The sequence below is a fragment of the Phodopus roborovskii genome, unplaced genomic scaffold, assembly GCF_943737965.1.
Source record: "Phodopus roborovskii unplaced genomic scaffold, PHOROB, whole genome shotgun sequence".
Taxonomy (NCBI): domain Eukaryota; kingdom Metazoa; phylum Chordata; class Mammalia; order Rodentia; family Cricetidae; genus Phodopus; species Phodopus roborovskii.
The window spans coordinates 11,019,693-11,091,781 of NW_026126546.1; the positions used below are offsets into that span (position 1 = coordinate 11,019,693).

At 39.0% G+C, this 72,089-nt stretch overlaps 1 protein-coding gene across 1 annotated transcript; it reads right to left on the reverse strand.

Moving 5' to 3' along the window:
• Positions 1-24,699: 24,699 nt before the first annotated feature.
• On the reverse strand, positions 24,700-59,469 carry Hormad2 (HORMA domain containing 2). The gene is made up of 10 exons (XM_051200348.1): positions 59,452-59,469; positions 51,702-51,789; positions 44,816-44,957; positions 40,918-40,981; positions 40,441-40,477; positions 36,683-36,703; positions 35,525-35,551; positions 28,528-28,595; positions 25,278-25,429; positions 24,700-25,109 (listed from the first exon to the last, which is right to left on the reverse strand). Exons 2-10 carry the CDS (start codon positions 51,750-51,752, stop codon positions 24,772-24,774), a joined length of 900 nt encoding a protein of 299 aa, XP_051056305.1. The 5' UTR covers positions 51,753-51,789; positions 59,452-59,469; the 3' UTR covers positions 24,700-24,771.
• Positions 59,470-72,089: the final 12,620 nt, after the last annotated feature.

Below are 72,089 nucleotides of genomic sequence, written 5' to 3' on the forward strand. Positions count from 1 at the left end.
GGTCTGAAACTTCTCAAAAAGCTACAATACTGAAAGCTAGAAGACAGAGGAACAATGTCCCCGAAAGTTACCATGACAAAAATAATTATCATGCTAGATTTTTCTCAATCAAAAATGGAGTAAAAGAATAACATTTTTTAGGAAATGTAAAATTTCAAAAATAACTCCTTCACTGGTTATTTTTAAGGCAGTAACTAGAAAGTATGCTCCACCAAAATGTGTGACAAAACCAAAAAACAGGAAACAAAATACCCAAATACTGGCAAAGACCTCTCTGGTAAAGGATGGTTTTAGCGTGAGAGCAGCACCAGACAGAAAATCCTACATGCTGATCAAAGATGAAACTGATGTTTGTGACTAGCTAAGGGAGAGTTTGACCAGCATTGTATACCAGAACTTTCTATGACAATGGGAGATGTTATATGAATACTGTCAACACAATAGCCACAAGCAAGAGTTCATCAGATATGCAAATACAAGCATCAATATACTGAAAGTTCTACCAAAATTTATTGAACCAATTCTTCCCTGAGGGACATTCAGGTTATTCCTAATTTAGAACAATCATAAATAGACCTTTAATCATAATACTATAAATTAGGGGTTAAGATCACTTGTTGCTCTTCCAGAGGACCCAGATTCAGTTTCCAGCACCCATATCAGTTGGCTTACAACTGCCTGTTACTTCAGCTCCAGAAGGTCAGATGGCCTCTTCTTGCCTCTTCAGGTACCACACACATGTGTACATGCTCTCAAGACACACACATACACATAAACAATAAAACAGTTTTTTAAAAATAAAAAATACTATGAATCACTCCTTTTTAACATTCAACTGTAGGCAGGTGGATCTTTGTTAGTTCAAGGCCAATCTAGTACACACTGAAAATTCCAGACCAGCCAGAGCTATACAGTGAGACCCTGTCTCAAAACAAATTCAATGGCCATGAGGAAAAACACAATGCATCTATTTTAAGTGTATATCTTTTTCTGTTTTGATAAATTGTAACCTTGCTCATAACAAATTATAGCTACAATGAAGATTTAGAACATTCATCATCCTAAAAATGCTCCCTTATGTCATGCTCACTAACCAGCTCAGACAAATATGAATTTGTTTCCTCTCATTATAAATCAGTTTGCTATTTTTTATATATATTTTAAAACAAGGTCTGACTATATTGCCCTGGCTTATCCTAGAACTCATTATGTAGAACAGGCTTGTCTTGAACTCAGAGAACTGCCTGCCTCTGCCACCCAAGTGCTGGGATTAGAGTTGCACCACGTGGCTAGTCATAGTTTACTCCTTTTAAATTATACAAATATGTTCTTTTGTTTGACTTTATAAAATTCATACTCATATTTGACTGTATCAGTTGTCTTTTTGATGCAAGTAATCATTTTCCAAAGACAACAAAATTTGCTTATTCTTTGATGTATTAATGACATTTGGGTTGATTCATTGTAAATAATGTGCCCATACAAGCCTTTATGTGATTATGTGTTTTCACTTCCTTTACTTAAATACCAGAATTAAAAACTATTGCATTATGTAGTAAGTACATATTTAAGAATGATTAATGTTGGGGCTGGAGAGATGGCTCAGTAGTTAAAAAGCACTGGCTGTTCTAGAGGACTCAGGTTCAGTTCCCAGCATCTACATGGCAGCTCACAACTGTCTGTAACTCTAGTTCCAGGGTATCTGACACCCTCACACTGACATACACGCAAGCCAAACAACAATGCACATGAAATCAATAGATCTAAAAACAGATTTGATGTCTCACAAAGCACTAAGACACAATTATTTCAGGCTTTTGTTTTCTCCAATATGTGTTAACTAAGTTTCTCTTGCTGTAAAATTCAAATTCACTGCTAAATTCAAATTCATCTGCTAAACCTATCCAGTGATATTTTAAAGTTGCAAATATGGTATTTTTCAGATCTATGGTTCATTGTGCTTCTATCCTTAAAAACAAACACCTTCCATATTTTCCTTCCTCACTGTACTCATATTTCTCTTTAAATTTGTGACCATACTTATAATAGCTCTCTTTTCATTTATCTCATTGTATAAAGTAAAAACCACCTGTGAAGTTCGATAAATACATACACAGTAACAACCCAAGTCAGTTCTATTACCAACCCTTTTGTTCTTAAGCTTCAGATCCAGCTTTCTAATCAATTTTCTAATCTAATGTTTTGCAAAACATTGTGTAAGAGGTCAGCTTCTTGAGTATCCACATAAGGAGCTCACAAACTGCTTCAGCAAAGTCTCAGTCATATTTCAAGGCACATGCATATAATGCTAGCCCTCAGAGGCTAAGGCAAGAAAATCACATATTTGATGTCATTTTAGGGTCCATAGAGAGACCCTGTATAAATAAAAGCAAAGTCTCTTGAAGCACCCTAAGTGCATACAGCAAACGAAGAAGCCTTTGATCAAGAATAGCTACTAGAAATTACTAAGAATAATAACAAAAATCTAAGGTATTTGAACCAAAACTATTTCCCCCACCGGCTCAGTTCAATGGTACTTTATTCTGATCTACCCCATCACAGACTACTGCATCAAGAACACAAGACTCTCTCCTCTAAGTTCTAACACTGAGGGCTATCATCATACCCTGGAAACATCAACATTTATCTTGTCCTCAAATACATACTGCTGGTCATAAGTTACAAGAAAATACAGTCATGTAGAGGCATCTTCCTCCTTTCACCCAACCCACACGGATTAGCTTTATGCATAGCATCCCTGAAATTCTGCAGCCCTTCTTTTGGCTGGCTTTAAGATAGTGAGTGCCTCCATGATACAAGAGGCAAGTAGGGAAGATCTGAGTCTACTGTCCCCACTCCACCTAGCACTGTTCTCCTTTAAATGTGAAATGCCCACACAGGCTCACATATTTGAACAGCTGGTCCCTAGCTGGAGCTGAGTCACTAGGAATGGGTTGCTGACAATTACAGCCCGGCCCTCCTTCCAAGTCTTTTCTGTTTCTTGATTTATCAACATGTGAGGAGCTACAGAGTATTCTGCACCATCACAGACTACAGCCCTGGAAACTTCAAGCCAAAATAAACTTCACCTCCCTTAAGTTGTCTCCATTTGAAACATTGCTGCAGTAATGAGATAGACTAAACTAATATAGCCTTTGAAGCATCATTGCTACTCAGAGAAGCATGGTGTTGTCCTCACCCTAGGCCCAAGGCTGTGAATCAGAAAGTGGTTTAAGTTAAATAACAGCTAAAAAGAGATTGGTTGGCTTACTGGAGATACAGGCAGAAGACAACTGTAAGATGATTTTTTTTCCCTTGGGGGAAGAATCAGGTAACAGGTCATTTTTAAAATTGGGTCAGAGCAATTTTTGAACATAAAACCCCAGAAATATCTCTTCAAATGAGTTCAACCTTGCCTGGACTCAGACTAAGAACTTGTGATTGGGGAGGGTGTGGGCACTGATGAAAACAGTAAATCAATCACTAGCAATTAGCTGAGTAAATTTAGTCCTGAGTGTGGTGCTGCAAAGACACAGAGGAAGTCATGTTAAATTACTCTTATTCCAGCACACCTTCAAATCCAAGAGCTTTAGAGTCAGAGACAGGTGTATTTCTGAATTTGAGACCAGCCTGGTTTTCATAGGAAGTTCCAGGCCAGTCAATGGATATAGTAAGACTATATCGCCAAAGAAGCAAGCAAACAAACAAAGCACCCACATCCCACATGGCAGCTCACAACTGTCTGTAACTCCAGTTCCAAGGAACCCAACAACCATGGCAAGACACCAATGAGCATAAAATTAAAAAAAAAAAATGTATGTTCAAAGAACTAAAGGAAACAAGTGAAATACGAAAGCATGGCATTAAATAGATAATGTCAATAAAAAATTACCAAATGGTAATTCTGGAGATAAAGGAATAAAAAATCACTAGAGAGGTTCAGTAGCATATCCAAGTAGTGAAGAAAACAATTAGTAAACCTGTACATAAATCAATATAAATTATGAAAATAAAGAAAGAAAAAGGTTTGGAAAATGAGTGACAAACCATATATATTTTGGTGATCCATCAGATTATAGTAAACTTGAACATACCTAGTGAAGGCATGGATAAAGAGGAAAGAAAGTTGCAGATGAAAAAGGACCACCAGACAATGAATAATGAACAGTTTAGCAGAGACTTCTATAGGCCCTAACAAGTTCCTCAAAGAGTTTTAAGAGCAAAACAAAACAAAACCTCAAAAATCTAGATAACAAGACTGAAAGATTTTCATCAATGAAGAATATTTGTGGTGCTTACAAGCAATCTATAGGAAAATAAATAAAAAAGAAAAGCAATCATAGTTTTAAAAATGATAGATAAATCCTCAGCTGGGCAGTGGTGGCACACACCTTAATTTCAGCTCTCTGAGTTCAAGGCCAGCCTGATCTACACAGTGAGTTTCAGGACAACCAGGGCAACACACAGAAAGACACTGTCTTGAAAATTAAAACAAGAATATATCCTCAAGAAGAGCCTCAGGAGGTTTTTAGGAAGGATCCCAGAAAAAGACATTGCTGTCACAAGAGTGGACAGCTCCAAGAGTATGGTGACCCTGAGGACCCAGTGGAGGGGATGTACAATGAAATGACAAGATGTGCAGTGAGAAAACAGTGATACTGACTATTCTGATCTGGTATTGTCCCTAGGCTCATGGATAAGGTTGTGTTTTTGTTTTTATAAAGAAGTTTTTAAAATAAAATAGTAAAAATAAATTATAATAACAAAGTTTCTGGAATATATAAAAACACTATGTATGGCTTACAAATAATTAAGCTGAATGTTACTGTAAATAAGTCAACATGCTTTTTTAAAGTTTATAAAGCTAAAATGTTAAAGTAAATTAATTGATCGTTAAAAGAAGAAAAAAAATTTTTTTTGAGACAGGGTTTCTCTGTGTATCTTTGACTACTGTCCTGGAACTCAGTCTATAGACCAGACTGTCCTTGAACTCACAGAGATCCATCTGCCTCTGCCTCCTGAGTACTGGTATTGAAGGCATGTACCACCGCCTGCCAGAAAAAATTGTTTTAAATAAAGTTAGTGTAGTCTAAGTGTAGAATGTCAATCAATGATCTGCAATAGGGTGAAGTAATGGGGCCCTCACAGTCACTCATCACTCATGTCTGACTCCCTGCAAGCAACCTGCAGCCTGGCAAGCTTCTTCTACAGTGCCCTATGGAAGTACACCAGTCTAAAACCTGCCTACCATAGTTTTACTGTACCTTTTCTGTTTAAATACTCACTACAGCAGTCAGCACAGTAACATACTCTTCAGGTTTTCAACCTGTGACAACAGGCTATCCTACATTGTTCAAGTATGTTGTAGGCTACCTCATCTATATTTACTGAAGTACATTTTGTGATATTCATTCAATAGTGAAATCACCTACAAGAGTTTCCTCAGAATGTATGCCTATCTTTCAGCAATCTGTATGACCATACAAAAAACACAGTTAGAAAGGAACAACCCCAGTTATTTCAAATATTCCAAAGAAAACAAAGAATACTACTAAAACTACTATTAAATTTGATTTTCAAAAGCAGTATAAACATATTTTTCTTTCACCTATTGAAAGAAATTGTAAAAATATCATATATGCATATTTTCATCTATAATACAAATGAGTATAATTTTTTTGCCTGTACTAACAAAAGAGCCAAGTGTCAATTAGAAAAGGAAATCACCAGTTGTTGTTGGTGGTGGTGACAACGGTAGTGCATGTCTTTAATCCCAGCACTTGGGAGGCAAAGACAGGCAGATCTCTGAGTTCTAGGACAGCCAGGGCTATATAGAGAAACCCTGTCTTGAAAGAGAGAGAGAGAGAGAGAGAGAGAGAGAGAGAGAGAGAGAGAGAGAGAGAGAGAGAAATCATATTAAATAAGCTGGGCTCAGAAAGGTTACATGTCACCTGTTTTCTGTCAAATGCATAGCATACAGACAAGAAAGGAGAAGGGGAATTGTTTGTGGCAAACAGCCCAGCAGGAAACTTGGGGTGGGGGGGGCAAAGAGGGCAACAGTGATAAACATGAGCAAAGCACAATGATAGACATTTATAAAAATGTCACAGTAAAATCTGTTATTTTGTATGCTAATTACAATTAATGAGAAAAAGAGGTACTAGGGGCTGGGAAGATGGCTCGGCATGGCATGCATTCACCTTTTGTGAAGCAGATGCTAAACTCGTGGTCAACTTGTAATAGATTATCCCTAGAGCCTGGAGAGACTTGGTTACAGCAGTTTTGGAACCTGGTCCTCAAATACAATGGAAGACCTGGTGGAAAGACGAGGCTAGGACCACTGAACAACAATGAGGTAGGGCTAAAAGTATGGAAGTTTCCAAGTTTCCCAAGACCAACTTCTTGGAGAGGGAGATATGCTGATACACAAAGACAATCTACATGATGATCATGCCCTAAATATATACACATAGTAGCTTTCACGGCTTAGGACAGAACTGGAGAAGGAAAGAAAATTGAGTCATTTACTAAAGTTATGCAGGGCCCAAAGGAAGCCTTCATGGATTTCTTACAAAGATTGACTTCAGCAGTAAATATAATGATAGCAGATTCAGAAGCTAGACAGATAATAACTGAATCTCTGGCTTTTGAAAATTCTAATGCACAATGAAAAAAGGTTATTTGGTCATTAAAGGCAAGATCAGCATCCTTGAAGGAATGGATCTGAGATACATTCAATATTGAATCTCATGACCATGATGATGCTTGGATAGAAGAGGTGCTTTCCAGAGGTTTGAAGAAAAATCGAAATGTCAAGTGTTTCAAATGTGGCAAACAAGATCATTTAAAAGGGATTGAAGGCAGGGTGTTCTAGAAACAATGTTTTTTTTTTCCTAAGCATAATTCAAACAGAACACCTCTCCCTTCTAACTTATACAGAAGGTGTGGCAAAGGCTGCACTGAAAAAAAGAATGTAGGTCAACAAGAAACAGTCAAGGTAATTCTTTGCCCTGAGGGGCCTCTCACAAGCTTCCATAACAAATTTGGTTTCAGTCATTTCCTGTAACCATGTTAGAAACTCCTTCCTAGAGCAATTAAAGAACCTAATACCTATTTTAAGAAACTATACTGCTCTGGATAATAGAAAATCCATGGAAGAGAGAATAAATAAATAATTCTAGAGAAACCATAAAGTAAATATTCTGACAAACTTCTATAAATGAACAAAAACAAAAATTAAAAATATGAATAAATGACATTGTCATTGAAGGTCTTATAGACACAGGTGTGGATGTCACAATAATTGCATCAGGATCTTGACATCCAAACTGGCCTCTTCAGGAGGTAAATGTTCAGCTTTTAGGGACTGAAACTTTATTTCACGTAAAAGAGAGCATGAGATGGGTAGGAATGTATAGATCAGAAAGACAGAGGAAAATTAAAGGCATATGTGTCTAACATAGCAACGAACTTATATGGATGTGATTTGTTATAGCAATGGAATATTCATAATAACATTCCTCCAATCTCAGAAACAAACCATAAATTAACATATGTTTCTGGGAAAAATATTAGAAGGTATTATAAAGAACAGTCACTGGACATGCAGGTTGTACATTGAATGAGGCACAATAGCTGTTCATTTTTCAAAGACACCAACAGTCCTACTTTTAAAATGGTTGATGGACAAAACTGTATGGATTAAGCAATTTCCTTTAACAACAGAGAAACTGCAGGCCTTAGAACAACTGGAACTGAACAGTTAGATGCTCAGCATGCTGAAGAATCAACCAGCCCTTGGAATTCTCCTGAATTTGTTAATATAAAGAAATTTGGAAAATGGAGAATGGCAATAGATCTAAGAGTTGTTCATAAGGTGATTCAACCAATAGGCTCTTTACAGTCTGGAATTCCTTTGTTTTCTTTATTACCTAAAGGATGGCCTCTTGTAGTTATTGATTTAAAAGACTGTTTTTCACTTTACAAAAAAAAAAATTGCCTTCACAGTACCCACTTATAATAATCTCAGCCTGCTAAAAGGTATCAGTGGAAGTTTCTCCCACTGGGATGTTAAATGGCCTCACCCTGTGCCAATATTTTATAAGTCAGCCATTGTAAATAATACCTACACAATTTCCTCAATCTATAGTTTACCAATAAAAGGATGATATTTTACTAGCTGACACAAATGTAGATACTTTAGAATGTTTGAAGAAATAAAGAAAATTTTGCCTTGATGAGGATTATAAATTGCTTCTGAAAAAATACAAAAAGGAGATTCTATTAATTATTTAGGATATAAGATAGGTCTACAGAAAATTAGACCCCAAAAGGTACAAATTAAGAGAGATCAACTGCTGACTCTTAATGAGTTTCAGTGATTGCTAGGAGACATTTCCTATCTAAGGCCCACTACTGGATTAAAAATCATGAACTGAGTAATTTATTAAAAACCTTATCTAAGGCCCACTACTGGATTAAAAATCATGAACTGAGTAATTTGTTAAAAACCTTAGATGGTGACAAGTACTTGAAAAAGTTCAAGAGAATTATCAGCTAAAGCTGAGACTTAGCTTTGGTGGAAAAGAAATTACAGGATGTACAAATAGATCATTCAGATCCAAAGCTTGACTGCATTTTGATTAATACAGGGGAAAGATATTACCTTAGAATGGATCTTTTACCACATAAACAGAGTAAAATATTAAAAACTTATGTGGAAAAGATCTCTGAGTTGACTCTAAAAGAAAAATTGAGACTTTGTCAATTAACAGGAATAGACCCTGCAGAAATTGTAGTACCTTTTACTAATAATGAAATCAACAAATTATGGGCAGAAAGTGAACCTAGAAAGATTGCAGTAATCTTTTGAGAAAGATTAACAACAAATATCCCAAAAGAGAATTCAATTTATAAAAAGAACTTACTGTATCATTCCTCTCATTGTATGAAGAACACCAATATCTGGAGCCCCTACATTTGATACTGATGCAAATAAATCAGGAAAGGCAGGTTACAAATCAAAAATTTTAAGTAAAATAGCTCAAGGCCCTTATGATTTTGTTCAAGTCAGAATTATATGCCAATCCCATTGTATTAATGGATTTTATGGAACCTCTAGGCATAGTTACTGATTTACAATATGCAAAAGCAGTTGTTTTTCCATATTGAAACTGCTGTATTTATAATAAATGATATAGAATTGACTATTATTTATTCATTTTCAAGAAATAATCAGGAATAGTAATCATACACACACACACACACATATATCACACATCCGATTCCATACAGGTCTGCCAGACCCTTTAGCATAAGGTACTGATGAAATTGATCAACTATTGGTAGTAAATGCTGGAGGTCTCAGAATTTCAAATAAAACATTGTACCAGTAGCAAAGGTTTTAGAGTTTTCTATCACTTGGCAACAAGCCAAGGAAATTATAAGGAAATGTCCTACTTGTTCTTTATTCAACCAAACTCTACTACCTGCAGGAAGTAATCCAGAGGATACTCAAAGGAACGAAATCTGGCATATGGATGTGTTTCATTTTGTAGAATTTGGAAAATTAAAATATGTACACTACACAATTTATACCTATTCAGGATTTCAAGGGGCAACTATATTGGGTTCTGCAAGGCTGATTCTGTAATCACACATTTGCTAGAAGTTATGGCCATCATGGGTATACCTGTACAAATTAAGACTGACAAAGCTCTAGCATTATGTCTCTAGTAAAATGAAACTGTTTTCTGCGTATTACAATATAAAGCCTATTATAGGTATACCATACAATGCTACAAGGCAAGCAGTTTTAGAGAGATCAAACTGAACTCTAAAGGATATGCTTTATTAACTTTGAATTTTCTGAATGCTAATGAGAAAGGAATGGCAGCTGCAGAGAGATTTTAAAGATGTGCTGACCTCAGAATGGAAACCAGGGCACGTGCTACAATGGGGAAGGGGTTTTGTGTTTGTTTCCACAAAAGAAGGAGAGCTACAGATACCATTAAAATTGATAAAGATTAGATTTGAACAAGAGGCACCCCTTGATTAGAAGAGGTGATAGTTCATCAAACAGCATGGCCATTCAATCTAAACTAACTTATAAAACTAACAAATGCTTTTCAACTGATCAGATATAACTTGCCACAAGGAAACCTCTCCCAAAACTAGGGTTGGAGAAGGTTTTTGTTTTTGTCTTTTCAGGAGAATGAAGGCATCCAGCTAAGGAATTTGAAGACAACTGGACAAATAAGACATGCAAAGAAAAAGGACAAATCATCCAGAAAAAAATGTCCCAAGAAAAAGAATAATTTGGCCTACTGGATATCATATTTCCAACAGGATACAGTTTCATAAATCTTCCCACTTGTTTGTTTATGCTTTTCTCTACAGACACGTAATGCAAGATATCTTTTTGTAGTCCCAGTCCAAATAAAAATCAAATCTGACTTTGGAGTTTGAATGTGGATCTCTTCTTCTCTAAACCCAAGCACTCTTATTAAAATAAAATTCAAAATGTCTGTCTCATGTCAGAAGATCCACTTGGTATGGGACAGAAGAAAACAAAAATTAAAGGACAATTTTATTGTCACTAATCTTTGGTTCTGTTTTGAGTCTTTGTAGCTTTTCTTGTGGTATAAGTTTAAAACTTTTAAGATTAATGTATATATTTTAAAGTTTTTGTCATGATATTAATGATCACATAGAATACTAACTAATTCTTTAAAAAGGCTTCGTCTACCTGCCTGTACATAATTTCAAGTTTGAGACTCTGTCAGGTAACTAGGAATTAAGTTTTTGTACTCTGGATGTACATAACAAATATTGATCCTTTAACCTCTTTGAAATCTGCTGCATATGACATTTTAAATGTTTTTAAGTTTCTGCAGTGAACCATGACCACACCTAACGGACCTTTGAAGTCTCCAAAAGGATGATGGGGTCCTACAATGATGATTCCATCAGGACTGTGACAACACCACTAAGCTGAAAAATACTACCTAATGATTGGTTTTGGACAACTAACTGCTCAAGATAATTTCAAAGTGGCTAGCTGACATGATCCAGCCTCAAAGACTGCTCCAGCCAGGATTTGAGACAAGCCCTACACTTTCCCATTAGGCAGAGCCTGGACAACAAATGATACAGCTGCTTTTCCTAGAACTTGACAATTAACCCAAATTTTCTTTTCAGGATCCCCTAAAGATGTCATTGCCACCAAACATCACATAGTAAATTTAAGAATACAATGCCCACATTCCCAAGAAGTGGGGGGGGGGTGTTTTTTTGGTTACTTAATGGGTTATGGCTATTAGTCATTGTTTAGGTAGCACTGGTTACAAGTTGTTATTGGTAATGGTCAGGAAAAAAGTTGGACAAAGGGGATTATATTTAGAGTTCTTGTTTTGAAAAGCAAAAAGGAGGCTTCAGAAATAGGATAAAAAGGTAGATTCTTGAATCTACTTTTAAACCAAAAAGCAACTACTAGTTTTAAATATTTTACATTGGCTTGCAATTTTTGTTTATTGATCCAAAGTTGAGATTATTTTTGTTAGAACATACTGTACATACATTTCTAATCTTGTTCAAAGTATTGTACCTATGCAACTAATTTAATAATGTAAGGCGAATTTTTAGCCCTTGAAAGTTGTTATTGCCAACTACTTAGGATAATAAGGAAATGCAGATTAGTAATTAGTCACCTATTACAATCAAACTTGTAGCCATATTAGGTATGTCTTCACGGTCAAACAGAGATATATTTTAGATAGACAGGTCATCTTCAAACAATTCAGAGATCTTCAGAATATGGCATTTAAGACGTTTTAATAATAGATTTTTTTTTTTTAATGACAATGAGACAGGTTTGCACCTGACAGCACTAGTCTACTTCAGAGAAGACAGTGGGCATCAAAGAAACTCCACATGGAGTTTACTTTCTTTGTGGCAAAAGTTAGACATTGGGCAAGAAAGTGCTCTTGCCTCAACTGCTGACAGTGTGCTGTCCAAACCAGACATGCAGGATACAAAAGAAAGGACTGCTGAACTTTTCCAAGACAAGGTAGGACAGCCCTGCAGAATATCCTGCTTCACAGAAAAGTCTGTCAGATATGATAGGTCTATAGGCCAAAGATGGATGCCACAACATTACAGAGGAACTCTGAGTGACTGTCTAGGCAGCCAGCTATTCCTGTCATTTCTCACATTTTTTTAAAAGTCATTTGCTTACACTTCCTGCTTACTCAGGTAAACATTATTTCATTCTCAGCTCTCTGATGAAGTTGAAATTTTTTTTTTTTTTTTTTTTTTTTTTTACAATTTTCCTCCACTGAAAAGAAAGGGACATTGAGGTCCTATCCCCTTCTATCTATCTATCTATATATATATATATATATATATATATATATATAATTTTTTAATTTAATTTTATATAACAAAGTCCAATTAAATGAAAACAAACATTTATACACAATATTTGGGTGAAGTTGAAAATTTTATAGTTATAGTTTTCCTTGTTACCACATTCAGAAAAGAAATTCACTAAAGAAATGAAAAGTGTATAAGATTGAGAGACATAAAAAGATAGTTTTGCTAATGCAATTTAGGATAGAAAGTGAATTAGGTACAACCTTTTAAACTCACCAAGATAGGATGGGTATGGAGTATTTACTCTGAATTTGTCAATTGTTAATGAACTAGACGTAGATGTACTTATTGCTTGTGTATACTGTATATAGTTATTGTACTTATTGTATATAGTTTTTTTATATTAGTTATAACCTTTTTTAGTTTTAGACAAAAAGGGGAAATGTAGTGATGTCTTGTTTATACTCTAACAAATAAAGCTTGCCTGAACTTTTAGATAAAAAAGGGGAAATGTCTTGTTTATACACTAACAAATACCTGAAGATCAGGTGGAGCTAGCCACTAGCTAACCATAGAGGTCTGGAGGTCTGTACAGACAGACAGGAAGTGAGATGGCTGGACAGAGAGAAGAACATAGGAAGGATGAGACAGGAACTTGATCTCTTTTGAGTCTGAGGATTTCATGGAGGTAAGAGTTCTAGTGACTGGCTGCTCTGTTTCTCCAATCTTCCAGCTTTCACCTCCTAATATCTGACTCTGAGCTTTTATTATTAAGACATGTTAGAACTTGTGTTACACCTAACAAAGTAGACTACCTTACCTAACAAAGTCAGTTTTTTTTTTCTTTTGTAAGCAGACAGCCTGAATCTCACACAGTGTTGTCTCCTATTCCCTCACCCCATTTTCTATGAAAACTTCTCTGTAGTAGTTTATTCTCAGCATCTCAGGCATTTCTGTAATGGATCAAAGTTCCCTTGTGTCCAATATGACCCTATGAGCTCTACAGGGAAGTACAAGTGTATGCAAGAGCTGTTCAACTTGGAAGCCCAAAACATGATTTCTACCAACTGGGTAGTTGCCTGCATCTTCCCTTCTCTGGAGTGACCATAACCAGTAAGCTGTCTCTGGATGTCGCTGTGTCTTTCAGTTCTTCCAACCATGCAGGCAGAAACTCCCTCTTCTTGACCTTTCACTACACTTGCAAGTGGTGGTTGGGCAGTGAAATATGCCATCACTGGGACATGTTGAAGTTTCTAGACTCCAACCATGTCAGAGCTCCTTGGTTTAAGCTTCTTTCATTTTTTTTTTTTCTCTTAGGCCTCATTTAAAACTGGTCCCATAAGAAGACCTCCATAGGGTCAGCCAACCTAGGTTGAAAATCACTGGCTAAAAGCAATTAATATGTCATCTGACAGGTTCAAGTCTTCAGTCATGTGTTTTGTTGTTGTGTTTATTTAGTGTTTTTTTTTTTTTCTCTTCTTCCCCTTTCCTTCTTTCCACATTGCTCCCATCTGTCTGGGAACCCATCTGACAAACTTGTCTGTGATCTTACTCTCTGTACTCTGTTTTAGGGAAAACGTCTTTTGATCTACTCAGAATATCCAAATGAGTCCTTTCAGAACTAGGCCAACCCTACTAAACATGGTACTACCATCTCAGCTACATTTGCCTGCTGTCAACATAAAGCCACCTATCATTTCAAACACATCATTTGCTGTTCTAACCTTGTACATAGATTGGTTGTGATTTAGTTTTTTATTAGAACTGGCACAAAAATTAACATCTGTTAGGTTAGGGAGATAACTCAACTGTTGAACGCTATGCTCCCAACCAAAACTCTTATCTGTGGACTGGGGAGATGGCTTAGTGAATAATTGTTTTCTGCACAAGCATAAGGATTGAAATCTGGATCCCCAAAACACTGTAAAAGTCAGGCAGACATGGTGGCCCATCTGTAATCCTAGTTCCCAGGAGGCAGACAGAGGATCCCCTGAGACACCTCGCTAAACTAATTGATCAGCAATCTTTGAGTGCAACTGAGAAATCCTGCCTCGGTCAATAAAATGGACTGCAATTGAAGAAGACACACAGCATCAATTCTGGGCAGACACACACACACACACACACACAGACACACACACACACACACCACAATCACCACCACCACCTACAACCTACAGCCTACAAATATTCACTCTGCAGGCTAGTTTTTAGGTCAACTTGATACAGGCTAGACTCATCTGAGGAGAGAGAACCCCAATGCCTTCTTAAAATCAGCTATAGGCAAGCATGTACGGCACTTTCCTAATTAGTGATTGATGGGGGAGGGCCCATCCCATTGTGGGGTGATGCACTCCTGGGCTAGTGGTCCTTAGTTTTACAAGAAAGCAGGCTGAACCAGCTCCTGCCTCCCGGTTCCTGTCCTGTTTGAGTTTCTATTCTGGCTTCCTTTGATGATGAACAGCAATGTGGAAGTGTAAGGTAGATGAATAATTTCCTCCCCAAGTTTCTTTTAGTCATGGTGTTTCCTAACAGCTGAAACCCTACAATGTCCATGGTGATGTATTATTTATGATTTATTAAAGCTTGCCCGAGGATTCAGAAAAGCAAAGTCAGCCTCAAGCTATAGAGGCAGTGGTGATATACACCTTTAATCCCAACTGCAAGAAGCTAGGACTCAGGATGAAGAGGTAGATGGATCTTTGTAAGTCAAAGGCCATGAAGATCTATATAAGATTGACCCAGTCCCAAAGATGATCTCAGCACCTGGGATCACACGCCTTTAATCCCAGCACTAGAGGGTATAAAAGATAGAAGCAGGGTCTTTAGAAGTCAGTAAGGCATTCATTCTCCAGCCACACTGAGAATAGGAAGACATTTAAGTCTCAGGATTCTCCAGCCATACTGAGGAGAGACAGCAGAAAGGTTTGGTGGAGCTAGGACTGCCTTTCATTCTGAGGCAGAGTAAGAGCTAGTGACCAGCTGCTTTGCTTTTCTGATCTTCAGCTTGAAGCTTGAATCCCAATATCTGTCTCTGGATCTATTTTTCAAGCAACAGATACCCACACACATATACACATGCACTTATTACCTGTTAGATTTCCCTAAAACTAAAGAGCTAGGATAGATTCCTTTAGAGTCCCAGCCTGTACTGTCTCAGGCTGGGTCAGATCTATGAACACAGCTTGTGAGTGTGTAGAAAGGGGTATATCATTCCTGGGTTTTATATCTTTACATTTATAGGAGTCCTAAGTATATAAACTCTAAAAGTATTCCAAAAGACTTTCTCTAAAGAAAAAGAAAATAACGTCTTTTGCAATACTTGGTCTCAGTATGTAGTGTTTTTTTTAGGAGTGGGGGTTGTTGTTGTTTTTAGATAGAATCTCACTATGTAATCCTGGCTGACCTGGAATTGAATATGCAAACCAAACTAGCCTCAAGATCACAAAGATCCTTTTGGTTCCTGTCTCCCATGTTGAGATTAAAAGTATATGCCACCACACTTGGCTCAATATGCTCTTAATGGCCAGAAATGATTGTCTCTTAGGGTCTTTCTAAATTCTAATGCCATTTTAATCTGAACTGTTGCTGTAAAAGACAAGAAAAATGGGAACTCTACATATATTTTATGTTCAGTTATCCAAGATCCAAAATTCAGTTATCCAAGATCCAAAAATTAAAAAAAAAAAAAAAAAGCAAAAAACAAAAAACCAAACCCTATAGCTCACAATTGTCATTAAAACACCCCTTTCAGAAGAGACAGATGTTACATTCTGTATGCCCATGGCTGGATTAAGGGTCTCTTGGCATCTTGCCTCCCTAGAGTTTTCTCTGCTTCCACTACTCCCATGTGGTCCCAGTTCCATTCTGCCTTGCTATACTTCTCAAGAAGCTAGCCCTTACTTTTCCTATGGAACTTGGACAAAGATGGAATCAGTTACTGGAATTTTCCCATTAAGGGAGAGATGGAGTGGCTTTCATCAGAGTATATGTATTCTTCCCCATTTCGGGTTTTAGGACATGAAAAGAAAACTTTGCTAAGCTTTTAAGATTCCAGTAAGTTCCAGGATGAATTAATAAAAGTAATAGTTTCTCCATCCCCCCCCCAAGCAGGTATGATAACAGTTTTAGTTCATTACTGCATAATAGCTATAAAGACTAAAATAATTGTAATGCTGTGTGATTGATATTCTGATCAGACTCTGATACTCCCGATACTGCCAAAGTTTACTTTGAATCAGAGGGTAGAGCTAGGTACTAGCTGACCAGAATCAGCCATAGAGGTTTTATAGGGCCCAGGACATGCAGGGAGAAATGCAGGGAAGTAGTAGGGAGGGTTAGAAAGATTGGCACACCATTAGATCAAGGGAGGAGAAAGAAGAGGTCACTGGTTGCTTCTCCACTGCTTCTTGATCAGTCAGGTTTTAACCCCATATCTGAACCCCAAGTCTTTATTAATAATAGAATAATGTAGATAATCATTACACTTTTGAGGCTACAGTGAAAGCAGATAAATTTGTCCTTACTCATCTAAGTCACGTGTATATAATGTAGGATCTGCCATCCAGACTGTGGAGGTTTGAATGAGGATGGCTTTCGTAGGCTCATATGTGTGAATGCTAGGTCTCCAGTTAGTGGAACTGTTTGGAAATGATTAGGAGGTGAGCCCAGGCCAGCCCCAGCCTCACTCTCTTTCTCCTATGTGCTTGCAGATAATATGTAAGCTCTTTGCTATTTGCTTCAGCACCATGTCTGCACCATGCTTCCTAACATAATGGAAATAGACTAATCCTATGAAACTGTAAGCAAGACCATAGTTAAATGCTTTCTTTTATAAGCTGCCTTGGTCATGGTCTCTCTTCACAGCAATAGAACAGTAACTAAGACACAGACAGTAAATCTTAAATGGGACTACAGTTGTGATATCATACAGAAAAGGTATGAAACCCAGCACTATTCTTTTTTTCTGGCTTTTCATGATAGGGTTTCTCTGTGTAGCCCTGGCTGTCCTGGAACTCCTTCTATAGACCAGGCTGTCCGTGACCTAATAGATTTGCCTAACTCTGCCTCCCAAGGCTAGTATTAAAGGCATGTTCCACTGTGTCTGGCTACTTTTTCTTTTTAAAAAACACTTTTTATTTATTGTGTCATTTTCTATGCGATAAGGTAAAAGAACTTGACTCTTTATTGATACTGGTTCTGTTTATTTTGTTCTGACTTGACCCACTGGGCCTTTTATCAAATCAGAGTCTAAGTGAGTTTAGACTTTTTTCAAATACCAGCTAAATATTTTACTGTTTTAATTTTAAACCACACCTTACTGTACATACTGTTTTACTCAGATACATGATTCATCTTTAATTTTAAATGAAGGGACTCCAAAACTCAAGAAACTATCCAGTATACCTGGATGGTGTTACCTGAGGGATTTAGGGGCCATCCACCCATTTGGTAATGCCCCAAGACCTATTAACATTAGAACTTTAAAATGAATCCAGTTGTATACTGTGATAAAGATGTATTGCTATTACCACTAAGATAGATTCAGACTACTGTATCATAGTTACTTTTTTCCTCCTTCTTCATGTGTGTGACTGTGTGTAAGGTGTGTGTGTGTGTGTGTGTGTGTGTGTGTGACAGACAGTCACTGTAGCAATGGCTGGCCTCAAACCTGCTTATTTCTCAGCTTCCCAAGTGCTGCTGCTACAGGTATGAGCCCCTACACCAGACACCATGATCACTTTTAATTTCCTTGCTGATCACCTTTCAGAGTCCAACATGTAGGATTCTCACCCTAGAAGCCTGCACACTGGCCCCACTGAAAAGCAGGCTAACATTTTGTCATCTACCCCAAATCTAAGAGACATCTTTGAGGGTTCCTAGGCATGAAAGTCTCTGCTGAATATGGTCCCTAAATTATGTCCTCTAGTAACAAGCTTTAAAGGGAGAGCAAAGACCTCTTTTCTGAGATAGGGAGCATCAGAGGGCATTTGACCAACTGAAGACCATACACCTCCATGTTAGGTCTTCTAATTCCTAAAGCTTTCATGCTTTGTATGTACAAAATGCTAGGTTTGGCTTTGGGAATTTTAGTCTACAAATGAGAACATATCCCAAGACCAGTGGCCTATTTCTCTAAGCACCTAGATCTAGTGGCCCAGTGACAGTCAAGCTTAAGAGCAGTAGCTACAACTATTCTATGGTTCAAAAGGCTTACAAAATTAACTTTGGAATAACATGAAGTTCAGAAACTTTGCACGTTTAGAGAGTTTTAGAAATCAAAGGGCATCACTTACTAGAAGACTGGCAAAATATCAACCTCTACACGTGTGTTAAAACTTGAAATTCAATTACTCTGCTCCTAACTTTGACCCCTCTAGATTCTAAATATATAGAGACCATTAAATCTTTCCTTGCCAGCCATACTTGAAAGGTATGCTTCTGGGTAGCTCCAAGGCTGACAGTTTACAGAAGACAGCAGTTTTATAGAAAGCAGTTAAAGGGAGGAGGTGGTGCAGTAGTTTGCTGCCATGATACCATAGAAGCAAATGCCCTCCCTCCTTATGCCTTGGTCCCCAAAGCAGAGCTCTGCTGCCCTTCTCAGGGCCTACAATTAGGCCAAGAAAAGAGAGTAAGTAAGTAGCTACACAGACTTGATGTTCCTAGCACTGCATGTCCACAGTTTCTGAAAGGGAATGTTAATAGTTGAAAGTTCTCCAGCAGTACAACACTCTAAACAAGAGAAATAACTTACTACAAGGAACATGAACAGGATCCATTCTTAGCAAGCCTAAACAATAATGTATGACAGTAAGACTGCAAAGCACATAGCTAAAACCCAAGCTATCACATAGGATCCCACACAACTACACAAACTAATGGTCTTAGTCCCAGATTCTCCTGGCCTTACCAAAATGCTGCTTCTTCATCAGGTGTACAAAAAATGGAGTAAGTGGGGATTTTCTATTAACAAGGCAAGCTACCTCACAGATGAGCAAAAGACTCATTGTAGAGGCTTATCAATATTTGAACAAGGCCTTCTCTCCTGTCTCTAGGTTACGGGAGTATCCCTCCAAGGGGAATGTGCTCCCAAAGTCCTTCTGTGCACCAGGGAAACATCCTGGTCCCACTGTGAGAGGTCCCTTGGACTGCCCAGGCCTTCTAACTGAGACCCATGTTCAGGGGATCTGAGTCAGTACAATGCTGGTTTCCCAGCTGTCAGTCTGGGGGTCCATTAGCTCTCCTCTGTTCAGGTCAGCTGTCTCTGTGGGTTTCTGTAGCCTGGTCTTTTCCCCATTTTCTTATCACTACTTTATCTCTGCATCTGGATTCCAGTTCGGCTCAATGTTTAGCTGTGGGTGTCCACTTATGTTTCTATCAGCTACTAAATGAGGGCTCTAATATGGTAGATAAGTTAGTCATTAATCTCATTATCAGGTAAGGGCATTTAAGGTAGCCTCTCCACTATTGCTCAGATTGTTAGTTGGGGTCATCCTTGTAGATCTCTGAACATTTCCCTAGTGTCCATCCAGATTTCTCTTTAAACCTATAATGGCTCCTTCTTTTATGCTCTTTTCTTGTTCTTCTCTATTCTTCCTGCTCCCTAATGTTCTCCTGCTCTCATGTTCTCCTCCCCTTCTCTTTCTCCTAACCACTCCCCACCCACCCCCCACCTGCTCCCAATTTGCTCAGGAGATCTTGTCCCTTCCCCCTTCTGCAGGGGATCATGTATGTCTCTCTTAGGGTGCTCCTTGTTTCCTAGCTTCTCTGGCAGTGTGGATTGGAGGCTGGTGATCCTTTGCTCTATGTCTAAAATCTATATATGAGTGAGTACTTACCATGTTCCTCTTTTTGTGACTGGGTTACCTCACTCAGGATGGTTTCTTCTGCTTCCATCCATTTGCCTGATAGCTCAGGCTTGTTACTAGCTAACTCTGACATTTAAATTAATCCATATTTCTTATCTTTGCCACATAATTGGTACCTTTTCAATATGGCATGCCCATCTTTCTTCTCTGAATCTCCTCTTGTCTGCTCTGATTCTGCCCCTCCTTCTTCCTCCTTCTTCCCTGTCTTTAGTTTGGTTGACCCTCTAATACTTCCTGACTTGCTACTAGGCACTAGGCTACCAATCAGCTTTTTTTTTTTTTTTTTAATCATTTTTTTTTTCTGTAGCTTTGGAGCCTGTCCTGGAACCCACTCTGTAGACCAGGCTGGTCTTGAACTCACAGAGATCTGCCTGTCTCTGCCTCCTAAGTGCTAGAACTAAAGGTGTGCGCTACCACTGCCTGACTGCCAATCAGCTTTTTATTAACAATGAGAGCAACATATGTGACAGGATTATTCTACAGTATTTCCCCCTTTTGTGTAATTAATAGAGATATCCTGGAATTACCCTGAATCTCGCAGTTTGTTGCTATTTTTCCTTCTATGCTAAGGAGACAAGGTAAGACACATATATATTGTTAGCAAAGGGGAGAAAGAGACTCTTGGAAGCTTATAGGTTTATGGAGAAATCTATAGAGACAGCTGAACCAAGTTTGTGGAAGCTTAAGAAGTCTGGACCCACAGCTGTGGAGCCTCCATGGGACCAAATGAGGCCCTTCATATGTTGGAGACAGTTGTGAAGCTTGGGCTATCTAAGGGGCCTCTGGCAGTAGGACCACAATACAAACCTGGTACATGAGCTAGCTTGTTAGAGCCCATTCCCTATGAGGGTTTGCCAAGCTCAGACTTAATGCAGAGGGGAGGGGCTTGGTCCTGCCCCAACTTAATGTGCCAAACTGTGTCGACTCCCCATGGAAGCCCTTACCTGTTGGGAGGTGTAGATGGGGGGGGAGCTGTGGGGGAGGTGAGGGGGGAGGTGGGAGGAGGGCTGAGAGGAAGAACTTTGGTTGGAATGTAAAATGAAATTTAAAAAATTTAAAAAAGAAGAGATGCTAAAATCATGTGGTTTTAGCATATCAAGCAGACGATAATCATGCAATAATTTTTTGTAAGAGTACAAGATCTTTCTTCCCCTGTTGGCACAATAAATATGGGAACAGCACTATTTTGTGCTTTCTAATAAAGTTGAAAATGTGCAAGCCTGTGGTGGTTTGAATAAGACTGATTCCCACAGGCTCATATATTTGTATGCGTATACATCAGGAGTGGCATTATTTGAGAAGAATTAGATCAATTATGAGGTGTGGCCTTATTGGAAGAAGTATGTCACTGGTGATAGGATATGAGGTCTCAAAAGTCCATTTGAAGCTCAGTCTCTTTCTCTCTCTCTATGGATCAGGATGTAGCTCTCAGATACTGTTCCAGTGTCTGCCTATTTGCTACCATGCTCCCTGCCATGATGATAATGGATTAACCTTCTGGAACTGTAAGCAAGCCCCCCAATTAAATTCTTTCTTTTATAAGCTGTCTCTTCACAGAGACACCTCATGCTGTCCCTTAACAGCAATAGAACAGTGACTAAGAGAAAGCCTAAAACTAATACATTCTCGATAGACACCCTTTTGCATGTGTATCAGGAAGTATGCATATAAGTGTGGCACACACCTTTAACCCTAGCACCCAGGAGGCAGAGGCAGGTGGATCTTTATGAGTTCTAGGGCAGCCAGACTACAATATCTATACAAGAGAGACCCCACACACCCCTGTAAAAAAAAAAGAAAGAATGGAAAAATTAGAATACTAGCCAGGTTTGTGGCACCTATTTCTGGTTCCAGTACATGAGGAGCTGAAGCATGTCTCCATAGACTTAAAGTCAGGAGACTGAGATTAGCCTGGGCAACACAGATTCTTTCTCAAAAAACAAAAATGAGGGTCAATCTGAGTATAAAGGTACAAAGACTTAATTCTAGCACTAGAGAGGCAAAAGCAGGTGGATTTCCATGAGTTCTAGGCCAGCCTGGTCTATAGAACAAGTTCCAGGTCAATCAGGGATACATATCGAGATTCTGACTCAATAACAACAAAAATAAAACAAAACCGCAAACAAACAGAGTAGGATACAGCATGGGAAACAAAAGAAATAAGCACAATGAGTTCACATTTTTGACAGTCAAGCAACCGGCAGAAATCACACAGTACTTGAGTATGATCACTTCTACATATGTAAAATTACAAGGAGGAACTGTCAGAACTGTATCAAGAACTTTCTAAAAAACAAAACAAAACAACAAAAAAAAAAACTTTTGTTGGTTTTAAGGTAAAAGTTCCATGTATTTGTATGAATGTGTGCATGAATGTGAATACTTTGTAGGAAGAAAAACAATAAAACTGTTTAGTGGGAAAATGTCAATAGGACTTGACTTACTAAATACTCTAAAATAAATGAATCGCTAAGAGAGGAACTAAATCAACCAAGTTTACCACAAAGTCCAGATCCATGTAAATACAGCTTCGTCAGGCTGTCCTGCTTACATTTATTTGACAACAGAGAAAGATAATCTAATTTGTTTTATTCCTTTTGGTTTTCTGAAACATGGTCTCAGACAGCCCAGGTTGGTCTTAAACATATATGTTTATGATCTTGAACTTCTGTGATTCCTATCTTTGCCCCTAAGGTTGGAGGCAGGTAGAACCATGCCTGTCTTTTATTTAGTTATTCTTTAATTAATTATGTGTATAAAAAGTGTTCCCATTCATACACACATACTCACACATATGAAGGATATGTGCATATATAGGTATGTGCATATGAGTGCAGGTGCTCATGGAGCTGAAGTTATGGGTGGCTGTGAACTACCAAACATGGTTGATGGAAATGAAACTCGTCTTCTGCAAGAGCAGTATGAGCTCTTAACCATTGAATCATATGTCCAGTCCCTTTAAAATGTTCTTCCTCCCTCCCTCTCTCCCTCCCTCCCTCCCCCCCCCTTTTTTTTAAGATACAGTTTCTCTATGTAGCCTTTGTTGTTATGGAACTTACTATGTTGGTAGACCAGGTTAGTCTTGAACTCATAGAGATCCCCCTGCCTTTGTCTCCCAAGTACTGGGATTAAAAGCATATGCCAACACACCCAGCTCTAAATGTTTTCTTAAAAATAAAACTCTAAGCCAGGCGTAGGTTCTGGCACTTGGGAGGCAGTGGCAGGCAGATCTCTGTGAGTTCAAGGCCAGCCTGGTCTACAGAGATAGTTCCAGGACAGGCTCCAAAGCAATACAGAGAAACCCTGTCTCAAAAATAAACAAACAAACAAATAAATAAACAACAATCTAAAACATTCTCATTCTTTCCTTAACCATTATTATCGTTGTTGTTGCTAGCTTTTCCATGTTAGTGATATATCCCTTGGCACAGAATCAAAAGAAAAAAAAAATCACACCAGAATCTAGCTACTTTCATGCCTAACATTATAAAAAAAAAACTAAAAAGACAAAAACCCTATTGTTTGGTTACATTTGTCATATTGAGTTGAGACTATGACCTCCTTTCCAATATACTAAATACAATACAGAATTAAATATTTGGAAGGTGCTTTACAAAGCTACCCAGCATAGTCATCCATATTATTCTTATTAATATTATTATTCTGTGTATTGGTGTTTTGCCTGCATGTATGTCTGCTCAGCATGTGCATGCCTGGTACCCACAGAGGCTAGAACAGGGTGTCAGATCCCGAGGAACTGGAGTTATAGACAGTTGTAAGCTGCCATGTGGGTGCTGGGAACTGAACCTGGGTCTTCTGGAAGAACAGTCAGTGCTCTTAACTGTTGAGCCATCTCTACAACACGTATAGTCATCTTTTTAATGTAGGATTCTAAGGCAAAAATCAAAAAAGTTATCCTAAAATACTTCAACTGTTTTTATAGTATCCCTTCCCACTAACCAGCCTGAAAACGTTTTTGTTTCAGAATCCTTTAACTACAGTGTCAGCACACAGCAAGAATTATTATATAGACAATTGCCAAGTCCTCAGCTTCAAGTCTCTACAGAAACAGAGCTCTAAGCTCTACTCATCATCAGCCCCACTGGCTGCAAGCCCACCCACCCCTCAGCTCTCCCCACTGGTCAAACCACAATGCTTGTCATGGCAGTTGGTTTCATTCTTTTATTTCCCCTCTGATTCAGATTAACCTGTAAATTTTTTCTTCCCTAACCCCCTCCTGCCCAGTTACTATAGTAATCAGGAGTTAATGTATACTTCTACTGAGTAGGAACATGTCAGATACTTAGAATATTTTTAAGTACTAAAAATATATTACTTTCATGTGAAAAATAAATATATAGGTACCTTCAATAAAAAATAAAGCAGATTGTGAGTTTTTTCTTAATGCTAGACACTCTAACAATATGCATTTCCTCCTAGAAGACTGTACGTTTTTTTTACTAAAAAGTGCTTGACGTCAGAGGCTAGTTTTGTTTCAGTTTTCATACCTGGCATGCTCCATTGGACTCTGTTACTGTGACATGACCTGAACACACTGAAAAATGTCAACTGTGTTTAAGTGAAGCAATGAAGGATCACTAAAACTTGGCCTTACGTGGTTGCTACAGTCCTCTTCTTCCTCATCACAGTCAAGGCCCTGATGAGCTATCTCAGTAGTGCCGTTCTCCTGAACCGAACTGTTCTCCCCATGGAGCATTCTGGTGGCCTCGGTTGTGACTTTTACTTTCATGCTATGAAAACCAGAAGATACTGAACCCATTCGAAAGCTCACAGGCTCCCCATCAAATAGGAGGAAGTGTGAGTTCACCCCTTCTTTAAAACCAGGGGGTTGATAATCATATGGAGTCACTGCAGAAAGGACAAAAAATATTGCAAATTAAGTTTCAATAGGGTATGACAATAATACTTCATATATAGTTAACAAACATCTTTCAGATGCATATAAAATCCTTCTACTTATATACAACATCACTCAGCACAAAGAAGGAATTTGACCAAAGGTCTCTCTCTACCTACCTGAGTTATAATAATGGAGTTTCATGGTAAGTATAACATCATTAGGAAGGGGTCCAAGGTTCTGCATCAGTATATACAATTGACGGATTAGTAGGGAACAGGCTTTCTTAATATCTTCACTGTTTGTCCCACTTTCAAAACTTGTACTACTACTGTAATCACAGAAAAGTGGCAGTTTTCAATCATTTATAATATTCACAATACAACATCAGGACATTTTGTAGACAATTTTTAAGAAATAACTTAAGGGAATGATAGTACTTTCTGTAATATATATGGCAAAGGATTTGTGAATAACAAACATCCCTAAAGCATTTTAAATATGATCGTTCTGAAAATTCTGGCTTTCAAATAATCACATCTCATAACAATGGACTTGTAATTGGGTGACCTAGCATCTAATATCAGCTATACTGTTAACCAGCTGAATGACCTCGGTCAAGTCATTTGCACACATTCTAGGTCAGTTAGCCCATTTGTGAGATAAGCGTATGAACATTTCTGCAGCTCTCCAAGCATGAAATCAGTCACTAGCTCTATGCTTATCTACCATATGATTGTCTCTCAAGGAAATCCCCTCCTCATTCTTGCATGGATTACCAAAGCATCTATTCTCCTTTCTTTTTGTCTACACTGCAAGACATTCTCCATAAATGAATACTCCCCAATAGGAAGGTCTGTTCATGTCACCTCCTTGCTTAAAACTCTTCTATCATATCCATCACTCTTCAATCAATGCAAGCAATGATGTATGTACAACTAATCATTCTTTCACCGTCCTCTCCTGCAACTACTACCCAATTTGTTTCAGCCATGTGCATTTGCAAATGCTCTTCACTTCGGCTGTACTGTGCTTGTTGTTTCTCTTCCAACGCTCCCCTAGTTCAAGGAAGTCTTCCCTATACTCTTCATCTCCCCCCTCAGAGTAATTATTTGTTCCCATACAGACTATGAATGGCTGACTCATCTCCACAGTACTAGGTTTGATCTCTAGCTACCCAATAAATATTTGCTGAAATAATAAATGAATGAAAGAGTTAGGCTAATTATCTTCTAATTCAAAATCTTCATTTCCCTTCAAAGTATTGTTCCCAATTAGTCTCACATTTGAGTGCCTTCAAGGACAAGCTACAACTGAAATTTATTTGCAGTTCCTTGAACATATTGGCACTAAGCAATGAAAAGATCATCCCAAGTAGTTAAACTGTTAGGTCATTCCCTGATTTTTGGAGGCAGTGAAAAATCACAAAGTAAACATATATTAAGTGGATATTTTAGCTCCTCTATCAATTTCCAACAACTTAAAAGGTTTTCCTACCAGGATTTTTAATCGGCCAGAATGAAAGGTAGTAGACATGTAGCTCATGGGGCTCCAGGAAACATTAGAAGATCACATTCAGGACCCTCATTTAAGCAATCTTTCTAAAAACTTATACTATATATTAACTTCTCTCCTCTTAGTACCTGAAAGATTTACCCATCTGCTTTACTAAATGTTTGCCTTTCAACATGTGTCTCAAATAAACAAAAAAAGATTAATCTGGTTGCCAAAATATGAATATTGGAGTTTTAGAGAGTAAGGGCAACTGTTTATGTGGGGAGAAAAGTGTGAAATGCATGGTTTGCAGCTGGGCTGGGTAGAGCACAACCTTGCTATATGTTAAATTCAAGGTCAGCCTGAGCCACATGAGATACTGCCTCAAAAAAAAAAAAAAATAGTGTATAAATATTAATTAAATGTGGCTAATATTTTAAATCTCTTTGTTTGGAATGGACTTTTCTTTTTATATCTGAATACTTTCTGCAAGTCTCACAAATGAGAGGATAATTAAGGAAGTATTTGTAGCAGTACGAATGTAATTACGAATGTAATTGGACCTCATAATCTCATAGAAAGTGACACTACTAGGAGGTGTAGCTTTGTTGGTGTGAGTATGGTCTTGTTGAAGGAAGTATATCACTGTGGGGGTGGGTTTGAGGTTTCCTATGCTCAGGATACTGCCCAGTGTCTCAGTCGACTTCCTGTTTGCTGCAAGATACTGGACTCTCAGCCACTACTGCAGCACCACATCTGCCTGCACACCACCATGCTCCCCATCATGATGATAATGGACTGTAAGCAAGCCACCCAATTAAATGTTTCCTTTGAAGAGTTGCTGTGATCATAGTGCCTCTTCACAGCAACAGAGACCCTAACTAAGACAGTACTGGAGAGAAATCCTCAACCTCCCAAGGAGAACTAGAGGAAAGGCAGCATTTCGCCAAATTTCTCTTCAGCATTGTTCCTTTTAGGGTATCTATCTCCCTTATTTGAAGGCCCTTTCTACCAGTTTTTGTTTTGTTTTGTTTACAATATCTATTTCATCTACTTCCATCCCATTTCATCAACAGTCCTCAGTTCTGGCTAAAGCCAAAAGCTTCTGGGAGAAGAATATTGCTCCTTAACAATCCATGTGCACGAGGGTCTTTCTTGGTTTTGTTCTTTGACCTGTTATTGTATCTAAAACATGGATTTTAAGACTTGATAGGAAAACACAGTGCATATGAGTTCCCCAAGAGTGACACACAAAAAAATGTTATGTGTATGGATAAGCAGATGACAGTATTTGTGTATGCAAGGAAATTATCCAGGAGTTTCATTTCCCTCAAGGTCAATCTGCACGTAATGAAGATGGAAAAAAAAAAATCAACAGAGCCAACAGTTTAATACCACAGAGCTACTGGAATAATAGCCAGAGATAGTCATATGGGTTCTTTATCTAACATCATGTTAACAGCCTTATTAATACATTTTAATTAAATCTTGTTTGTTTTTCAATATTTATCATTATTTTTAGTTATGTGTAGGTGTGTCTGCATGTGGGTATGTGTACAAGTGCAGGTATCCTCAGAGGCATGATTCCTCTGGAGCTGGAGTTATAGACAGTAGCAAGCCACCTGATGTAGGTGCGTGTGATCAAATGCAGGTCCTCTGGAAGACTGCTTTCTCAACCACTGAGCCCCATCTCCAGCCCCTTTGCTAATATAATTTTAAGAGTCATGACATCCACCATCACCTCTACTCCTACCAGCTTATCTATAGACTTCAGACTTTAAAACAATTATTATAATTTCTATTCATAATAGTAGGGTTTTATAGAGCTTATGAGAAAATGACAAAAGGATTTAAGACTTTCCTCTGGCCATATAAAAGCTTATATCTACTTCATTCCTATACATTTCTTGTATTCATTAAACAATTAGATTCTACCTGTCAAAGTCCATAGTGGTTCCCTTTTTCGTGTATTTGAATTTGAATTGATATATCTCAGTCACTTTCTAGAAAAAACAATGAGAACAGAGAAAGCAGTTAATTTTTAAACAAAACCAGATATTTACCTTATAAAAAGGAACATTTCACTGTATACTCCCTATGCTTCCTCTGTTTGTCTGTCTCACAGCATGACTTTATCCAGGAGTAATGGTTCCAGGGATGATGACTTAATCTCCCTCCTCTAAGCTGAAAATAAGTTAGGCAGCAAATATTTCCACTAAATTCTACTAGTTGAAGGATCATTCATTCATGTAATGAATGTTTTATCAAATGTCTACTTTGAGCTACAAGGTGAACAAGGCAGAAAAGATTTCTTTTTTCCCACAGAATCTACAAAGATTCTAGCTAGTAAACAAAGAAAATAAGATAATTTCATATAAAATGGGTGCCATGAACAATACAAAGCTGGTGCTGTGGAAGGAAGTACATAATGGAGAGAAAGAAGAGCTAGGTTTAGAGGGGTCAAAGGAAGACTTGCCTGAAGATGTGGTATTTTTAAATGAGCTTCAAGAAGAGTCAGTCATAAAGACCTGTGGGTCAGGGCCTCAGTAGACAGACAGTAATGCAAAAGCTCTTAATTGAGAAGGAATGTATCTGTTTAGAATTCAAAAAGAAGCCAACTAGCTGGAAATAAGAGGTGTAGTTGTGAAACTCTGTTGATAGTAATAAGGATTTTGGATTTTTTTTTCCCTTAGTTCATCAAGGTCTATTGAAGGTTTAAACAGATCAGTGATACCAGGACCTGATCACTTGTATGCCTTAAAAATACACTGTGTTTCTCTGATTAAGAATGGCCCTCATAGGCTCTTACATTTGAACGCTTAGTCACCAGTGAGAGAGTGGAACTGTTTGAAAGGATTAGAAGGGTTAGGAGGTGTGACCTTGTTGGAGGAAGTATGTCACTGGTGACACCAGGCCCAGTGTCTGTCTATCTGTGTCCCCCAACTCCTTCTTGGCCTACAGATGAGTATGTAGCCATCAACTACTGCTCCAGCACCTGCCTGCATGCTGGCATGCCCCTAACCATGATAACAAACTAAACCTCTGAAACTTTAAGCAAGCACCAATTAAATGCTTTTTCTTGTAAGACTGTCCTTGGTCATGGTGTTGCTTCACAGCAAAAGAACAGTGACTAAGACAGACAAAGAAGGACCATGTGAGGCACATGCCTTTAATTCCAGCACTTAGGAGGGAAAGGAAGACATTATCTCTGTGAGTTTGGGTCTGGACTGGTCCACACAGCATGTTCCAGGACAGCCAAGGCTACACAGAGAAACCCTGTCCCAAGGGGAAAAAAAGAAGAAAAAAGAAAAAGGAATGAATGAATGTAGACAGGGAAGCCATAAGAATTGCTAGAAAGCCACTGAGGTAATTAGGGAAGAAATGAGTGAATGGCAACAGGAATTTTAAAAATGGAAAAGGAAACTATGGTCTACGGCATCAAGTCTTATTTCCTGCACTAAACACTATTACTGCTATCTTCTAGCATAACTGGTAAGGGTGTAGAAGCATACAGGGAACAAATTTCCTCATAAGAAACATATACTGAAAATAAACTAGTTCTTTTCAGGCCGGGGACATGGCCCAGAGATGAAAAGTGATTATATTACAAGCTTGACAACCCAAGTTTCATCCCAGGGACCCATAGTGGAAGAACAAGTGACCCCTGAAAGCTGTCCTTTGGTACCCACACACTTGCCACTCACCCCCCCACACACACCATACATACACAAATAAAATAATAAAAATTAATTTAAAAGATGTCTGCTTAAATAATGCTTTACCCATATAAATTATATAGTTTGTAGACAGAGCTGAAGGTGCTAAAGGCAGACAGAGTATAAGTTGAAATCAGAACACGAACACAGAATGTAATCTTCATTCATCTGGTTCAAAATAAATCCTTGACCATGTGGAATTGAGGATGTTAGAGAGACCAAGAACAGTTTCATTGTTAGTGTTACCTTTCTCTCAGATTTAGTCTCATAGGTCTGCTGATCTTATACTTCATCATACAACTTAAACACAGGTGAGCGTGTCCTGGGAAATTGACTCATACTGCCTGATCCTAAAAGACTGGTTGCAATAAGTTAATTTAAAAAGAGAATTGCTTTTATAACTGGTCTGCCTATTTGGGGGGAAAAAATGAAGCCAAATTCAGAAGGTTGCTTTGTGAATACAATAGAAGAGATGGGTCAGATTAGAGATGGCTGCAGGTGCCTAAAAGGAACAAGTTCTCTCCAGATGGGCTAGATACACAGTGTCCTCTTAGCCAGTGATATGTATAATTGTCAAGTAAACAATGCCTATTCTTCTTGCCTGCCTACGTTTCTAGTCAACTCTGGCCTCTTAATACTATGCGAATGCATTTGGTAAATAAAGGAGATCTTTAAGTAGTTGGCAATTTTTTTATTATTTGATTCCTAAACTGATTGTTTTATTGTAAAGATTATAACTGTTTTACAAAAGATGTTAATCCTGAGGGTAGAGATTAAGAACACTTATTACTCTTACAGAGGAGTTGGGTTCAGTTCCAAGCCCCTGCATCAGGAGGCTCAAAACTGCCTGGAACTCCAGTTCCAGGGGATCTGATACCACTGCTGGAGTCTAAGGGTACTGCACACACATGATGCACACACAGACAGACAGACACAAATGCACATAAATTTAAAGAATAATTATTTAAAAGTGTTAATTCTTAATAACTTCAAACATGTTCAGGCTGATTTTCACTCCACATTCCAATCCACTGGAAAGACTTCTCCAAAGTGAATCACAAATCCACATCATCTTTATTTTCTGTTCTCTAGCCAAAAGTTTTTGAAAATACAAATCAAGTCCGGTATAGATTACACATGCTTGCATCCCCAACTACTCAGTATGCTGAGGCAGGGAAATCACAATTTAAGGCCAACCTGAATAACATACTGATTTAGCCAACTCAAAATAATGTTTTTTAAAAAAAAGGCTGGGGGTGGGAGGCAAAGGCAAGGTGTCAGTTCAATTCCGAGGACTACAATAAAAACAAGCTTTCATGCACAAATGAGACCATGTCACTCCTTTCTACAAACCCTTCTCCACTGGCTTCTCACTGTCTTTGAATAAAACCTATGACACCCTCCACATCTGTTCTCTACTTACCTCCTCTACCATTTTCCCTTTTCTCACTCAAGTGCCAGACACAGGATATCTTTTCTGTCTATAAACACTTACTGTCTTAGGGTCTCGGTGTGTCTATATTCTGGATCATACTACCCACACTCTGATGTAGGTGTTACTATTATCATTACTGATGAAGCTCGTATGTAGTAGAGATGCAATCTGATACCAGAACATGCCATGCTAATCCCAGTGCTGTGCTACCTGTCATATTCTGGTGCCTTTCACAGACCTGGAAAAGCTGACTCCCTGATCATTCTATCCCAGCTCCAATAGTGGTCCAGTGGAGATGTTGCCTGTGGCTGTGTCGATCTAAAGCAGCCATCCAAGCCCTCCTTTTCTGATCTTTACCTCATCACTGACTAGCACAACACCTTTTCAAACTTTCTTCATGGCATTACTACCTTAAACTATTTTGACTAATTTCTATTTACTTATTGTTTATCCTTCCTCATAAAAATATTAGCATCTAGATGTCACAGACTTGGTCTGTTCCATTTATGTCTGTGACAGTGCTAAGTACAAAAGAAGGAACACAATCACCGGTCATCTTCAAGCAGAATTTCATAAGGATTTATTCTTGACACAGAGTTTAGCTATGTTGCCCAGCTTAACCTAAAATTCATGATCCTTCTGCCTCAGCCTCCTGAGTGCTGCAATTCTAGATACGCTACCACACTTTTTTGAAGTCTCTAAACACATATTTTAGGGTCACCTATTATTCAGTTCCTGAAATAGGCTATTAAAATTGTACATTGATCACCTCCACTAGGAACAAAGAACTAGATGGTGAAACAGTAAGATTGCTAGTTTCATAAAAGTCATAATGTAATTCTTAATGATTTATTACAAATTAAGACTTATTTGGCTTACATGCCGTATTAAAACTCTCCCATATTTCAATCTGTACTTGTAGGAAAGCTCGTTCATTGTCACTTTTCATTACTTTAGTTACTTTTCTCAGGTTCTCTCTCTCTCTCCCTATCTATCTATCTATCTATCTATCTATCTATCTATCTATCTATCTATCTGTTTTTTGAGACAGGGTTTCTCTGTAGTTTTGGAGTATCCTGGAACTTGCTCTGTAGACCAGGCTGGTCTTAAACTCACAGAGATCTGCCTGTCTCTGCTTCCTGAGTGCTGGGATTAAAGGCGTGCAGCACCACGGCCTGGCTTTTCTCAGGCTATCTCTTTAAAGATAGCAGTCAGAACAAAACTGTTAAGTGAAAATTACCACAATTGTGTACACTGCTCCTAATTCTATTACTTTCTGAACTAGAAAAACACACTTGGATTTAATCTATGGTTCGACTGTTGTACTATGATATTCTTCATAGGAGTGCTTCAGATTTTAACACCGTGTGTAAAGTCTGTCTTTCTTCCAAATAAATAATGTTATTTTTGTGCCATCTTGTTTAGGGAAGGTTATCCTTCTAGTGCTATGACTTAAGCCTTTGGCACCGGATCAATAAATGCCAGAGGCTTTACCTGAAACACTGTTTCATGAGTATTTATGAGAATGAGATCAGAGAGCTACACAGTTTTCTCAGTGAGTAGGTGTTAGGTAGCAGCCACGAACACTGTAGAGCGAGTGCAGAAGTAATATGTCATCACTGCTATTGTGATTTGAGTGACAAATGTCCCTCATAATCTCAGGTACTTGAACACTTGGTCCCCAGTTGGTAGCACTGTTTGAGGATGTTGTGGACACTCGAGGAGGAACCTCGCTGGAGGAAGTGTATCATTCCCACTTCCAGTTTGCTCTCAGCTTCCTGCTCCTCTGCCATGCCTGCTACTTGCTGTGCCCTATGTCTCCCTGTCATGATGACCTCATTTCTCTGGAACTGTGAGCCCAAATAAACTTTTCTCTAAGTTGCTCTTGGTGATGGTGTTTTATTAATTCAATAGAAAAGTAACTAATACAATTGTTAACTTTGTTTTGACTTGTTTTGTTTTTAAAACCTGTAATATTTTGAGGGCTTTTTTAAGACTCAAATATTCCATCTTTTTTGTTTAGTAATCAGAAGTGTGCCATAAAAACCTAGTACTTAGGGATTGCTACCATAGCATATAACTGACAAGTATTCAAAATATTTTTGTTGAGTCATAGAGAGCTTTGCACTTACATAAAAGCCCTCTTTTCAAAATGCCATTATCATATATGCTAGCACTAATTTAACAACTTTATTTTCATTCTGTCAGATTTTTCTAAAGGTAAGCTTAATTTTATCACCTCTAAAACTACTGGTTCTTTTTTTTAAAATAAACTTATTTCTTTTAAAATTGCCAATAAATAACATCATGAACCAAAATTAACCACATTTCAATCTACTAACAGTTTTTCAGGAAGTTTTTGTTTGGGAAACATCTCAATTAAAAAATCATCTTGAAACTAAACAGGAGAAAAGGTTAGGGATGGGATGTAGCTCAGTTTGTGGAGTGCTTACCCAGCATGCACAAAGGCTGGGTTCCACCCCTCCCCTTCCAGTAAACCAGGCATGTGGTACCTTATAATCTCAAACACTCTCACATAAACAACTGGGGCACTTGGTGGAGGCAGGAGGATACAAAGTTCAAGGCGATCTGTAGTGAGTTCTATAAACAAGAGGGATGGGGAGAGAGATTCAAGGAACAGAACCTAAGACCAGTTTGGGCATTAATGACTTGGTACACGCTTGAGTGCAGCAATTCCCCACCTTGCTTACGTGGTTAGTTGTAATCTTGCAAATAGAAAATACTAAAGACTTAAAAACAATTTAGTCTTGAACATCACCAGTTAGACTAAATCCACTGATTTAGGGAAGGAAATTTTAAAGCAAGGGGAAAAAAAAAGAAAAGAAAGTTAGGAGAGAGACAAGACAGAACGAAAAAACAAAGGGCTTCTCACTCCATCTCTGTGTCACAGGTACAAAAGTCGTGCAAGTGGCACAAACGACTACTAGGTGTTTAAGGCTGTACTAGTCATCTATAACGCAGAAAACAACACCCTTATCCTCAAGAACCCCTAGTCTTTTTTAGGAAATATATAAATCAACTGAGAGGGTTCAACCACGGGGCTCTGCTGGGAAAGAACTTTAGAAAAGATAGAAGTTAGTTTAGACAGTGAGCCAAAGAGGCTTTCACAAAAGACTTGAATACTAGCAGGCAAGCAAGGTGCAGAATTCACTAAGCAAGAAGGAGAATCTAAAGATAGGAGTAAAGAACTAATGCTCAGGGTGGAGGTGCACACCTTTAATCCCAGCACTTGGGAGGTGGAAGCAGGTGGATCTCTGTGAGTTTGAAGCCAGCCTGTTCTACAGAGCAAGTTGCAAGAAAATCAAGGCTACACAGAGAAACCTTGTCTCAAAAAATCAACAAAACAAAACAAAAGCACAACCTAATGCTCTCAAAAATGGTCTGTAAAAAGAACAGAGAGAATTCAAGGAGTAAAGAGTTCAGAATAATGCTGTATCTTTTATTTTTCAAAAAAAATCATAAAAAAGAAATAATTAAAATAAATAATAAAGTATGGCTGTTGCACATTTATGATTAATGTTGACATGTTACAGAACAGCCTCAGCTCTAATCAATGTTTTTCTTTTTTCTAACATTCTTACATGGTTTCTAAAAAAAAAAAAATCACATAATAAAAGACTGGTCTGTTTATAATAAAATATAAAGTTCACGATGAATTTTCTAGTCATGTGGTAGTCTAGTAACATAATCTACACCCTCAACTCAGATAAACATACATATATAATAAACATACATTACCATCTATGTACTACGATCTTACCTCAGGTTCCTTGGGATTTGTGTATAGCTGTTTAAGGGAAAATATAGAACACTTAATTTCCAAAATTTATTAGGTTACTGCTCACTGAATACATTGTCTATGTAAATAGTTCAAATTATGCTGTTAACTGAGTACTATCTGGGCATATTTCAAACCGGAGATAGGGTTAAACCTTATTTTATTAAGAACACAGAATCAGAGAGATGCCTCAGAGGTTAAGAGCACTGGCTGCTCTTCCAGAGGTCCTGAGTTCAATTCCCAGCAACCAGATGGTGGCTCACAACCATTTGTAATGAGATCTGGTCATATACATAATAAATAAATAAATAAATAAATAAATAAATAAATAAATAAATATTTTTAAAAAAAGAACACAGAATCTTTTGTTTGTTGTTTGCTTTTTTGAGTCGGCGTTTCTCCATGAATCCCTGGCCATCCTGGAACTCACTCTGTGGATCAGGCTGTCTTATAACTCACAAAGATCCGACTGCCTTTGTCTCCAAGTGCTGGTATTAAAAGCATGTGCCATCACGTACAGCAAGAACATGGACTCTTTAGAACTAGCTATGAACACTAAATGTGAAGTTTTTTTTTAATTGATGTAAAGTATCTGTGATTAATATGACTTAGCCATAAAATATCTAAATAATTAATGTATATTTTATCAATGATATCTCAATTTTCTACCATCATTTTATACCCATAAGTATATAAAAACTTTTTTTAAAAGTCCACAAAACTTCAAAAGCAAAAACTTTGAATCTATTACATAACAAAAAAATGAGATCCTAAGTGTGAATAGTTATATGTTATATGCCAAAGAAATATACCAAAATATTTATACTATCTTATTAAAGCTCTGATATAGCCAATTTTTTGTTTGTTCGTTTTTGTTTTTGGAGACAAGGTTTCTCTGTGTAGCTCTGGCTGTCAGAACTCATTCTGTAAACCAGACTTATATGGAACTCACAGAGATCCGACTGCCCTGTCTCCTGAATGCTGAGATTAAAAGCGTGTGCCACCACCACCCGGCTGATATATCCAATTTTTAAATGTTAAAATGCCATAAATCTCAAAAAGGGAGAGGTTACTGTCTGAGTATCTCACTTGCTGGAAACAATTCAGAGACCAAGATCTACTTTCCAAGTGTATACTTACAGTCAGCGCTGCCATGTGAAGCTTCAAGAGAAAAGAAAACCGCGTCATTTGTGCTCACACTGTTGTATTGCCATTTCTGATAGAGACTAATGTAAATATGACTTTAGGGAGGCTCCAAACACTTGAGTAGCATATTCAGAAGGCCAGAGAAAGGAACTAGTAATTCACTCATTCAAACAATGTCTGTTACAAACACTGGCTTTACTGAGACAGAGGGAGGATACCAAAGAATTGTTATTTTCTAATTTGGGAACCAAAGATATGCAAAACAATTCATTACTGCTCAAAATTAAATGTACCACAAGAATCTCTAAAGGTACTTTGAAACTAATCTGGCAAGGTAAAAATATTAGCAAGTCTACCATATCTTTTAAATTCCTGTCTCTCTACATACCACACAACTATAAAGACATTTTCTCAGCTTCCATGAATTCTGAATATATAGACATAGATATATAGACATATGAGATAAAAATGTAACCCTAAAATATAAAATTTGAGGACTATAATTCCATAGCAATTGACTAAAACTTTAGTGCCACCATGTGGCTATTTTGGCACATAACTGATTTTTATGACCATCCAGTAAAACAACTATTAATAGTTTATTGAAACATTAAAAAAAAATACATAGTCTACTAATCTCAAGAAACATGCAGACTAGCAAGGGCTACACCATTACACTCATGTTCTTTTGCTGTAAAGAAACAACACAGGTTGTAAGGAGAACACTGAACGGTGGACAATTTTAGCTGCAGAAGGACAAATTGGAGTTAGGCAGAACATGTGCATAGGGTCTGGAACAGAATGTTTCAGGCAAGAGGAAGAGTATGTGCAAAGATAAAAGGAACTCACATGCTTTATGTACTTGAACATGGGGTGAGGGGTGTCTTGGAAAGGCAAATAGGGATCATTCAGGCCTTCTTGATTATTTGAAGGACTTTAAACTTTATTTTAAAATTCTTGGAAAATTTTTAGGCATAAAGGATAACATGATCAGACTTGAGTTTCTGAAAGAATGTAGTGTGGAAAGTGGGCAGGAATTGTAAGAGATGAGAGTGGGAATAAGGAGGAAATTATATAGTTCCTTTTTATAAGAATTATTTTAATATATATGTCTATGTTAAAGAATTTCAATTTACTATAAACTATAAAGTACCTAGAATTTCATAATTAGTCCAAGGGCTCTAGCTACTCCAACTTGTTTTTACTTAAACTACCTTTTTTTTTTTTTTTTTAATTAACAGAGTGTTGTCTCATAGCCTGAACGGCCTTGATCTTTCTTCCCCCCAATCTCCCATTGAACTACTTAATTATATATGCTCCCTGCAATAAGGTCATATGAGAGAATATATAAAATACTAACAATCAAAATAATGTAAATACTATTTAAAAGTCCATCAGGCATGTCCAAGTTTTTGATACCATGAAACAACATTGTCATCTACAAAGTTCACACTGGAAAACCGTGTAACAGAATTACAAAAAAAAAAAAAAAATCACAAAAGTCTCATGTTTTATTGTTTACAATTTTGTATGGAATCACATTCATAGTTACCCTGAGCCACATGGCCCACAGGCTATGGATTGGACATGTCTGTATCTGAGGTTTTGTCTATTCTTTTCTTAAATTTTTTAGACTTATTTACTTATGTATATGGGTGTTTTGTCTGCATGGATATCAGTGCAGCATGTGCATACAGTGCCCACAGAGGCCATAAGAGGGTGTCAGATCCCCTGGAACTAGTTACAGATGGCAGCAGCTGGATATTCTTAACTTCTGAAACAACTCTCCAGCCCCAGAGTTTGTGTTTTGGTGTTCCCAGGACAGTTCAACTACTGTTTTTTTTTTATTATTATTATTAACTTATTCAATATTCTTTTAATTTAAAAGTTCCATTTATTATTGTTGTATGTATGTATAAAATGTGTTTGGGGCACACATTCCATGGCATATAAGAGTCAGAGAACAACTTTGTAGAGTCAAATTTTTTTCTTCCATTTTTACATATGTTCCAAGGATCAGTAAGTCCCAGGTCTGTGTGACAAGTACCTTTATCTTATTCTTGCCTGCTTCTAACTCATTCAAGTTCAAAATAACTCTTAAGAAGGAAGTTCTGTTATATCACATTTTTGTTGATAAATTAAGGTACTGTGGGTAGGTTGTTTGCCCAAAGCCACAAAGATGTAAATGTTATTACTATTGTTATTATTATTATGTGCATGAATATTTTGCCCACATGCATGTAAGTGCACCATGTGTGTGACTGTTTGATCCCCCTGGAATTAGATGAATGGTTATTAATCACCATGTGACAGCTAGGAACTGAACCCTGGTCCTCTCCAGGAGCAACAATTGCTCCTAACTACTGAGCTATCTCTCCAGCCCAAGAATGCCCACTTATGTTGTACTGCCTCTGGAAATGTTGCTAATAAATTGTTAAGCCCTGTGATGACCCTCAAACCCTTCTCAACTCGTCCAAGTGCTCAGAGGCTTCAAAGATCAATAGCCAATGTTTCTTAAGCTGCAGATACAGCTTGAGGACATAGCACTAGATTAGGATGTGTGAAGCTGTCCTGCACTCGTCCCCAAAGATTCTTTCTTTTAAAGACTTCCCTTGAAACTCTACTGGGTAGAACCCCTCCTTTGTTCTGCTTTCCTGCTGCGCAGACTGTCCACCTTTCCTTTGGCATGCACAATTAGGAGTAGTACTGTTACTTGTATTGTGATAGGGTGATGTCAAAATATCTCTGTATTGTATATGAAAATATCAAACCGACACGGAAAACATCAAGTCCAGTATGATGAAAGTAACGACCAATCAGAAAGGCTGCAAACTTAGCTCTAGAGCTGAGTTCTGTTCTGGGCAGCTCTCAAAAGAAACTCTGGTGGGGTATCGGGGAAAGTGTTGGTAGGAATTTCCACAAGGACTCTAAAAGCAACTTCTCATTGATACAGAAGTACTACCAATAGTTCAGCAACAGGTACAGCTGAACCAGTGTATAACTGCTAATCATCAGCCCTCATATGAGCAACACTCATCATCTGCCACAGTCTACAAGCCCTTCCCTTATCCGTTTTATCTTTGTATCCCTCTGTACCCTGGGTCAACATAGAATAAGTCATGAATAATAACTTCACTCAAGAGAGGGAATGTATGGCTATACAAAATAATTAGACAGAAGCTTAATCACCTCAGCATTTCTTAAATTGGAACTGAAGATTAAAGACACAGGGAAGAAGGAAGGCAGCAGAATAACAGCAATTTTATTTATATGCATCTGATCTTTTCAACCAGGCCTAGAGCCTTTGATTTTCACACTCTTCATAACTGTCTAGGGAAGCATGGAGATCATATGCATGAGTTATCACTACCAAAATAAATGAGTAAAAATTCATTATTTAACTAGTTTTTCATTTCCCATCAGTAAACTGAATTACCACCATTATGAACATGTTCAGTGTGCTAACTACCAGATTCTTGTCTTCCCTAACCCACATCCTGTGGATCTTATCCAGTGACTTCAGAAGAAGCTCTGTGGTTGAAAAAGATGAGTATATAAAAGAGAATGAAGCTTTCGTTTCTAATTAATGGTAAGGAAGACATCCGTAAGACAACCAAGACAAAGGAAAAATAACTGGTGAACACAAAGGAGGATACTATTACACTGTTAAACATTAAAAAATAAAAAGTCTAAACTTTTTAAAGGGTAAAAGATGAATCTTTAAGCTGATGAAAATTTTAAAACATTCTTACATATCTCTTTTCCAAAGCATCAAAACAACCTTGAATCCTGTTAAGAAATAAATAGCCAGTGTCACTTTGGACCACATGAACAGTCAAAAAATAATCCAAGTATATAATCAGTTGGCACTTCTACTCTGAAGTATATAAATTAACAATCATTTTGCCTTGTATTTAATCACCTTTTAAAACTCCCAACACTTTTCCATATACTTATGGAATATTATAAAACTAGACAAGCAGTTCTGAAGCACAGAGTGCTTCAATGCTAGTACACAGATATGCACATGATGGATGAATAATCAAATTTAGATTTTTTTTCTTTATACAAGTCCATTTTCTTCTAAAACTAAACTAATAGTTTAAAATACTGAATAGTTGCTACAATTTCCAGGAAAAAGAACTCAGAAAAGTGGTTTAAGGAAATTATTTTACAAAATAAAGTCTTATGGGTAATTTTAGCCATTCAAATTTACAAAATTTACTTACCATTTAATAATATGTAATGACCCAGGGCACTTTTTGTCTTCCCGGAGAATTTTTAAACTGAGGTCTAAAAAAATAGAAACATAACTGTTGTACTGAAAAATCCATAGGGCATTTCCTGCATCTTTCTTTCTTTCTTTCTTTCTTTCTTTCTTTTTGGCGGTGTGTGTGTGTGTGTGTGTGTGTGTGTGTGTGTGTGTGTGTGTGTGTGTGTGTCTCCAAGACATGGTTTCTCTGTGTAGCCTTGACTGTCCTGGAACTCGCTCTGTAGCCCAGGTTGTCCTTGAATTTACAGATCTCCACCTGCCTCTGCCTCCTCAGTATTGGAATTACAGGTATGTGCCAAAACCAACTGACACATTTTTAAGTTTCTAAATGCCTACTTTAAAAATAAATTCTATGTTGATAATTATCTCAGTCCTAATTTGGGGGACAGTTTAGCAGACTTCCTATTCTACAGTGTAGCTTAGCTGGGTTTACTGCAAAGTTAGTTTCTAGTACTTCTTTGCTTCCTCCTAAGTAATCTAAGGTGTCTCCTAGATCATCTCAACTGACAATTTTAATCCCAATTTCATTATTATTTCTTTCCCTCTCAATGAAAAAAAAGTAAATAAAATTGATATTCTCAAACATTTCCACATGATAGCTAATAACTTTTTCATGTCAGGGAAGAAAAGGAAGACTTTAAAAGTTTGGTTTAAATCTGTATAAAATCATTGACTCATGTATAATTTAATAAGAGCTTCTTGAGTTTTGAAGTATTTATTAATTTATGGATTTGCGTACAAGTATGTACATGTGCAAAAGTGCCACATTTCATGTGTAGCAGTTAGAAGATAATTTACAGGAGTTTCTCCTCACACTGTGTGGGTCTCAGGTATTGAACTCTTATCATTAGCTTTGGCAGCAAGTTCCTTTATATCTGCTGAGCCAACTCACCAACTCTGAGTCTTTCATCTTTTCATATTGTTTTCCTATGCTAAAGTTAACATCACTTCCACTATTGTTGAGGGATATGAAAATTATTCTAATTTGACAAATAGTTAAAGAGTATTAAAAAGAAGACTGCCATACAAACACTGAATGCTATAGAACAACCTTTTTGTACACTGAATATATATATCCATCCATCCATTGGTTAACAAAGAGCTGGCTGGCCAATGGCAGGTAGGCAGGTAGAGTTCAGGCAGGACTTGCAGGAAAAGAGAGTATAGGGGAAAAGGACAGCAGAGTCACCAGGAGACACAGAGAGAAGCAAGAAGAACATGCTGTGCTGAAAGAAGACATCACCATGTACAGCACCATGGTGTAGAGCAGAGGTGAGAAATATGGATTATTTTAAGTTGAAAGAGCTAGTTAGGAACAAGCCTAAGCTATAGGCTGAGCATTTATAATTAATAGTAAGTCTGTGTGGTTACTTGGGAGTTGCCTGGTGACCCCGATGAAAATTCTGCCTACAATTGAACATTTTTGTGACATTATCACATTAAATAAAAATTGATTAAGGGAGACTAATTCCTATATCAGTAACAAAAAAATGAAACTATAAGCAATGTGTGAGCTAGCATTCCTAAAGAGAAGCTGCATTTCACAAGGCTGACTGATTAAAACTTCAATGATTGTGGAAAGGTATATGATGTGAGTCTTTTTGGAATGTACCAACAGACTCCCTAGCTTACACCAACACAAAAGTAGAAAATGTCAGCAGACAGCACCTGAGGTTGACAGCAGAGATTTCTACACTTTGCTACATGCCCTTACCAACAAGGTTTGAAAAAAAGTGTCTTCATTTTTGACCTTCTTTGTTCTGTTACCCTAAGGACTTCATGAAACTACTTCCACACTGGAACATGGAATTTGGGTTTGGCAGCAATCTAAATCAGCATCACTCACATTTGGCTCTAGAATAAACTATCTCTTTTACCTTTTGAGGTAAGAGCTGTGGTTTTTTGTTGTTATTTTTTTAATGTCAGCAGTAGTAAATGACATATAACAAGTGTTTAAATTTACCAAAGCAGGCCTTCTTTTATAAGTCTATGTTCCAACAGGAGGGGAAACTAATTATATGTTACCTATAAACACATTATATCTTACAGATCTGTCATGTAAGTTAAAAGAAGTCATTAACACAAAGAAAGATGCCAGGATTACAAGTACCAATTACAAGTACCATGCTTATGTGTTTATAGCAAACATGCATTTCACTGATGTTCATTTGGAGAATCAATATTGCTTAAGAAAATTACACTGAAATGAAGCCATGGTATAATATTAAATTAGATTTGGAAAAATAGCATCTTAAAAGGAAATATTTACTTTCCAAATGATAGTCCCCACTTTAGTTATTAAGCAACAAGACTTACACCAAAATTTTTTAAATTTTTATTTTATGTTTATTATATGTATGGGTGCCTTGCCTGCATGTATGTCTGTGCACCGTGTGTGTGTCTGGTGCCTAGGGAAGCCAGAAAAGAGTGTTGCATCCTCTTGAACTAGAGTCACAGATAGTTGCTATGAACCATGTAAGTGCTAGAAATTGAAGTGGGTCCTCTGAAAGAACAGCCTGTGCTTTTAACTATGGAACCATCTCTCCAGCCTCACCAGTTTGTGCTACAGCACGTGTATAGAGGTAAGAGGACAACTTGGAGAGCTGGTTTTCTCCTTCCACTATGTGGGTTCTGTGGACTGTCAGGCTTGATGGCAAACACCTTTACTGGATGAGCCATCTTGTTATTTTCTTGTTTTATTTTGATTTTTTTTCTTTTTGTTTTTCAAGACATGATTTCTCTATGAAACAGCTCTGGCTTTCCCAGAACTCACTTTGTAGATCAGGCTGGCCTCCATTTCACAGAGATCCACCTACCTCTGCCTCTCAAGTGCTGGGATTAAAGGTGAGTGCCACCACGCCCGGCTTGATTTGGCTTTTTAAGACAGGGTCATACTATTTAGCCCTGGATGGAATAGGAGTCTCTACATCACCCAGTTGAGCCTTAAACCCAGAGCTTTTCCTGCCTCTTCCTGAGTGCTAGGATTAAAGATACACACTACCACATGTAACCCACAACACAGCTTTTCAAACAGATCATAAGATTGAAAAACTGAAGAGCATCCAGTACAATTTCTTCTAAGGAACCAGATACAGCTTGAAATATAAAGTCATAATATGGTAAATTTAAGGTCACAAGGAGACAGAAAAAGTAAGAGTTGAAGAACTAGGGGCCAGTGAGATGGCTTGGTGGGTAAAAGTGCTTGCTACACAGGCCTAAAGATCTGAGTTCGCTCCTGGGAAAACCACAACGGAAGGACAGAACTGACTAAAACTGGTTCTCTGACTTCCATGGTAGCATATGTCTGTGCATGAAACACACACACACACACACACACACACACACACACACACACACACACACAAAATCGAGAGGTAGGACTGACTATTGTAAAAAGAACAGAACTGATTAAAATAACTGTGTCTAAATAACTATGCTAATCATCAAATGGATTTGCCTCTCTCAATAGAGAGAAGTTTCTCACCTGATTCCTTTGAACTTCCTCGGGGTCAAAATGAGTACCTCAAAGAACAAATTCAACTGAGGCACAAGATAATGTAAATCTTCAGCATTAAGATAGATTTTTTCCCCTGGCTTTTATAGAAATGGCTTAGAATTACTAGGCTTAACTCCACACATTTCTTTTTTGAATTTGATAGCTAGCTAGAAGTGAATGGTTCCTATAAGTAAAACCAAATACACACAGCAAAATTAAAATGGAAAATGAATTAGTAAACTGATTTTTGAAGACATGCCCCTGAGTTAGAATTAATGCACTTTTGAGAGGGGGAAGGTTTGTCCCTGGTAATTACAAAAGGGACACTAGTCAAAGTAATCATTTAACTCAACTTTACCATCCAAATGGCGATCTCTGTAAGAGCTCTCTGGAAACAGGCCCCTCAAATAAGTTATACAAGAGATAGAAGTAGCAAAAAGTTTCTTCACCATTACCAGTGACTCATGCTCATTAGTGATTTGGGTTGGGAAAATTGTACTCTGGAAGAAAAACAAAGATGAAAAAATCAGTATTCATGAATATATTCAGCCCACCAATTACCATAGATGGGGTGGAAAGACTTTTTAAGACTTCAAATCAGATACATTTATATGTAATCAAAGGAAAACAGGGCTCTGGGTACTGTGTTAAAGTAGATCTTCACACAAGCAAGGCAGAACAGAAAGACAGGCAATTACTCAAGTAATTCAGGACTAAAGCAATTTATTTCAGTGACCTATTGATCTGAGGAAAACTTGGGAGTTTTACTCTAATTATATAACCCACTCACTTCTCTCTTCACACTTGCCTCAGACTTCTCTGGAATTACTCTTGCTTATGCTGCTCTCTCCAAAGTTTTTGTGTACATCTATTCTTATTCCTCCTCAATGTATCTTCTCTACAGCATTTGACACTGTATTCATATTTCTCCCTCAAGTTGTCCTAATACTATTTTGTTTTGCTATTTTAGCAGAACCTAGGACCTTGTCCATGTTGAGCAAGAACCCCAGTTACTGAGCTAAACTCTTTCCTGCTAACACGATTTCAGCTTTCACCCATCCCTACACACCTGACACCCACCTTACCCCAATGCCCGCATCTCATTTTTTTTTTTTTGTTTGAATAATGTTTCTTTGGGTAGCTCTGGCTGACCTCGAACACATTCTGTAGATCAGATAGACCTCCAACTCACAGAGATCCACAGGTCTCTACCTCCCCACTGCTGGGATTGAAGGGTGCACTACCACACTTGGCCAGTTCCTCGTTTTTTTAACCAGTTGTCCTCACCGGAGTCTATTTTCAATCCTTTTCTTTCTTCACAGTTCTCATTTTCTCCCTCTATCATATGCCATATCTAACCACCAAACTGTCTTTTTACATAAACAATTTTTAAAATCATGAAAAGAAGAAAACTTCTTTGTGTGCTATGTGTATGCTCCTGTGTGTGCAGGTACACAGATGTATAACCATGTATGTACATATGTATGTGTACACTAAAGTCCACCCTTAACGTACTGTTAATCAGGTGCTATCACTTTGTATTTTTTAGACATGGTCTTTCATTGCCCTGGGATTCACTAATTAGGTTACTGACTGGCCAGCAAGCAACAGAGATCATCTATCTCCATCTCACCAGTGCTGGGATTACAAGTGTGCACAATGCCTGGGATCAAACCCAGATACTAATGCTTGCAGAATGTAAAGCTACAGACACTAGTCACTTGAGAATGGCTTGAGGGTAGACTGGTAAAGGGAGGCAGTGTAGTGAAGAGGTTAAGGGCACAGACTCTGCATCCCAACAGCCAGGTTCAAATCATTATTCTGCTACTACCATGATTTATGATTTGGGCAGAGGGTAACAACCCTTTCTAGTAGATGCCCAGATAGTGAATATTTTAGGTTTTGCAGTTAATTCTGCCACTGCAACATGAAAGAAAATGAAGGCACCATAAATAGTAAATGTGTTACAATAAAACTCTATTGCTAATAAATTGCTACAGATATCTGATTCTGCATTAATCCATCTCTCTTGTAACTCAATCTCTTCATCTGTAAATAGGGGTAATAATAAGACCTGCTTTATTGAGGATTAAATAGGCTAAAATCTATAAAATGCTTCTATGGTCCCTAGTTCAATCATTTATTGGTTTGGGGTTTTGTTATTGTTGTTTGTTTGTGCCTGTATGCATGTGTGTAGTTTCACTTGTTATGTAAACATGCATTACTTTGTTAATCTGTAAAACATCAATTACAAAGCAAGTTCCAGGGCAGCCAGGGCTACACAGAGAAATCCTGTCGGGGGGAAAAATGGGAAGAAGAAGAAAACCAAAAAAGAACATATGTACTCTAACGGAATTTACAACCCAGGTGGAGAGAGAGAAAAAACTTGAACTACAAGAGCAGAGACTGGGTATCAAATAAATGGAGAGACATTAGAGGCTGCACACGCAAGACATGAGCAGTGGTTTACCTGGGTAGGAAAGCTGTGGGAAAGTGAGACTAAACTGAGCCCTAAAGACAAGCGGCAAAGAAGAAGAATGTTCCTAGTACAGGCAAGAGGGCAGGAATGCTGTGACATCCCAGGGGCATGACTGTCAGGTCAGTAAAACAAACACTCAGAGTTCAAGAAGGGTAGACATGAGAGTCAAACAGAAGTCAACGTGCAGGAAACCTAGGACACCATATTAAAGAAGCTGTATTTAATCTTTAAAACAACAGGAAATCTGTGGAAGTCTAATAATAATTTTCTTCTTTAATTAGTATTTTTGTTTTTTAATTTTGTCTCTGGGACTACCAGAAATATTTTAGAGGTCTGCTGAGCCCTGCCAAGATTATTAACGACAAATTACTAGTCCTAAAAAGCTCACAAAGTTCTTTTTAAGACCAAATCATCCTTAGAACTTTTTGTTGTCAGAAAATCTCCAAATGATAAAATGCATTTGGTCAAGTTAGGGAAATTCCAAAATGTAGGGACAGAATAAGCTTTTCCTGTTGTTACTGGAATAAGACTACACTAATATGTCAGAACTTTAGAAATAAACAGGCTAGAATTTTCTTTCTAGGCCAACAAGATGGTTCCTTGTGTAAGGGCATCAAGCTTGATGGCCTTAGCTCCATCCCCAGGACCCAAAAAGTGGAAAGAAATCTACTAATGCAAGCTGACAACTAACTGAGCTATGCAAGCACACATGGCACACTGCTCACCCACCATACTTGATTTCTTAGTTTTGGTTTCTACTGCGATGAAACACTATGACCAAATCTAACATTGGAAGGAAAAGGGTTTATTTGGCTTATACTTCCACATCACTGTTCATCATTGGAGGAGGTCAGGAGAAGAACTGAAGCAGAGATCCCAGAAAGTGCTGATTACTGGCTTGCTCCCCATGGCTTGCTCAGCCAGCTTTCTTATAGAACCAGCCCCATGAAACACTAATTAAGAAAATATCTACTAATTAAGGACTGCCTATAGCCCAATCTTATAAAAGCTACTGCTTCTACTTCTTCTTCCTCCTCCTCCTCCTCTTCCTCCTCCTCCTTCCCTCATCCTCCCCCCTCCTTTCTCCTACTCCTCTCCTCTGTTTTTTTTTTTTTTTTTTTTTTTTTTTGAGATGCAACCCTGGCTGTCGTGGAACTTGCTCTGTAGATCACGTTGGCCTTGAACTCAGTGTTCCACCTGGCTCCATAGTTCTGGGGTTAAAGGCAAGTGTCACTCAGCTGGAGACATTTTCTTAGTTGAGACTCCCTACACTCTGATGACTCTAACTTGTGTCATTGTCATAACAGGCAGCATACCAGGCACATATATAATTAAGTATGTACATACATACATAATAAATAAAATTAATGAATTCATGTAATAAAATCTTTTTTTCAAGTCTCTCTTTCCTCACTGTGGTGGTTTGAATGAGACTGCCCCCATAGGTTCATATGTTTGATGCTTTGACCCAGTTGAAAGAGGTGCATCACTGAGTGTATCGCTGAGAGTGGACTATGAGGTTTCAAAAGCCTATCTCCATTCTCAATTAGAGTGCCTCTCTCTCTCTCTCTCTCTCTCTCTCTCTCTCTCTCTCTCTCTGTCTGTCTCATGCTTACGGATCAGGATATAAGATCTCAGCTACTGCCTGCCTGCCGACATGCTCCCATGTCACCTGTGAAACTGTAATTAAGTCCCCACTAAACTCTCCCTTCTATAAGCTGCATTGGTCATGGCATCTTATCATGGCAAGAAAAGTAACTAAGACATTTATCAAATTAAAGTTAATTAAATATAATCTAATTTGGGGGAGCTTTACACAATATTTTTAAATTGGAAAGACTTTAGAACTCATTTAATTCAATGTACTCATGTCATAGGCACTAAAGGGAAATCTAGAAAGATAAGTGATCTGCTAGCTCATAAAGCTAGCAAGTTACAAGTATCCTTTTACTGCATTATATAGCTCAACTGCTGGGCATCTAATAATTCTAGTAAAGTTACTAGAGTAGGGCAGTTACTACTCACAAAGATCTTCAGATCAAAAGGAACTTCCAAACAGTGCACACAGAGACAAAAATAAGACCACAAACATGACATGGTCCTAGAACATCTGGATATTCTAATATGATTTTGCCATATGTAAGATGAATCTTCTTAGCCGGACATTGGTGGAGCATGCCTTTAGTCCCAGCACTCAGGAGGCAGAGGCAGGCAGATCTCTGTGAGTTCAAGACCAACCTGGTCTACAGAGATAGTTCCAGGACAGCCTCCAAAGCAGTACAGAGAAACCCTGTCTCGAAAACAAAAATAAAAACAACAACAACAAAAAAAAATCTCCTTTAGTAGTCTATATAATGACAATGAATTACCACTTCATATTCTTGTCAAATCACATCATATTCTGTTATTTTAAAGGTATTTTAATACTTTTTTAGGTCAGCCATGGTTATTCATATCTGCAATCCTAGTATTTAGGGGCAGAAGGAGAAAGACTATAAGTTCATGGTCAGCCTGAACAACATAGTGAGCTTGGGCTATGTAGTGTACTTCTAAACAGTAAAAAGAAATTTTGGGGTTCTGAACCCATAGATCCTGAGAAGCTAGGGTTCCTTTGAGCTACTGGATAATAGCTGACATGGAATGCATGTAACAACACTAAAACATTCCAAAATGGCAAGGTAATATGAATAACTCATTTGTAAAGCTAAATAACTTGAAAGTATAAAGACAGGTACTAAAAGGCCATTCATAGTAACAATGATCAATGCCTGGAAAAGCCTCTGCAGTTTTGTTTCTCCAGGGATTTTCTCCTTATCTCAGCTGGTCCAATTGTTTAAATGTTACTGGTGATGTTTTTGTAAATATGTAATATATGGAAATAGGTTAAATCACATATTGGTAGTAAAGCATGCTGCTGTTGACAATTTAACTGTTAAGTTGTGTGAACTTGAGCTGGTTAGTTTGCTTCTCCAAGCTTTAGTTTCTCTCTCTCTCTCTCTCTCTCTCTCTCTCTCTCTCTCTCTCTCTCTCTCTCTCTCTTTCTTTTGAGACAGGGTTTCTCTGTAGCCCTGGCTGTGCTGGAACTCACTCCGTAGACCAGACTGACCTCAAACTCAAAGATCTTCCTGCCTCTGCTTCCTGAGTGGTGGGATTAGAGTGTGCCACCACTGCTCTATTCATTTTCTTCCTTATTGAGAGGTTTAATTGAAATAATAACATAACGCCCTTGGCACAATGCCTGGCATATAGTTAAGTGCTAAATAAATATTGACTTCTGTGGTTATTATCATTGTTTGTACTGTCACTTGAAATTTACTGGGAAAAGCAGTTCGTGTAACCCAAACAAAGATAAGGCCAAACCAAAAAATCCAATGCCTCCCTTGTGGACTGCAGTTCACATAGCCAGTTCAAGGTTTCTCACAGGAGTGAGCACAGGGTTAGGAAATTAGATGAGATTAGGCATTGGCTTAGGGGGCAGACTGGAACAAAGATAGAAAGTCGACTGCTTGCTTCATGCCTGATTTCTCCTTCAATTTCAAACCTCCCTCCCTCCCTCCCTCCCTCTCTCTCTCTCTCTGCTATAATTTAATGCTCCTAAAACAAGTACTGTGCTCACTCTTCTACTCAAACAAACCTTCTGACCTGGCACTGGCACTAACTACAGAATAAAGCATTGCCACAGTTTTGAATTCTTTTGTGGGTTGTGAGGCAGAAACAGCATCTCAATCTAGCTTAAACTGACCTGGAACTCACTATGTAGCCCAGCTGGTCTCAAGCTTGTAACAATTCTCCTTGCCTCAGCCTCTCACTTTTTTTCACATATATGTAAATATTTATAAATATATGTAATATCAGCTTAATTACCATAAACCTTATTTTTCTTAATAAAATTACAACCTTCTAAGGAGATAAAGATCATTTTTGTATTTTCTCATAAAAACACATTATTGCATATATAGTATATTGAAACTTAATAAATAAATGATGAATTAATGACTGTTCTGGGATATGCTAAACTAGCCTGGGTAAATCCAGCAAGGTTTCCTGGCCTGACATACTGTATGTAGCCTGTTACGTCTGAATTGCAAATGTCCCCCAATGTTGAAGGCATGGTCATCAACCTGTTGAGCTACTGAGAGATGGTAGAACTTTTAAGAGGTAGCATCTAATGGGATGATATTAGATTACCAGTGTGTCTCCTCCCCAACCAGACTTTTGTTCCTGGCCACCATGGAATGCCACTTTGCTCTCCTGTGTATTTTCCCCTGCATGTCCCCATGATGTTCTACGTTGACACTGAGTCAAGAACAGTGAAATCAACTTCTGAAACTATGAGCCAAAATAAATTCCTCTTCTTCCTCTTAAGTTTATCTCATGTTTTGTCACCACACAGGAAGTGACTAATACATTCTCCCCCAGATTCTGAGCATCAAAGCTTCTCAGTGCTCTCCTCTTTAGTTCTGAAATTACATCACAAGTTTCCTAATTGCTTCAGGAAGTAGATGTCTAACAAAGGACCATTCTCTTTAAACATCTCTTTGTTTCTGATTTCTTTTACTCTAGTAAACATGAAACAAGCATCCTGTAAGTAACTATGTAATTGGTCTTAATTTTCCAAATATCCCCAGTCCACCAGGCTTTAAAATGTAAGACATGTTTTCCCAGAGTATTACGTGCCAATTAACTGATAAAACTGCTGCTAAGTAAATTTTAAATTAAGTAATTCACTAAGTGGTCACTGATTTTCTCTTAATTCTTAACATACCTTAGATGCCTTTACTGTTCTGGTGTCGTAAGCGAGCTGAGCAGTAGCCATCGTCACAGTACGCCAGGATTCTTTCAACAATTCTAACCTGTTAAAATATTAATTACAGACTTGATCTAACATAATACTTCCTATCTTGTCTTTCCAAAGAAAAAAAAATTCTAAAATCAAAACTTAAAGTCAAGTAAGGTTAAATATAGACTGCTTCTCAGACTTGTCCTATTTCAAGAGAAATTTACCAAGCTCAATTTAGAAAGCACAAAGGGAGAATGAAGATAAAATAGTTCTACCTGGCCCTATCAAAAATTATGAAAATGAATCTGAACTAGAAAAATTCTTACTCTTAATTTTCCAAATGAGAGCTATATAAATTAACTAATTTGGCAAGTAATTTTAACAACCATTTAAGTTTTCACTTCAAGCTTTTCCTAAATCTAGTATGAAGTCTCTGTATTATTTTTTTCAACCACCCAATAAAAATTGGCAGATACTTTATTCATTCATAAACACATTCTCAGAAGAAAAGTAAGTTATAAATCCCTTAAAGACTTAACAATATATCTAATTCATCTTTGTTATTCCCTCAAAGAGTAACTGTCTTCTTGTGTATATATAGCAGGACTCAAAAACATTTCTTAGATTAACTTCTGATTTGTTTACAAACTCAAAACCTATTCAAAAAAGGAAAATAGTAAGTGTGAGCAACGAGGTCAAGAATTAAAACCCTTATGCACTGCTGGCTGGGACACAAAGTAGTGGAAAACAGTATGAAGCTATTTAGCTGTTTTCTTAATTCTTAAATTCTTAAACCAGTTACCCTAGTATCCAGCAAGACCCTTTCTAAGTACATCTCCAAAAGAAATAAACAAGGAAGGGAAGAAGGGAGGACCTCAAAAACGTATACATTAATTCGTATAGCAGCATTCTTCATCACAATCAAAAGGTGGAAACATCCAAACATATATCATTAGACAAATGGACAAAAAGCCAGATGCAGTGGCATGCCTCTGTAGGCCCAGACATACTGGAAGCTAAGGCAAGGCAATCATCTGAGCCCAGGAGTTTGAAGCCAGCCTGGACCAAGTAGCAAGTCTTCATCTTAAAAAAAAAAAAAAAAAAGAAAAGAAAAAAGAAAAAGGAAAAGAAAAAAGAAAGAAAGAAAGAAAAGAAAACAGAAAAAGAGTAGATTAATTGATAAATAAAAATTATATATATGGGCTACTCAATCTTTAGAAAAAGATAAAAATTTGGTAACATGCCAGAATGTAAATGAATCTTGTAAGCACAATACTATGTTGTTGTTGTATTTTTAAAAAAGCAAAGCCAGGTACAGAAGTACCTACAATAAATTAAGCAAACGTGCAGAAAAAAAGTAGAACTGAGGTTATCAGGGCTGAGATGGGGATAGAAGCAATGGAGTTTCCATTCACTATAATGAATATTTGGAAATGGTGAATGGTTGGCTTTGTCACATGACAGCTGAGCATTACTAGATTATACATTGAGAATAGCTGACATGATTAGTTTCACATTATGCATAATGGGTCAAGTTAAAAAGTTGATGTAGTTGGGGTAGGAATCCAAAATTATCCTCAAAGACTAAATCACCATTTTAAAGGTTTTAAAGTTATGAATTAAAAGTGTACTTTTCACCCTTCTTGCTTCAGTGGAATTTTTCTAAGCAAATCTTCCATTTTCTTTCTAAAGGCCTCAATTTTATTTCAATCAGGGTCTTATTTGTAATAACCCATTTAAAGAAATTCCACTCTGAGCTGGGTGTTGGAGGCTCATGCCTTTAATCCCAGCACTTGGGATGCAGATTTCTGTGAGTTCAAGTCCACCCTGATCTACAAAGCAAGTTGTAGCACAGTTTCCAAAGCTACACAGAGAAATCCTGTCTTGGAAACAAACACACACACACACACACACACACACACACACACACACACACACACACACACACACACGAGAGAGAGGGGGGGAGGGAGAGGGAGAGGAAGAGGGAGAGAGAGAGAGAAAAAGAAAAAGAAAAAAAAGAAAGAAAAGAAAATTCCACTCTGGCTCACTCAGACACTCTGTTACCTGTTATATTAGCAAGTAAGGCAAGATTCTAGAAGATTTTTGCAAGAGGTTAGAATTATTTGAAGACAGTGCCACAAGGTGGTGATAGATACTATAAGCAAATATTATTTCTCTTAAATCATTTCTTCAAAACAGCACTAGGCAACACTATTACACTAAAGGTCCTCGAGTAGTCCTTAAAGGCTGTTTTCTTTTGTTGTCTTCAGAATGGAACTGTCAAGCCTGGCAACAGCACATCTGTTGCCTCCCTTACATTTAAAAAAAAAAAAATAAGGAAGGCAGCTGGGTGTTGGTGGCACATGCCTTTAGTCCCAACACTCAGGAGGCAGAGGCAGAGGTAGGTGGATCTCTGTGAGTTCGAGGCCACTCTGGTCTACACAGTGAGTTCCAGGACAGGCTCCAAAGCAATACAAAGAACCCTGTCTCAAACAAACAAACAAAGAAGACGAAGAAGGTGGGCTGGAGAGATGGCTCAGCAGCTAAGAAGACTGAGATTCAGTATCCAGAACCCACATAGTGGCTCAAATCCATTTACAATGTCACACAAGCATATATGGAGATAGAGCATTCATATACATAAATAAGTAAATCATAAAGGGAAAAAAAAGTAGGAATCAGGGCTTAAGTTCCAGTTCTAACCCATTAGAATATGACCTCCTGCAGGGGAAGCAATAAATATGAGTAACGATGTTTTTTAAATCACTTTCTATATGTAGGATTTCAAACAATTTCTGTATAATCATAATATATTTCTCATGGCATGTCTAGAGAGAGATTCAAGACTTAAAAACAGTCATCAGTCAATTATACCACCATGCACTGTTATGCACCTCTATTTTTAGAATATATGCATGGCCCAGATTAAATTAATATCATTGAAAAGCAATACATCTGGGATTGTTGCATCTGACAAATGATTAAAAATATTTATAAAATAAGTAAAATTAAATTGTATGCAACATAAATGGGTATATAAGAAAACCAACAGTATTATCTAACAGAAATAAGACTTAAGGATTAAGAAATCTGAGTTCAAATTTGGGTTCTACTACTTAGAAGTTGTATAACTCTAGCTAAATTCATTTCTCTGCAATCTGATTTTTTTGTAAACACAAACATAGATCCAATTTTTCGGGTCTTGCTCAGTGTACATCTGGAGCAGTAACATAGGGCGGAATTAAACATAGGGACTTTCTGAAACAAAACTGCCTAAGATTACATCTCAGTGTGCAATTCACTGATTATGTAACCTTGGACAAGATGGATGCCTCAATTTCTCCATCTGCATATTAAAACATGTACAGTGACTACTTCACAGTTATTTCAAGGCTAAACTTATTAAATTAATATGTTACTTGGAACACTTTCGCATTAAACATAACAAGGCATGTTTGCTTTAAAAACAAAACAAAACACCTATTAGTCTAATGCATTCGTCTCTCTTCTGGTTTCTCCAGACTCCAAGTTCCCTTCCACTGTCCTCATCTTCCCTCCCTGCCTATTTTCTTCCTACCATTTTGGTATTCCTCAAGCTTCTGTCCTACTGTCTTCTATTTTTATTTTTAACTTCTAAACAAACAACTGTACTCCCATTTCTTCAATTACTATTTCTACTCTAATGATTTTTATATGTGCACCAGCCCAGGTCACTCTAGGAGTCACCTATAATTCTATCCATTAGACAATTCCCACTTTGATGTCCTTAGCACATCCAAATGTGAATGCTAGTGAATCACTCATCAAATATTTAAATCACTCAATCTGAAAATGTATGACTCAACTCTGCCTTCTTTTCCTATTTCTTTGTTCAAGCAACTTAATATTTCTCAAATGTGTCAACATTCACTTTCTGCACATTGTTAACAACTTCTATTGGGGGGGGGGAATCTTCTTTTGTTGTTAGTATCGATGCTACTACTATTTCTGTTGGGTTTTTAAAATAATTTATTTAAATTTTTTTAATGTACTTTGATATGAGGATATCAGATCCCCTGAAACAAAATTCCCAGACAGTTGTATAATGCTGAGCCATCTCTCCAGCCCCCTACTGTTGTTTTGATAGGGTCTTATTACATGGCCCCAACTTCCTAGAACTTGCTATGCAGCCCAGACAGCCTTGAACTTGAGGTGATTCTGCTACCTCCATTTATTAAGTGCTGGGATTACAAGAGTGTACACCACGCTGGGCCTGTCATCTCTACTTTAGGTCAGATCAGCCTCATATTCTGCCTGAATTACTCTAACCCCCCATCTACCTGTTGTTGTACTCAGCCATCTCTGTTCTGTGTTTCATACTGCAGCCAGACTTTTCTAATTACAATCTTGATTATATATTATTTCCAAACTGAAGTATTTATGTAGCTATTCTGCTACCCTCAGAAAAACTCTTTGTCATAGTTCAGATCTTCCTCATGCCTCCCTAACCTCTTCAGTCATTTCCCTTGTATTTTTATGCATCAGCCATTTGTATATAGTTCACCTCTACTCTCTGTGGCTTTCAGACTTTGGCAATACTCTCCTGGTCAGAAACATCCTCTTCTACTTCAAAGATCTACTTATCTACTGAAGATGGTTTACTTTCTCAAGGAACAAAGCCCTGATTTCCACTACCACCTCTGCTAAATTCATTATGTTCCAACTGCAATACATACTATACCTACTTTGTGTATTGACTATCTACTGTGAGTCAAGAGTAAAACTGTATATGTCAAGCTTGGTATTTTTAAAAAGTTTTTTTGGGGGGGGTCGTTCAAGACAGGGCTTCTCTGTGTGTAGTCCTGGCAATCCTGGAATTCACTTTGTAGACCAGGCTGGCCTTGAACTCACAGAGATCCACTTACCTCTGCCTCCCAAGTACTGGGATTAAAGGCATGTGCCAACACATCCTGGCTTTAAAGGGTTTTTAAAGTGCAATTCCAAGTCATATAACCATCAACACTATCTAATTCATCAACTTTAAAAGAACCCCATGTCTGTCAGCAATCACTCCCATCTTTCTTTTGTCAGCCTATCAGCCCCTGGGTCTTACCATGTAACCCAGGCAAGCCTCAAACTCATGATCCTCCTGCCTCAGCTGCCTAAGTACTGGGGTTTCAATCATGTGCCAATATACTTGGAGTCTAATCTACTTTTCATCTCTACTAATTTGCCTACTCTGGACATAAGGTAAATTACATAATCTGTGACTTTTAGGTAAATTTTAATCCTTAGAATCACCACAGTTCTGGAACAAAATAGGTGCTCAATAAACATCTACTGACTCAATGAAGGAATACAAAAGAGTTTGGATCTAAGTGGCTAAAGAGACAGCTTGAGTTAAGTGTTTATTGCTCAATCATGAGTTTAAATCCTAGGTCTGCAGGCTCATGTTGTAACTCTAGCCCCAAGTGGCTCTTATGCCTTCTTCCAGCTTCCATGGGCATCAAAACACACATGTGCATAAACTCATATAGACACATGCACATGTACTCAAAATAAATATTTTAGAAAAAGCATTAATGTTCCAGAAGAGAATCATGAAATTTAAAGTTAGAGAACATTAAATATCATCGGTTTCAAATATCTATCCTTATAGATTAGGAAACCAAGATCCCAAGAAAATATTGGATTACCCAGAGCCTAAAACACAAGAAGTTGGATGAAGGAGCATCGCAACACTGACTCCCCAGATGAAACTGTCCTTTGGTTTCACTTCATCGACATGAAAACTATCAGTGCCTCCCTAGCTGTTGGCTTACGTCCTTGTTTCCACATATTGTAGCCTCTTTCTGGGTTAGAAGGAGCTTATTTCAAGAAGGTAAAAAGGTCCAACTGATTTTCAAAGTAGACAAAATCTTTTTCACCTCTAATTACTCTGCTATTGCTATTTCTCTCTCTTTCAACAGCTGCCTTATGGAGGTCTCCTATTCAAGTACAACCCGATTAATTTTTGAGCTCACAAGCCCAGAGTCCCAGGAGGTATGTATGAGCTCAGCGATCAGTCTCTCTCAGAGAATACCCCTGATGTGTTTTGATTCATTGTCTGTGGTAGTTTGGAGGAGAGTGGTCCCCATAGGCTCTTATGTTTGAATGCTTGGTGCCCAGTTGGTGGAACTGTTGGGAAGGATCAGGAGGTGTGGCCTTCTTGGAGGAGGTGTGCACTTGCTTTTGCTGTCTCATGTTATCTCTTTCATGCTCTTACATTCATGCTCTATCTTTCCCTCTCCCCCTCCTCCCTCCCCCTCCTCCCTCTCCTTCTGTCTTGTGTTTGTAGATGATGACATAAGTTCTGATTACTGCTTCAGAGTCATGCTTGTCTGCCTGCCTGCTGCAAGAAGGATAGTCTCTTCAATAAATGATGCTGGGACAAGAGAAAAACCTCGGGAGGAAATGAAGACAGGATGGAGGGTCAGGACATGGCTTCAACCTTAATCTCAGGCTATATGTGAGTATAAATTATAAATTAAATGTGGGTTCTCTATAGAAAGAATAGGACAATAAAGAAATGAAACCCATATTAAGTTATGTGATGAAAACATAGTGCTGTGCATAGTGCTGTGCACCTATAACCCCGGCTCTGGGAGGCACACATAAAAATGTATTTGGTGCATACTATCCAGCCATTCTAGCCAACTGGGGAGTTCCAGATTCAGAGATCCTGTCTCAAAAAAGAAAAAAAAAAAGGTGGAAGAGCTGAAGAGACATCTCAGTGGTTAAGAGCACTGACTTCTAGAAGACCAGGGTTCAATTCCCAGCAACAACATCGTAGCTCACAACCATCTGCAACTGCAGACCCAGGTAATCTGAGGCCACCTTCTGTCCTCCATAGGCACCAGGTACCCACATACACACACGAAGGCAAAACACCTATACAAGTTAAAAATAATAATACAAATAAAAACATTAAAAAAAAAAAGTCAGGCACTGATATCTGACCTCCAAATGCACATCACATGCATTTCAAGTGTGAAAACACACATGCTCGGAGAGATGACAGAAAGCAAAATGTAAAATCATAATAAAAGAAATTTAAGATCAGAAAGAGAAGCTGGTTTACCCAAGTTCTCCCTTCTAACCCTTTTGCAGAGCTTGCTTCAAATTATTAGTCACCATTTTAATAAATCCCATTTGTCCCTGACAATTCTGCTACTTTATGCTTACTTAGATTAACTGGTTCCCACTGTGTAAACTGGGCATTTGTTCATGCTCTTTGCTTTTTAAAATGTCTTTTTTCATGCTATTTCCACTATCCATTCATTCAACATCTACTGTGCAGTGGCAATGTTCCAGGCAAAACACAGGGTTATAAAAAGTAAAAAATGGTCCTTGACGCCAAGAGACTTACGGTTTGCTGAACAGAAATTAGGTTATCGTCCTAAAGAAATCTAACACCCTTGCAGGGGCAAGAACCACACTTGCACTTGGACTCCAGTAGGTGAGCAGACGAAGCACTTACTGCACAGTCCATTCAGTACTCATATCGTGTATGCGTAACTTTAAATACTGATTCCAGTATGAGGGGAAACGTGGTATTTGTCTTTCCGAGTCTGGTTTATTTCACTTAACAAAGGAGACCTGAATCACAGCTATTAAAATGGTGGAAATTCAAGGTGGACCAGTCCATTTCTCAGCACCGCAACCCTCCCCTTTGTTTGTAAGGTGTGAAATTTTTCATTATCCTCCCTGTTACCTGAAGCTTCGAGTCCTCTTCCGCGATCACACTTTTCCTCAGAGAGCTGTCCACGTCCACGAAATACTTTCGGAGCAAACCTCTCCAGGGAAAAGAACAGAGAAGTCTGACCACAGAATGCCACCCGAACGCACGCCTTCCTCCTGGGGCGCCCGGTGCGCACTGCGGGGCTTCGGCCTCCGCCCCGCCTCCTTCTCCTCAGCTTCACCTCAGCCCCTCGACGCCACCAACGGCTTCTGCTAGGAAGAGCCCTCCCCTTGGGCTCACCAGTGACGCCTTCCGGCCAGGCCACACGGCTCTTCATGAATGACTCTCCAAGGTTTGCCCCCTCAGCGGCCTTGCTCCGCCTCATGAATATGCAAAATAGGGCTGGAGGCCGCCAACCCGCCTCGGCTGTGGGCGGGGCCGCATTCTATTGGTCTGAAAAACACGTGGGGAGCTGCTGGAGCCCTTGAGGGACGGCGTGAGGGGCGGGGCTTCTGCTCGGGCACGCCCACCGAGGTGAGTCAGGGTGGGGCTGATGCATGCCAGGACCCTGACCAGAGTTCGCTAAGGGATGTCAGTGCAGCTGGTGCCCCTGGCTAGAGCATGGAAAGGCCTGGATTCGACAGAGAGGAGAGCTTTGCAGGCTTGGAGGGCATCTTTGACCCCCTCCCTAGGACTTCATTGTAGCCTTCTTCACATTAGTGTTTAATAAACTTGGCTATATTAACCCTACTTGCACTTATCTGACCACGAGATTCCCCAGACCCCTTTCTTACGTGTACTATGGAGTTTTCCAGAGCCATCCCAAGTTCCTCAAACCTTGGGGTTTCCCAAGGCCATAAGTGAGTGAAATACTTGACATGACTTATTTTATCTACACAGGAAAGGAAAAAATGAGGTTATTGAGAACACGAGTTTAAAACTAATGAGTAAACCACCATCTGGATTAAAAATAGTCTGAATTTTCTCAACCTCAGCAGCAGTAAGTACCCCTCTCTCCAATATTGACACTCAAAATGGTTTCTAGATTGCCAGCAGTCCCCTCAGGAGCAAAAATCACTTTCAATTCACTTCTGCTTGGATCTTGTACTTTCCAGAAATAACATCTTTTTAAGTTCCAACCACAGCCATTTCCAGTCTCAAAATTAATCTGCTCCCTGTCTGGACCAATGAACTCCTCTCTGTGCTGGCTGTCTATCTTAGTTTGTTCTCTGTTGCTATAATACAGACGTCATTATCAAAAGCAACTTAGAGAAAGGAAGGGTTTTGTTTCACCGTACCCTTACATTCCTTGAAGAGAAATCAGGAACTCAAGCAGGACAGGAACCTGGAGGCAGGATAAGCAGAGAGCACAGAGAGCTGCTTACTGGTCGCTGCCTCAGGCCTGCTCAGCTGGCTTTCTTACACAACCCAAGACAGCCTACCCAGGGGTGATACCACCTACCGTGGGCTGAGCCCGCCCACCTCAATCAAGAAAATGCCCCCACAGGCCAATCTCTCAACTGAGGTTCCCTCTGAGCAGATGATGCTGGCTTCTATCAATTTTACCAGCGTGTGGGGTGTGTGTGTGTGTGTGTGTGTGTGTGTGTGTGTGTGTGTGTGTGTGTAAAACCAGAGCACTGTCCTAATTGTCATCTGCCCTGCAGTCTGAGTTCAGCCAACCACCACCATGGTTAAAGACCTTCCAATCCCCCTTGCCTTTCCATTAATGGCCATCTATCGTATTCACAGTTGGTTTTCTCATTTTTATTATTGTTTTCATCACATAACTTAATATGGGTTTCATTTCTTTATTGTCCTATTCTTTCTATAGAGAATTCACATGAGATAAAAGTTTCATCAGAGGATCTACAAATATTCAGTACAGTACCTGGAAAATGGTAAGCATTTGACAAACATCGGTGGGCTAGGAGTGGTGTGGTTTGGTGCCTGTAATTCTCAGCCATTTGGAAGGTTGAAACAGGAGGATGACTCTGAGTAGCTTAGCAAGTAAGGCCCTGCCAATAAATAGTTAAATATAGTGTGAAAAGGTAGTGTAGGTACATAGCTCAGTAGAACACCTGCCTATTCAGCATGCAGCCCTCAGTGAAACCCTCATATCTCAAAATAAATATTAAACATCAGTGAGATGAAACAATAACTTGCCCTCTCTTCCTCCTAATTGAGTCTTCAACGTTTCTCCTCTTTCCCATTGCTGGGAAATTTTGTTTAGAACATAAAAGGATGAATAAGCACCTGTCCATAGAGTCCTGGGGGAAGCCTGGCTTGTTCCCACTGGATTATCAAGTCTTGAGGAGATGTTAATTTTACTTCTTGCTTTATGTTCATTGAATGTACACAAGTAGATAATTGAATGAACTGATCACTGACTTAAGGAAGAATGTTAAGATAATTAAAATTGTCAGTGCTAGAGGAAGCCTTAGAAATGGTCTTCATCTCTTCCTTTGCTTCCCAGATGAGGGTTTAAATATTTGCTCACAGTCCCTGAGCTTGTTGGGAGAGCAAATCACAAGCACAACCCTTGGCCTTCTGTCTCTCACTTCAAGGCTCTTTCTGCCCCTAGCCAAGCTGGTTTCTACTGACTTGTCTGTGAGGCCAACTTACAACTCAAGCAGAAATCCCCACCAAAGACTTGTGTCTTGTCTGCCAAAGCCTTGAGCTTGGTGCTCATAGATTAAGTCCACACTAGGACAATGACCCAGGGAACCCAAAAGTGGAGTGTAAGACCCACGGTTTTGTGGTCACCACTGCCATCTACTCCTCCTCTTCCGTCCCTTCTTCCTCCTCCTCTTCCTTCTCCTCTCCCTCTTCACCTCCTCTTCCTTCTCATCCGGTTCTTCTTCCTCTTTTTGCTTCCAGTAATAAAAACTGGAAATTGTGTCTACCAAAGCAAAGTGTATAGTTCGTTTTGAGAGAGAAGTGTTCATTGCTTTGGAGACTGGCCATCATTTAGGAACATCCACATTCTCAGAATTTTTATTCTTTGTCAGAAATTGGCAGTTATTAAAGTTCTGACATCTGGAAGTTAAATGACATATGAAACAGACAAAAAGGAGTGGGAAGGATCCTATTTGGGAGGACTTTGCAATCCAACCATTCTCTGTTCACAAACGTTTGTATCATTTGATTCATCCTCCAGTCTCTATTTGGGGTTTTTTTGTTTGTTTGTTTGTTTGTTTTGTTTTGTTTTTGTTTTTGCTGTTGTTGTTGTTGTTTGCTTTTGTTTGATAGTTTTTGTTTTGGAGGGTTTTTTTAGAGGGTGTTGTTGCTCTGTATAGCTCTGGCTGTCCTGGAACTTTCTCTGTAGGCCAGGCTGGACGTCAACCCAGAGATCTGCTTGCCGCTGCCTCCCAAGTGCCACCACCATCTGGTTAGCAGAATGGAGCCTTGGAATCTTTCTCCCAAGGCCTGTGATGACATAATGCTACCAAAAGGTAGCTACTTAGACTGACTGAAACTGCACATTACATTTAGTTTAATCTTCAAAATCACTTGAGGGTTGTCAGGATATACATTATATTGAATATAAAGTGTACTCCAAAGAGGAATCTCTACAGGCACCTCCCCCTTCAGTGTACAGGAATGATACTAAATACAGAGGGCAGAGGTTAGCCGCCAGACAGGAAGGGTGAGTTATTCATCACCTTATCTTCCAGCCTTCATCAGGATGCCCGAAATCACCACAGCCTCCAGCCCTGCTGCTAACACTGTCCTTACTCTGCAAGCACTCTGATTAGCTGTGGGGGGTCTGGGAGAGGATGACTCAGACCCTGGGCTGCGGAAGTTTAGACTTTAGTGAGGGAAGGGGAGCTGCAAACACATTAGAAACACAGAAAATAGTTCGTATGTAGTGATGGGGCGGTGCCCGTGACCCAGGATAAAGAAGAAAAATGTTCCGCACAGGCAATCCAAATGGCTTCACAGAGTGAGGGCATTTTAGGAGAGCATGTATACATAATTCCCTTTGCCTGTTCCTTGGGATGGCTGGATCACTTCACACTGATAACAGTAGGCACTTTACCCAGCACTTTAGCACCAGGAGAGGAAGATGGTGTGAGTTCTTCCCAGTGCCCACAGCAGCAAGCTCCTGAAAGCTAAGTGTTGCCTCTGCATTCTCAAGTGCCTTCACTCGCTTAGGAGCAGAGCTGATGGGCAGAATCCCCTTTCATCTTTGTTTTCTCCCTCGACAAGGTTAAATTGAATGTGGCCCTTTCGTGCCAGCTGCATTACTTCAAGCCCTCTTGTTTCTATGTTAGGATGTTATTTCATTTTGGTTTCCATGGGAGCATTCAGTAGTGTTGTGGTTTGAATCTTAAATGTTCTCCATATACTAACGGCTTGGTTGCCAGCTTGTCACACCTTTGGGAGGTGGTAAAACTTTTAGGAGGCAAGGACAGGAGGGAGGAAGGAAGGTCACTGTGGGGTGAACTCTTCTGTTTCTCATTCCTTCCCAGTAGCAGTGGGTGAACAGGATGCACGGTCCTTACTGTGATGCTCTGCCTACCCTCGGGCCAGCCAAGCAGCCGAAATGATGAGCCAAAATAGGTTTGTAAGTTCTTTCCAGTATTGTAGTCAGGGAGATGGAAAACTAAAGTGAGTGGCCATGTGGTCTCTAAGGGGCAAGAGTCCTCGATGCTCAAGGTGTATTTATGAAGTGATTGTGGAGTCCTATGAGTTTTATCATTAAAGAAAGGAGATAGCAAAATGATTGAGAGACCGAAGTTCTGAATGAAGCCTGTGTGTGTGGGCTGACTACATTGTTAGCTTACTTAGGATTTCTTTCCTCTAGAGAGAGAGAGAAAAAAAAAAAAACAGATATGTATGTATATAAATATATAGATATGTATGTGTACATCTGTATATGTGCATTTGCATATACATACACACACACACACACACACACACACACACACACACACTTATTATTGCCAACTTGGCCAAACTTCTGAACTTTCCTCATCCTCTGGCAGCTAAAGAGAGCCAATCGATATGAAATTCCCAACTGTAAGGTCTAAACACAAATGCATGCTCCTTCTTCCCTGGCCCTGTCAACCTACAAAACATGGCTTCATGTGTAAGTGTCAATTTATTGTGGCCTTCATGCCCGTTCAGAGGTGCATATCGACCCCTGCCCCTTGGGGCTGATTTTTCCGACTGGTAGAGCTCTCTGTGTGGATTGTATGCTTCTAGGAAAGCCAGATTTAATGAGCTGGAACAGGAAGTGACGGGCTGTGAGTGACAGGCTGCTGTGCTGCCTGCTTGAGTGCCCAGACTAAGAAATGACACCAAGGCAGACATCGAATACTCCAGCATTACGGAAAGATTTGGCTACTTGGTTCTGTTTTCCACTGAGTGTCAAGTTTTGCTGACATGCTTTCCATGATTGGTACTGGGAATGTCTGCACTCGTGATAGGTAATGACAGTCACCAAGAAGGGATTTAGAACTCCAGTGAGGCCATAGTGCAGCCTGAGCCCTGGGAGATTTCTTTTCTTTCCTTAATTCACACTTAACAAGTGATAATTAAACTTGTAGTCTCCACCTGAGAGGGTCTGTAATTTAAGACTTACTTCTTAAGATCATATCACAGGCCAAACATAATCATGAAGATATATGAAGCAGGCTTTTTAAAGATCCTTTCTGATTAGAGAAGCAACATTGGTTCTCCACTGCCGAGGAAGAGTTAAGCAGCTGAAACGGTGAGCCATGGAAGGAAAATTACCTGCTTCACGTCAGAGTCGGGGGAAGAGACTGTGACAAAGCTTTGTCTGGATGTCTGCTTGGTGGGCAGCGGTCTTCCATGGGGACCCTCTTCTTAGTGCTTGCACACGCGCACGTGTAAGCGCGTTCACGTGGGTACACTGGTGCGCATATGCATGCAGAGGCCAGTGGCCCACCTCAGGTGCCATTTATTCCTCAGGAGCCGGCTCCCTTACTTATTCAGACACGGTCTCTCATTGATCTGGGACAATGTGGTCAGGCGAGGCGGGTTGACCAGCAAGCCTCTCCAGCAGTGGGGTTACAGGCGTGCACACCACTCCTGAATGTTTTTATGTGGGTTCTGGGGATGGAACAGGGGTGCTTGTGCGGTAGTCGCCTTACAGACTGAACTTCATTCCCAACCCCACCAACTGTGCTTTCAAATGTGCCAGGGACGTTACTCCCACTTCCGCCCGTGCCCAGCGCGGGAGGCTATGCTGTGCAAGAAGGGCGATTGGGAGTAGACCCCTCCTGTCTAAAAACCTGCTCTGCCACTTTGGTTCTGAAGAGTAGTAGGCATCGGAAATGTTGAACTGACACATTTTTGTTGTTGGAAAAATCCTAAATATTATCCAAGTTATTTTCAGGGATGTAGTCCTGAATTAAAGATTTATCTTTAAAAAGAAAATATAAATGTCCTATTTTAGTTGTTTAGTATTATTTTGTAGATGTTTATTTTTACAGTTCTGAAGGTTAAACTTAGGACCTTGCACATTCAAAGTGAGCACTTTATCACAGAGCTACATTCCTAGGCCTTTTATACCTTTGTTTTTATTCTGCGTGTGTGTGTGTGTGTGTGTGCGCGCGTGCACGCGCGCATGGGTGTGCATGCACACACACACACACACACACACACACACGCATGCACGCACACTCGTACATATCCCTAATTTATATGTGCATGTGTGTGCATGCATGTGGAAGCCAGAGATTGAGGTCAGATGTTTTCCTCAACTGCTCTCCCTCTATATTTTGATACAGGATATTCACCCATTCAACTAACCTGGCCAGCTAGAAAGTCGCTGGGATGGATCTTCCTGCCCCCAGCTCCCAGTGCTAGGATTAAAGGTATATTCCAGCTTTTTATGTGGTGTTGGGGATCTAGACAAGGCCACTCATGCTTGTGCAGAAATGCTTTACCAGCTAAACCATCTCCCCAGCTCTGACTTTTAATGTGTAAGATCTAATTTCACTGGGGTACATAGGCTGGACTTGAACTCACTCTGCAGCCCAGCCAGGCCTTGAACTTGCCATTGTCTTGGCTCAGCCTCCCAGGCAGGTAGAAATACAGACTTATACCACCAGGTTTTGTTTTGTTTTTTTTTTTTTTAATTTATTTTATATAACAAAGTCCAATTAAATGAAAACAAACATTTATACACAATATTTGGGAATTTGGGCGTTGTTCTTTCCAAACTACTTCCTGCTGGTAAGGGACGCTGTCATGGGGGATTCAAAAAAGATTCAGAAATCCTGGCTGTAGTCTGTAAGGCTGCTTTGTCCAGCTGTTTTGAATGTAGGATCACCTTGTACTCTGTTTCAGGGGGTCTGGCTTGATCAAACCACATTAGTCTGGAAGGAATCCACATCTTTTCATTTTCTGTGGAAACAAAAATAGAAATCCTTTTCCCCAGTAACTTGTCCTTCAACTTAAATTTTGGAGTCAAAGCATTTTTTTTTAATTTAATTTATTATTTTACATGTCGGTCCCAGTTCCCCAGGTTTTGGTTTTGTTATTATTTTTTTATTCATCCTAAATTAAAATCATTATCTTTTTGCTGGTAAACTTTTATTCAAATACATACCCATCTTGTTCTAAATGTATTTTACTGGCATATTCATAAAATTCGTTGCTTTGAAGTATACAAATCAGTGGTGTGTAGTGTGGTCACAAAATTGTGCAACCATGGCCCCTACCCAACCTATAATAGTCTCATCATCTCCAAGAGAAAGCCCAGCTCATGGCAGCTGGTCCTGTTCCTCAGAGATGCCTATTCTGGACACTTGATATGAAAGAAATCACAATATGATTTCTTGTGTCGGGCTTCTTTCATGCTTTCGTGTAGTATAATAATTAAAATATAATATTCATCCATGTTGTAAGACATTTTCCTTTTGTGGCCAATATTCAGGTATGTGAAGCATTTTGTTTGTATATCCAATTGCTGTTGGTTGGTTGTACCTTTTTGCTGTCCAGACTAATCCTATGAATAGAAATGTGTTAAGGTTTTGTGTAGGCAGGTGCTTCCTAAGAGTGGCATCCTGGGCACCATGCTGGCTTTCTCACTTTGGAGGGGCTGACACATCAGAGAGCATCAGGTCACTGAATACACACACCAGCAACTACGTTTACCTGTGTGATTCCTTGTGGGCTTCTCTTTTATTAATATAAAGTGATGCTCTATTGTAGTTCTGATGTGCTTTTTCTTAGAACATGATGTTAAGCATTTTTTGATTTGTTTATTGGCTACATGTATGTTTATCTTTGGGAAAATTTTATTGAATCCTATGCCCACTTTTAAACTGAGTTGTTTTTTATTGATGCATTGAAAGTTCCTCCCATCTTCTGAGTGCAAGCCCTTTATCGCGAGCTTTTTAAATATTCTGCCCTTTGGGTTGTGCTTACTATCTGAATGGCATCCCTTGAAGCCCGGGAGGTTTTAATTTTTTCTGCACTGATTGAACGCAGAGCTCCCACCCTAGGTCAGAACTGTAGGACTGAGCCGCATCCCTCATCTAAAATGCTGCTATGCAGTGAAGCCTTTACGTCTTCCACTCTCTTCTAACCCATATGCTTTCTGCTGAGGACCCGCTGATACTTTACAGCACTGTCCTTAAATCTAGTGGGTTACTTTTCTCTTGCAGCTTTCAAAAGCCTCTCATTGTCTTTGACTTCTTTTTTACATCATTACTTATTCATTTGTGGCAGGGCAGGGGGTGGGGTGCATGCCATGATGTGTGTGGAGGCCAGAGGACATTTTTCAGGAGCCAGTTTTCTCCATTCACCATGCAGACCCCAGGGGTAGGACTTGGGATAAAAGACTTCCCAACAAGTGCTGGAACCCTCCAAGCCTTCTCGGTAGTCAAACTTTTGGTAGTTGTGTTGTCAGGCATTATATGGACCCACTTAGGTTTAGCCTAGTCGACTCCTTTGAATCTTCATGAATTTGAATGTGTTGCCTTCTCAGATGGTGGGGCTTAGGCCACTATTTATTAGATGAGTTATCTAGCCCTTTCTCCCTCTTCTAGAGTTTCCAAATGCATCTATTGCTCACTACATGTGGTCCTGTTCTGTAATGCTCTTTTCTTCAGTTTGCTCTTCGTTCCTTTGAAGGTTAATCTTCAATGTCTGCTTGCTTAGATTGAGAATCACCAAGAAAAGCAGGGTGTGGTAGGACACGCTTGTAATCACGACATCCAGACATAGCGGAAGTAGGGTTGTCTAAATAAACAAGATGACAGAGCACCCAGCCTTGGGAGTGTCTATGAGGAAATTTCCAGAGAAGATTAACCTGGGATGTAGGTGGAACCGTGCTATGGGGAAGAAGAGAGAGCTAGTGAAGTGCCAGCGTCCCCTTCCTGGTGAGTGAGCTGCCGTATCATAAGGGTTGCTGTGGTCCACCGTGCCCTCCTCACCACCACAGACCAGACTTCTGAAAGCATATGCAGTAAATGACAATGACCGTCCTCCCAGAAGCCGTCAGTCAGTCGGTGTTTTGGTCACAGCAATGAGGAGTGACTTGCTTGGAGGCCACTGCCTGATGGACGCTGTGCTGAACCCGTCTCGTGCAATCTCCACTTCAGTCATCGTGAGCTTTAGCTCCCAGTCGGCTGTTTGATTCCTTCCTATGGTTTCTACCGTTTGTTGATGTTCTCATTTTATTCTTGCATGCTATCCTTTTCCCTTTAGTTGACTCACTGAGCTCTTTTCAAAAACTCTTCTGAATTATTTGTTAGGTAAAGTAGATCTGGGGTGTTTGCCTTGGTCCTTTGGGCCACGTGTCCCTGTTTTACCATATGCAGTGTTACTTTGCTGGAGCATGAGCATTTGAAGGAACACTTTACCTACTCTTTACAGACCTGCCCAGCTAGAGACTCCTTGTGCCTCTCAACTGTCGCTTTCCCTGGAGCTGCATCTCTGTTTACCCATGCGGGTTGTGGAGGGTTCTCCAAATCCGAGCTTCTGTCTCCCTCTGGTGTTTGCATGCAGTACTGCAGATAGGTAGCTAGGTTCTCTACTGAGCCCAAAGCCACCAGAGTCTCCTCTGTTTCCCGGGGCTTCTGGGTTTTACTAGTTACAACTAGAATCAGGCAAGGTATAAATCAATGCTTGGGAGGCTCCCAGAAAGACAGAAAGCAGGAATATGCATTCCACTCTTTCCTTCCAAAAGAAGAAATGAGAACTGGGCACCTTTCCTGGTCACACGGAGCTGTCTGTCTCACAGGAAGACTCTGAAAGCAATGGAGACTTACCTGTCTCAATACAGCTGTTCTTGCCTAAGTGACTTTCAGTTAGCTTCCGGAGTTTTCGTTCAAGCTTTATGGGCCATATATTGTGAAGAAGTCTATGGTCTTTGGCCTATGGCTTTCTATTTCATAATCTTGCTAACCTCAATCTAGATTCTTAACTTTTGGAATTGTAGTATACCGATAATATGATGAAAGCTGTGAAATTCCTACCTAGAAAAAAAAAATACATGTACATTAAATGTGATATATAAGCCAGGTATGGTGCTGCATGCAAGATAGAGTTGGGAGAATCAGGTTTTCAAGGCCAGCCTCAGCTACATAGTGAGTTGGAGGTCAGCTTGGAGTACATGAGATATGACCCCACTCTGTGTGTGTGAGAGAAAGAGAAAGAGACAGAGAGACAGGGGAACAGAGAGAGGGAAAGAGAGAGGAGACAGAGGCATCCATTTGGAGAGCCTTAGGTTCATATATACGTGTGACTGTATTCCTATGAATGTACCCTAATTTAAATCCTTGATAGTCTGTGCAATGAAGAGTTAGATAGAAGCTGCGGGCTACTCAGACTATCCTTTGCCCGGCACTGGAATATTCTTTGCAGCTTTGAATAGCCTGCCCAGAGTCTTTTATCTGCATGTAGCCTTGGGCCACATGATGTGCATTTGGTCCCAGGAGTTACATTGAGACCTACAGTGACAATCTGTTTTTTATGTGCTCCCAATCCTCAGCCTCTTTGTATCGGTTTGATTTTTGCAAGCATCAGTCATTTAATAAAGGGTCTGCCTGACCATGTGACTGAATTACAATAAAAACCCTGGACCCTGGGGCTCACGAGAGCCTCCTACTTAATGACACTTTGTACTCTCTCTGGGAATAGCAGAGGACAGCTGGATGCTCCAGTCTGATTTCTTTTGGACTTTACCCCAAGTGCCTTTTCCCTTTATGGCCCCATCTCCATTCTGTCATTGTTATATAGTTTCACTGTGAGCATAGCCACATTTTCTGATCCCTACTAGCAAATTACCTTGTCTTGGGAACCGTTTATGCTGAGGTGGCCAACCTGCCAGGCCTGCTACAGTGTGTGACCTCCTGCCACTGCAGCTTACACTGCAGCATGTGTAAGTTGATCCCAGCAGAACGTCACTGTCAACATGCTATAGAAGTCTAAGGGTTCCAAGGTGACTAGGTTCAGACCTCAGCATCGACCACAGCAGCTTTCCAGATCTAAGTGTTAGAATGCCTACATGTGGGTTGGATTCTTAGCCTTCTTGTTGCTTTGAGCCTACAATTTATTTTATTTTTCTTTACTTGCTACCCCAGAGCCTTCACCATTCACCTATAGGGAGTTGTTTACCTCCCCGCATTAACCTCTTTCTCATCTTCTCTCTCTCAGCTTCCCTCTCCCAACCTTCTCAACAGTTACCAGGACCCTGCACCTCTGCCTTGTGTCTGCCACTATGGTTTTGGAAATATATGGTATGAGCTCTTCTGTGCCTGCCTTTTTTTTTTTTTTTTTTTTTTTTTTTTTTTTTTAGCTTGCTCCTGTTGCTTTTGTGAGATCCCTCCGTGTGTTACATGTGTAGTAGTCTGCCCCTGTCAAAGCTCAGTACTGTTGCATGTGCCACAGTTTGTTAATTGGTTGTTTCCAGTCTGGAGTTCCTGTGAACTAAGCTTCCAGTCATACTTATATTTAGTTGTTTATGTGAATGTATTTTATTTCTTTTGAGTAAATGCTGGGAAAGGTGATTGCCAAGTTATATGGCTGAGCATGTTTGTAAGGGACTACCTAATATTTTTCAGATGGCTTTCCAATTCTGTATTCAGACTAGCAATATGGGAAAGAGTCCCACATTTCACCACCATTCGGTACTATTAGTCTTTTCTAACTTGAGCCGCTTACTAAGCTTTCAGTGGTAACATGGTTCTAAATGGCATTTGTCTAGTGATTTATCATGCTACGCTTCTTTTAAAATTACGTTTATTGGTGGGTCACAACTGTCTGTAACTTTAGTTCCAAAAGATCTGACACCCTTTTCTGGACTCTGTGGTCATATGCACTCACACGGTACTCACAAACATTTATACAGGCAAAACTCTCACACACATAACATAAAACAAATAACTTAAAGGTTGTGTGTGTGTGTGTGTGTGTGTGTGTGTGTAACAGTAGAGGTGTACCACAGCACTCAGATGGAGGTCAGAGGATAACTTTTGGGAGCTGGTTCTCTCCTCCAACCATGTGGGCTCCAGGGGTTGAACTCTGGTCCTCAGGCCTGGCAGCAAGCACCTTTGCCCACTGAGCCATCTCACTGACCCTCTGAGCATCTTTTCATGTGTTGATTTGCGTCCTGCTCTTTACAGTTGCTTCTTGCTAGTGTGTGGCTTGTGTTTTCATTTTTCTGACAATGTCTTTGCTGGACAGTTTCT

Excerpts from the sequence above, each read along its gene's own strand:
- Hormad2 (XM_051200348.1), bottom strand. The coding sequence starts at position 51,752 with ATGGCTACTGCTCAGCTCGCTTACGACACCAGAACAGTAAAGGCATCT. Across the intron at positions 36,704-40,440 it reads ATGCTTTGGAAAAGAGATAT|CTTCACATGGCAGCGCTGAC; the intron begins GTAAGAATGTTT and ends TTTCTCTTGAAG. Across the intron at positions 35,552-36,682 it reads TTCACATGGCAGCGCTGACT|CTATACACAAATCCCAAGGA; the intron begins GTAAGTATACAC and ends TCCCTTAAACAG.